This window comes from Oncorhynchus gorbuscha, linkage group LG26, assembly GCF_021184085.1.
Source record: "Oncorhynchus gorbuscha isolate QuinsamMale2020 ecotype Even-year linkage group LG26, OgorEven_v1.0, whole genome shotgun sequence".
Taxonomy (NCBI): Eukaryota; Metazoa; Chordata; class Actinopteri; order Salmoniformes; family Salmonidae; genus Oncorhynchus; species Oncorhynchus gorbuscha.
Genome location: NC_060198.1, coordinates 30340624 through 30410828, shown reverse-complemented (window position 1 = coordinate 30410828; position 70205 = coordinate 30340624). Strand labels below are relative to the sequence as shown.

Sequence of the window (70205 nt, the reverse complement as noted above, 5' to 3'; positions counted from 1 at the left end):
CTGCCTCTTTTTCCAGAGACGGTCTAAAATGTGCACAATATTTGTTGCATAATTAGCCATGTAGGCTAGTTCTTTCGTCTCCACTTGTTTAAATAATGGACTGGTTGTTTATATGGACTGGTGAAACATATGGTCTTTCAGATAGATCTAGGAGGGAACATACAATGTTTTGTCGTTTTTGGTAAAAGGTAGGGGGAAGGAAAGCAAAAGCAGGAAGTTCTTAGTCTGACTGATTCATTATTACTGTCCAAATGGCATTTCTTCATAACAGGAAATGATCATAATCGACAATATGGAAGACTCGATTTAAAACCATTTTCATAACACCTTCAGTTTCCAAGGAAACCACAGAGGCAGCTCTATTATTTAGAGTCCTGTGGGGACACCATTTGTGTTACAGAGGAAAATCCACACGTGATGTAAGAGCATTTGTCCATTTGTCCATTTTGGTCTTTACTTTAAAAACATGATTTGCTTTGTCATTTGTTTGTATCGTGTTAAGATGGAGTCGTCCAGAACGCAATATTCAGGGAACAAGTGAAAACAGGGGATAATCAAAGGATCCTTATGCAAACATCTGATTGTAATGTGAAGATCAAAGGCCTCACGTAGTCAGAGGGCCTGAGCAAAATATTTTATGTTCAATGCCATCTCATGGGCACTCACCGATCAAGGAAGAGAGATGGGGGAGAGAGATTAAAGAAATTTGAAATGAATGACTACTCTGTTTTGTCCAATGCACGTTAAAGCACCTCTCTCTGCCAAAGAAAAATAACGAAAGGGGCTTTTTATGAAAATTAGTTAAATAATGATCTAGTGGCATGACAGGTGTATGGAAATGATTTATTGTAATGGAAATAAAATGGATGCAAATTATGTTCTTAAAGTCAGGAAGCGTCACTGTCCAACAGGCTTAAGTGAGAAGAGTGGCAATGAGGGGGAGGCTCATTGCTAAGCGAGGATAGAGTAGAAATCATCAAGCTACTCCTTAGATCTCCTAAATCAATAGCAAGTGATGGCATACACTTGTCGGGGTTCTGCACAGCCTTGAACGATGGAAGTGCAGCACCTACAGTATCGCACACGGTTCCAACTGAAAGCTAGACACTCTTCTGCCACTATGTATCCTGCTCTTTCCCCCTCTGAAATGACCTGGCAGTTGGTGGTGGCAGAAACAGAGGCAGGTCACAGGTGCCAGAGAAATTATCAATCTCCTACTCCCATAGAAAACAAGTGTGAACGTTTACCCTCCCACGAGTGCAGAGAGAACTGTGCGTATGCATCCACCCAGGGCATTAGATTGTACTGGTACTGGAGCGAAGAATAGACTCCTCTACACAAGCAAAGGTGACTGCTGACCTAGTTTGAGACTAAGTCTCAAGGTCACACTTCCTCCCACACATCCTCAAGGTTTTGTTTGTTCACAAGCTGCCCAAAGCCATTCTTATACTCAGGTGAACACAAGGAAGTGTGTTTTTCTATACACTCTAGGATTATTCTATATAGATAACAGCAACACCTACAGACTACTTTCGGTTTCTGTTGTGGTAGTCATCTTGAGAAGAATGTACTGCAGTCAAAAGAAGCTCTCAGAATTGAAAAGGGAGCTTCTATTTGTCTGTGCGGATATCTTATCACCTCAAATAATCAGTTAAATTCTGAATGGACGCCAGGACAATTATCTTACCGACCTCGTATTCAAAATGGAATAAATCCGCTTATCAATGTGAACATTCATTTTGTGTTGCTTTCAAAATAGCTGTTTCCAGCTGCTCAGAGTCCTTAAAAGAACCAATATCATTATCCTTTTGATGCCAAATACGGTCACAACAATGTGCTGGGGAACTTATATAAAGAGCATGTTTTCTCCATATAGCATGTGACATAGTTAATCAACACAAAGAGCGATCTAAACATGATTTTAAAAACTTTCTTTGGTTTTTGCTTACTAGTGCTCTTAGCAGTAATAATACAGGAGACACACATGGGTTGACAAGCAGTTTGCTGCCACACTACTGCCCTCTACTGGAAAATAAGCTTTTTGCAGTGTGAAATACCATTTGGAAATGGTGGGAAATTACTTGAAAGTATTTGTTTTTTTTAAATGCTGGTACTGAGAATTTTGAGATAAAACCTTGAGGTTCCTTTGAAACAAAGTGACAGCATAACACTCCAGATTTAATGCAAAGTGTGCCTTATTCCATCTCGTGTATGCGGTATTCTACATCCACATGATCAACCATATAAATGCTTTATCATCCCGACACACCAACGCAACGGTAGGGAGGGAATCTGAACATGTGTCAACATAACCCTCACACAGGAGGTCTCTACCATTCTGAGGTCTATAAAACAAGTGTCTCCACCAACGGGAGTCCATTTTGTATTCCTGGTTGAGTGCACATTCCATAATCGAATCGTTGCCTCATTAATTAAGATATAATAAAGGATATCTAATTGCAACTGCTAACCCACAGTCCATTATTCTGATATATGATGAGAGAGAGACCATCTCATCAATGTCATCGACTTTATTCACATTTTTACTGTCGGCTGGATCTAGGTCTCGGTTTAATTGTCCTTTGGTTTCGGTTTATGGGTTTTGGTTGTCTCTCTGGTGATCCACTTTGCATTTACAAAAACAGAACTAAATACATCTGTGGATTCCACATTACAAAATGTTTTCGTTTGCACACTTATGTCACATTCTCTATTTTTCCTCTCTGTCTAAAAACCAAAGAAAATCAGAATGCTAGATGGTGCCCACTCTTCATATATACTATGCCTATTATATCAGTAACATCAAAGCCAGCTTAAACATTCCCTACCACTCACCACTAACTGTCCCTTGTGGATATGTCCTGCTGTTAGAATGAGTAGGTGAATCCTGCCACTACTTCAATTTCCGTCCCTTCAGGCCTCGCTTGCCAATTGCCAGGAGGGCCATGCCCACTTTTCCCCCACACAGACAGCTGTCTAAAAACATTCATCATATCCAGTAAGACAAGTGGCCACAAAAACATCATGTTCTATCTCTCTATACGACCTTGTTAGAAAGAGAAATACATTTCTCTTTGGCAGAAATATTGAATACACTAAATAATCCTATTGACAAGGACTAACCTGCAATACCGCCCCATTGGCTTTCGTGTCATTAGCTCATTGGCTTTTTGCATCTCTAACACCATCAGCGACATACAGATGCCACCTATACTTGATCATTCAAACCACTGATTCAGGCTGTAGAGAGACATGGGACGATTGCCCCCTCTGTCTACCCTGAAACAGCTGTTTTAGCTCTAATTAAAGGAAAGTAGCAGGTGTCACCTGAGCCCCTACTGTGGGGCCACACCTGGTTGCATTAATTTGATCCAAAGTGGTTTAGACGGACTGCCTGCACTGTGGCGTCTCACATTAGGCCACGGGAACTGAGCACCTGCCTGGATTGAGCTGAGCAACAGCTCTACAGCTCTGCTCTACAGTGTAGAGGCATGCCAAACTGGCGGAAGTGTGTCTCTTCAATGACCCCAGGGACGGTTCAGTCATTTCTGCCACCGCAGCTGAGAAGTGGCAGCATCTGTAAATTAACAAGCTTTTGATGCGGACCTGTGGTCACTTTGAGATAAGGGCTGGCTGTACCCAAGATAATTGCCTTGTGTTCAGAAAGCGCCTGAGGCTGAAATACCTGCTTGTTGTAGGCCTTCTTATGATTTCACAGGACATTTAACTTTATACCTCTCATTTGTTACATCTTCAAGGCATTTAAAAATGTCCATTAAGAGTATCCATGAAGCGTAGGAGGAACCCTTAACCTCAAACGGCTTGATGCATTGCATAAATTGTCTTTGTGATGCTCAGAGATACTGCAGTGGTCAGTAGTTATATTGACATGGCAGCTAGGGAGTAGATCACAGCCCCCTGGGGAGTTGCTTCACTGAGCCAATACATGTTTGTACTGCATGTGCATTACACGAGCCTTAAAGAAATATAAACGACAAACTAGCCCACAGTTTTCAATTTTGCCAGGATCAGACTTATCAATGCTATATTGTATTGTCTCTTTGACAACCCAATCTGAGACGTACAATTTGACATTTACATCATCCAGGTATGCTCCCATGTCAGTTTGATTGGCTGCAGCCTGAGGTAACACTGTGCTTTCTGTTGTACCCGTTTATTTTTAGCAAAACAATACATTAATTTCATGAGTCAACAGGCTAAGACTGGCAGCTTGTTTAGAGCTAAACAGTGTTTAATTGGATTCTGATCCACGGCAACACCACCGCAGGGTTATTTCATTCCATTATTTTTTTTCAGAGAACCAGGAGTGTAATGGGGGGGGGGGGGGGGGATTTCATCCCTGCGATGGGGCCTTGGTGGTTTAGTGTTGCAGGCCCCTGGGAATGTTCTGTTGACAGTCACGCTCCACGCTGCCCTGATGCCCTGGCTGGCTGGGGTCCTGGCATCCCTCATAATGTCACCAGCAGCGCTTATGCTGCTAATGCTGCTGCTGCAATGGAGAGACAAGCCTAGTGTTGCAGGGATTAACCCACAGTGAGTCCAGCAATTGTCCGTAATACTTTCCGGCTCTATGGTGACAGCTAACACGCTAACGGGACTGTTGATTACAAAGTCAATGTATGGGATTTGAAATGGAGTGCTATAGTGCTAGTAGCAAGATCACTTGGTTGACTGTAATCTTGAGGATTATGATGATAATAATCTATGACAAGATTATGTAAATGTAATTACAGTTTAGCTTTTCTGGGGGGTCTTTTTCTACCCCAAGTTGTTTTCCACAGCTGGTAGAGAGACACTAGAGGAAACTATAAATGATGGTTTTACTCTACTACTGAGTGTCCTAACTGCCACTAAAAGTTGGAGCAATATTCTGTACCAACCCATGTTAGTCCAAGAGAGCCAATTGTCAATCCCACCAATAGATTCAAAGGAAAATCACCACAACAAAAGGACACCATGAAACACATTGACACTTTCATTTACCATCAGAGTTAGTGCTATTGGTCCGGGTTCAAACTAATATTGCATTAGAGATCGGAGGTTGTTTATCAAAATGTGTTGATCCAGAATAGATAAGCAGTGTATGTTGTTGTGTGACACCAGCTAGTGAGTCCCTGGGCATAACAGGCACGTTGAGATCTCTCAGCCCTCTCTCTACTGCATGAACCAGGAAAAGGTCAGAGACCCCTGCCGATTAGGGCCTGGCAAAACGGCCAGCAGGTGATGTCAGAGTTGACAGCCCATGGAGAAATAGCATTGCTGGGCCTCTGGCATTCACTGCACCCCCCCTCCCCCCCACACACACACACACACACACACAGTACACACCCCTCACCCCCACAGAGTGATACACATCTGAATAATACATTGTTCTCTCCTGCAGCGACACCCACACCTCGGACAGACCCAGAGATAAACAAACATGGCATCTACATCACAGTGCGAGCAATGTCTCTCCCACAGCACCTCATGCAAGAATACACACACACACTCTCACTGCATGCCCAGCTGAGGCCAAGTGTATGTTTCCTCGTCATGTTCTAATGATGTAGGGACTCACACAGGGACTTTGACCGTGCTACCCCAGCACTTTATCAGCCTGAAAACGTCATGGCACTTTTTTGCAAAGAGTCAAATGTCACCGTAGCTGACGTTTTTCTCAATAAATTGCAGTCAATTGGGAAAATAACGAGTGTCAGAGGGTTGGCGTTTATCTCAATACATTGGGTTCAATGGGAAAAGATGAGTGTCACCAATTGAATCGTATGTCAATAAATTGCAGTCAATGGGAAAAGATGAGTGTCACAGTGTTGATGTTTATGTCAATACATTACAGTCAATAGGAAAAGATGATTGTCACAGTGTTGATGACTAATTTAATACATTGCATTCAATGGGGCAAGATTAGTATCACAATATGGAGAAATGTATCACAGAGATGACACCCTCCTCTCTTTTTCTCCCTCCCTCCCTCCCTCCCTCCCTCCCATCCCTTCTTCACAGAAACTAAGAGCCTTGTTATGAATTCTGAATTATTGGTCCCCAAAAAATGTATTGACTTGAAACTGTCTGTCTGCCTGTATGCCTGCCTAACTGTCTGCCTGTCTGTGTCTGCCTGTATCTCTGTCTGTTTACAGGAAGTTACTTAATTGGGCGTCATAAGGGTGGTTTCGGAGAGTAAAAAAGGTTTAATCTTCCAACATTTTACATATTTACATACATACAGTGCCTTGCGAAAGTATTCGGCCCCCTTGAACTTTGCGACCTTTTGCCACATTTCAGGCTTCAAACATAAAGATATAAAACTGTATTTTTTGTGAAGAATCAACAACAAGTGGGACACAATCATGAAGTGGAATGACATTTATTGGATATTTAAAAAAAAAAAAAAAAAAATCAAAAACTGAAAAATTGGGCGTGCAAAATTATTCAGCCCCTTTATTGTCAGTGCAGCAAACTCTCTCCAGAAGTTCAGTGAGGATCTCTGAATGATCCAATGTTGACCTAAATGACTAATGATGATAAATACAATCCACCTGTGTGTAATCAAGTCTCCGTATAAATACACCTGCACTGTCATAGTCTCAGAGGTCCGTTAAAAGCGCAGAGGGCATCATGAAGAACAAGGAACACACCAGGCAGGTCCGAGATACTGTTGTGAAGAAATTTAAAGCGGATTTGGATACAAAAGGATTTCCCAAGCTTTAAACATCCCAAGGAGCACTGTGCAAGCGATAATATTGAAATGGAAGGACTATCAGACCACTGCAAATCTACCAAGACCTGGCCGTCCCTCTAAACTTTCAGCTCATACAAGGAGAAGACTGATCAGAGATGGAGCCAAGAGGCCCATGATCACTCTGGATGAACTGCAGAGATCTACAGCTGAGGTGGGAGACTCTGTCCATAGGACAACAATCAGTCGTATATTGCACAAATCTGGCCTTTATTGAAGAGTGGCAAGAAGAAAGCCATTTCTTAAAGATATCCATAAAAAGTGTTGTTTAAAGTTTGCCACAAGCCACCTGGGAGACACAGCAAACATGTGGAAGAAGGTGCTCTGGTCAGATGAAACCAAAATTGAACTTTTTGGCAACAATGCAAAACGTTATGTTTGGCGTAAAAGCAACACAGCCCATCACCCTGAACACACCATCCCCACTGTCAAACATGGTGGTGGCAGCATCATGGTTTGGGCCTGCTTTTCTTCAGCAGGGACAGGGAAGATGGTTAAAATTGATGGGAAGATGGATGGAGCCAAATACAGGACCATTCTGGAAGAAAACCTGATGGAGTCTGCAAAAGACCTGAGACTGGGGCGGAGATTTGTCTTCCAACAAGACAATGATCCAAAACATAAAGCAAAATCTACAATGGAATGGTTAAAAAATAAACATATCCAGGTGTTAGAATGGCCAAGTCAAAGTCCAGACCTGAATCCAATCGAGAATCTGTGGAAAGAACTGAAAACTGCTGTTCACAAATGCTCTCCATCCAACCTCACTGAGCTCGAGCTGTTTTGTAAGGAGGAATGAGAAACAATTTCGGTCTCTCGATGTGCAAAACTGATAGAGACATACCCCAAGCGACTTACAGCTGTAATCGCAGCAAAAGGTGGAGCTACAAAGATTTAACTTAAGGGGGCTGAATAATTTTGCACGCCCAATTTTTCAGTTTTTGATTTGTTAAAAAAGTTTGAAATATCCAATAAATGTCGTTCCACTTCATGATTGTGTCCCACTTGTTGTTGATTCTTCACAAAAAAAATACAGTTTTATGTCTTTATGTTTGAAGCCTGAAATGTGGCAAAAGGTCGCAAAGTTCAAGGGGGCCGAATACTTTCGCAAGGCACTGTATATTTGTGACCGGGGGACTGTCATGCTCCGGCATATAACATTTTAAATCAATCGACCCCAAAGCATTAAAAAAAGAAGTTATAGAAACTAAGAGCCTGTCTGTCTGTGTCTGTTTGTCTGTCTGTGTCTGCCTGTCCATCTGTCTGTGGGAGAGATGAGGGAGAGGGAGGGAGGGAGAGAGAGAGATGAGAAGAGAAGGGGGGGCAGGGAAAGATGGAGGGACAGAAAATGGAGGGGTAGGAGAGAAATAAAAGGGGGAGAGTGAGAGAAGGGAGGGGAGGAGAGAGAGAGAGGTTGTAGGGGGAGGGAGGGAAAGAAAGAAAGAAAGAGGGAGAGAGAATGCGAGAGAAAGGGGATTGTAATGAAATAGAGAGGGGACAGACAGAGGGAGAGGGTGAAGGGGAGGGGAGGAGGGGGGGAAGAGAGTCAACAGATAGACAGAGGAGGAAGATGAGAAGAGCCGTAGGGAGGGAAATAAGGAGGGAGAGAGAATGAAGGGGGAGAGGATGAGAGATGAGGGGGAGAATGAGGGAGGGAGAGACAGAGAGGGTGAGAGAGGGTGGATGGGGATAAAGAGGCGGTAGAGAGAGAGAGAGAGAGATGAGATAAACAAGAAAAGCGTCAATCCTGTGACACTCATCTTTTCCCATTGACTGCAATGTACTGAGAAAAACGTCTACCCTGTGGCACTCATCTTTTCCATTGACTGCAATGTACTGAGAAAAACGTCCCCTACTGTGACAGACAAATTACCTTTTGAAAAATAACTTGCCACTAGGACATTTTGCTATGATATCATGTTGGCTACCCAGCAGCTGATAGCAACTGATAGCAGCTGATATCTGAGATCAGACTTTCACATCTTTGGAAATAAAAGGTGGGAAATGTGGAAGGGTATGGGAAATATGCTATCCTTGATTTGTTGAGAATAGAATGAATAGAACTCAGAAGAAGTCATTATTTTATGGAATCATTTTCAAACAAACCTGTGGTGCATTGAAATGCCCCCACAAAATCCTGGAGAGTGGGGATACGCAGAGAGCAAAAAGCATTTATGGGGTACTAAAATCTTGCTTCCACTCCAGTAGGTGAACAATGGAGTGAGCTCCCAGAATTCAGGCTGTTTACATAGCGAGCTAGTGAATAGAAATGCGTGAAACATTTTACAGTCCCTTGTGATTCTTAGAAGAACTCGCTGCCTTGTTTTCCATCTGCTTTACATACGGGAACAGCTCCACGGTTTGCTCTGAGATTATTTGAATTTCATGGGGTGTCTGACAGGTAACAATAGTGCTGTGTCTATAGATTATTTTGAGGTCTGTGACAGGAGATTTCCTCTTGTGTTTGTTCAGGTTTCCCCAAAACCATATTATAATGGGATCTGAGAACTCAAATATCCTCGGATCAGATCAAAGAGACATGCCTATAATTATTTTGTAGCTTTTTTTCATTAGCTGAACGAACACATACAAAGATGCCAATCAAATATCAATCTGACTCATCTACTGTACACTACATGACCAAATGTATGTGGACCTCTGCTTGTCGAACATCTCATTCCAAAATCAGGCATTAATAGGGAGTTGGTCACCCCTTTGCTGCTATAACAGCCTCCACTCATCATGGAAGGATTTCCACTAGAATTAGTGAGGTTGGACACTGATGTTGGGCGATTAGGCCTGGCTCGCATTTGGCATTCCAATTCATCCCAAAGGTGTTTGATGGGGTTGAGGTCAGGGCGCTGTACAGGCCAGTCAAGTTCTTCCACACCAATCTCTGTATGGATCTGACTTTGTGCACGGGGTCATTGTCATGCTGAAACAGGAAAGTGCCTTCCCCAAACTGCACAGAATTGCCTAGAATGTCATTGTATGCTATTGCGTTAAGATTTACCTTCACTTGAACTAAGGGGCCTAGCTGGAACCATGAAAAACAGCCCCAGACCATTATTCCTCCTCCACCAAACTTTATGGCTGGCACTATGCATTCGGGCAGGTAGTGTTCTCCTGGCATCTCCGCCAAACCCAGATTTGTCCGTCAGACTGCTAGATGGTGAGGCTTGATTCATCACTCCAGAGAATGCATTTCCACTGTCCAGAGTCGAGCTTTACACCACTGCAGCCGACGCTTGGCATTGCGCATGGTGATCTTAGGCTTGTGTGCGGCTGCTCGGCCATAGAAACCCATTTCATGAAGGTCATGACAAACAGTTCTTGTGTTGATGTTGCTTCCAGAGGCAGTTTGGAACTCGGTAGTGAGTGTTGCAACCAAAGACAGACGATTTCGACTCGTTAAGCGCCTCAGCACTCGGTGGTCCTGTTCTGTGAACTTGTGTGGTCTACCACCTCGCACCCGAGCCATTGTCGCTCTTAGACGTTTCCACTTCACAATAACAGCCCTTACAGTTGACACGGGGAAGCTCTAGCAGAGCAGAAATTTGACGGACTGACTTGTTGGAAAGGTGGCATCCTATGACGGCACCACATTGAAGGTCACTGAGCTCTTCAGTAAGGCCATTCTACTGCCAATGTTTGTCTATGGAGATTGCATGGCTGTGTGCTCGATTTTATAAACCTGTCAGCAACGGGTGTGGTTGAAATAGCCAAATTCACTCATTTGAAGGGGCGTCCACATACTATTGTATATATAGTGAATATTTACGTTTATGTTGGCGCACCTGCTGGGAGGATTCCCCCCATTTGGTATAATACCTTGTGTTGTTCTCTGCCATGAATTATTTTATACATATTATAATAATCAGAGCATGAAAGAAATCATGTCTGAAGAAAATTGATGCAAAAATATGCATTGCCATTGCATCCAAATAGATATTGTTGTATTTATCTTCAGCCTATGTTTAGGAAGCAATTGTAATGAAAGAGTGATAGAGGGAAGCGAAAACAAATTGTTCAGCGTTTCACGTATTAATGACTTCACCGTCAATTCCCATGGGTGAGACTTTCCTCCAGCATGTCAAACCAACGAGATGATTCTGTGGATGAAATCACGCTGTGCAACACACACCCTGAAGCACAAGCTTTCCCTTTCAAAGACACACAGCGCCATGGAGAAGGACTTTTAACACACAGGTTGAAGGTGTTCTGTATCTCTATTATTCTGCCTACAGCTACAGGCCCCATTGAGTTGCCAGGATAGAGCCTACAGCTACAGGCCCCATAGAGTTGCCAGGATAGAGCTTACAGCTACAGGCCCCATAGAGTTGCCAGGATAGAGCTTACAGCTACTGGCCCCATAGAGTTGCCAGGATAGAGCTTACAGCTACAGGCCCCATAGAGTTGCCAGGATAGAGCTTACAGCTACAGGCCCCATAGAGTTGCCAGGATAGAGCTGTATGTTCTGTTTGTCAGTGTGTCCAAAATCCTTGATGGAATGTCTTGTCCTTTCAATATTGATAAACACGTTTATCATTATGATTGACTCAATCGATGTGCTTTTGAAACGACAGGACTTTGGCACATATATAGATCAAGGTCATCTCAGCAGGTGTGTTGAAGTTCAGCTTGAGGATACAGGGGGGGGGGGGGTCTCTCTGACACACATCTTTTCTGAAATGTGCGTCACAACATTAGAGCTTTTACTCTATTAATATTCAATTGTTGATTTTCTTGTCATCTGGTGCCCTTTCCACCATAATGAGACCCCACTCTCATTTAGCATGTTTATTCAATAGAGCTACGAACTATCCTCCTGGCCTCCTCACACACACACAATCCTTCACAGATCATCTAACTGCATTCCCATCGCCAGTCTCAGGCAGCTGGCCCATTTCCATCTAATAGTCAGACTAATCGCCAAGGGAGGAATTACCACTAAATTAAGGACTAAACAAATGTTCTAATTTATAGAAGGCTGTAAATGGATGAGCCAAGCTGAGGCTATCCTCCCTATTGTGTTGTCAATATTTGTTAGAATTTTGCGCTGCTTCATACCACTTAAATGAGACTTTATGGGCATTGATCGAGGGAGTCCGATGAAATAGCATATTCTGAGGAAATACACTGTGCTTATAGTCATCCTCCATTTTAATTTTCACCTCATTTTCTCTATTGCTCCTTTATTGTTCCTTAAGGAAGGGGTGAGGCCGATGACATCACATCAGACTTTTAAACCAATTCTTTGAATGCCCTACTCCCAGGCATTTGCAGTTCTGTCTGAAAAGCATTGTTTTTCTCATTGTTTTTACCCTCTATGTGTGTACTTTACTGTATACTTGGGATATCTAGCTTTTCAACAGAAGATCGCTGGAGGACATCTTTAAGCATGGGTCTGTTGACTCAGTCTCTGATGTTAATTGGAAAATAATAGCAGTGGGTTAGAGGGGAATTGATCTAATCTGCATCATATTTTTCTGTGTTGTCTTATCATGTACTTTGTACTTGAAGCATTTATGCACATCATTAGATCAAAACAATATTGTGTATTTGTCTCAAACTTGACGTCAACATTTATCTAATCTGCAGATCATTAGCCATCACAAACAATGAAGACATGAACCACACAAAGTTCTATTCATTTTACTTTTGGAAATTGTATGGCAATTTCCGGGTGCAGTAAAGTAAAGCATGTATTAAATAAACACTGACAGTGGTTCTATTTTGGTAGCAGGTCATATAACCTGGGCACAGGAGGTTGGTGGCACCTTAATTGGGGAGGACAGGGTCGTGGTAATGGCTGGAGCGGAAGAGATGGAATGGTATCAAATACATGGTTTCCATGTGTTTGATGCCATTTCATTCGCTCCATTCCAGCCATTATTATAAGCCATCCTCCCTTCAGCAGCCTCCTGTGGACTTGGGCAATGCCATGACTGGCGTTTCCCCTAAACCAGTCACCCATGCAATCTTGGGCTCTTCATTTCCTAAACAGTCTGGTAAAGCCAGACAATGTATAATCAATTATCTAACAAAAGTGTTTACGGTGTTAAACTATTTTCAATTTGCTTCAGTCCACTGAGCGTGCTACAGTTTGTGCAGGCTATCCAGCCAAATCAAGCCTGGCTGCAACAGTCCAAATAAAATTGATGCGACATTGATAGATTGATCTTGTGAGGCTACAGCTCTGGGAGGTCGTGAGCAGATGTGACTGGGTAAGAGAGCCATGGGTTGGCTGGGTTTACACAGTGTGGGTGTACTGTGACAAGATGTCACCAACAGGACATTTATTTCATGAAGTTCAGTTTTTGTAAAGGGCAAACCTTCAATTTGTCACGGTCATCCTCACTTTTATTTGCAAACTATGACACTTGAAATTAAGGATTATTAATATACAATTATATTACTATTGCATGGAATTAAATGGCATGTAAAATAATGCAAAATGGATTCAATTTCAAATCCCAAATGAAATCCCATTCGCGGATGCTCCTTGTCTTTAGGAAACACTTGGTCAAAAAAGCAACCAAATAACTAGGGCTTTACAATGATGGCAAAATGTAGAGAAAGTTTGGGATTAAGTGTGTTAAAATCTTCCTAGAAGTAATGGGTTGAAGGAGGGACGTGTCAGAATGCTTCATTTCGGCACTTTAGCAAGCCTTTGTTCGTAGAAAAAAAATGTAATATAACACATGCATTGAAAATTAGATATTGGTGCACAATTTCTACCAAAGGGACACAAAAGGCACTCTTTCTGTGAAATGACCCTGCTTACTTTAAAAAAACGTCATAATTTGTAGAAATATGTAGAATATAAGGCTTCCCACAAGAGCCTTGTCTGCCTTTTTTGGGGATGGTTTTCCATGACATGCCACAGTCCTTCATCTCCTTCTCCACAGTTCATTGTCAGGTATCCTTTGCTTCAGAATAAAAATATGATTTCAACCTGTGTCAAATCAAATCAAATGTATTTATAAAGCCCTTCTTACATAAGCTGATATATCAAAGTGCTGTACATAAACCCAGCCTAATACCCCAAACAGCAAGCAATGCAGGTGTAGAAGCACGGTGGCAAGGAAAAACTCCCTAGAAAGGACAAAACCTAGGAAGAAACCTAGAGAGGAACCAGGCTATGAGGGGTGGGCAGTCCTCTTCTGGCTGTGCCGGGTGGAGATTATAACAGAACATGGCCAAGATGTTCAAATGTTCATAAATGACCAGCATGGTCAAATAATAGTAATCACAGTGAACAGGTCAGGGTTCCATAGCCGCAGGCAGAACAGTTGAAACTGGAGCAGCAGCACGGCCAGTTGGACTGGGGACAACAAGGAGTCATCATGCCAGGTAGTCCTGAGGCATGGTCCTAGGGCTCAGGTCCTCCGAGAGAGAAAGAAAGAAAGAAAGAAAGAGAGAAAGAAAGAATTAGAGAGAGCATACTTAAATTCACACAGGACACCGGATAAGGCAGGAGAAATACTCCAGATATAACAGACTGACCCTAGTCCCCCGACACATAAACTACTGCAGCATAAAGACTGGAGGCTGAGACAGGAGGGGTCAGGAGACATGTGTCATATATTGCATATAGTCATCAATGAAATTGCCTAAATATTCAGAGTTTTAATACTCATTAAATACTCAGAGATGCTGATGTTGTTGGATGGGGTGACAAGATAAAAATCAAGATGCCTTCTGACCTGTCACTAGTCCTGCTGCTGCCAGACAGTGCTATAATCCTTACATCTTTTGGCATTTGCCTATGGCCACTCTCCACTGGGCGTAGAAAATGAATGTTTCTGGGTTTAAGCGATTAGTCATGCACAGGTCAGCTGTTTGTTCACCCACAATTGCTAATAACCCCCCTGCAACTGCCTGACTATGTGTGATAAAGTGAAAATCGGAAGCCCGCACCAGACCCAAACCCACAAATATAAAAAAAAATGCTCTGTAGCTTACAGACAGAGATTTTAGAAAGTTTTTTTTGACAAAAGGGTGTGTGGGGTAAACAGGGGTGTAAAGTACTTTAAAGTACTACTTACTTCGTTTTTTGCAGTATCTGTACTTTACTTCGCTATTTACTACTTTTACTTTACTACATTCCTAAAGAAAATAATGTACAAAATAATGTACTTTTTACTCCATACATTTTTCCTGACACCCAAAAGTTCTTGTTACATTTTGAAAGGAAAATGGTCCAATTCACGCACTTATCAAGAGAACATCCCTGGTCATCCCTACTGTCTCTGATCTGGCGGACTACCGAAACATAAATGCTCCATTTGTAAATTAATGTATGAGTGTTGGAGTGTGCCCCTGGCTATTCGTAAATAAAATAAAAAAATATATACAAATTGTGCTGTCTGGTTTGCATGATATAAGGAATTTTAAATTATTAATACTTTTACTTTTGATACTTAAGTATATTATTGCAATTCCATTTACTTTTGATACGTAAGTATATTTAAAACCAAACACTTTTAGACTTTTACTCTAGCATTTTACTGGGTGACTAACTTTTACTTGAGTAATTTTCTGTTAAGGTATCTTTACTTTTAATCAAGTATGACATTTGACTATTTTTTCCACAAAATTTTGGACACACCTACTTATTCAAGGGTTTTTCTTTATTTTTACTATTTTCTACATTGTAGAATAATAGTGAAGACATCAAACTTATGAAATAACACATATGTAATCATGTAGTAACCAAAAAACCTTGTCAAAACACAACTGATTGGCTCAAATGAATTAAAAAGGAAAGACATTACACAAATTAATGTTTAACAAGGTACACCTGTTCATTGAAATGCATTCCAGGTGACTACCTCATGAGGCTGGTTGAGAGAATGCCAAGAGTGTGCAAAGCTGTCATTAAGGCAAAGGGTGGCTACTTTGAAGAATCTCAAATAAAATATATATTTTGATTTAACACTTTTTCGGTTACTACATATGTGTTATTTCATAGTTTTGATGTCTTCACTATTATTCTTCAATGTAGAAAATAGTACAAAATTAAGAAAAACGCTTGAAGGAGAATCCCTTGAATGTGTCCAAACTTTTGGCTGCTACTGTATTTTTATTAAATAATTTATACTGAATATAAATGTAACACATGTTGGTGGCATGTTTCATGAGCTGAAATAAAATATCCTAGAAATTGTCCATATGTACAAAAAGCTTTTGTGCACAAATGTGTTTACTTCCGTGTAGTGAGCAATTCTCCTTTGCCAATATAATCCATCCACCTGACAGGTGTGACATATCAAGAAGCTGATGAAACATTACACAGGTGCACTTTGTGCTGGGGACAGTAAAATGCTACTCTAAATGTGTAGTTTTGTCACACAACACAGTGCCACAGATGTCTCAAGTTTTGAGGGAGCATGCAATTGGCATGCTGACCACAGGAATGTCCACCAGAGCTGTTGCCAGAGAATGTAATGTTAATTTCTCTACCATAAAACACTTCCAATGTTGTATTAGATACATTGTTTTAGAAAATTTGGCAGTACGTCCAATTGGCCTCACAACCGCAGACCACAACATTTTGGTAGGCTATTTGTTAATGAACTTGTCTATAATTAGATGTAGCTTCTCTTCTGTCATTACTTGTTGCCCGCCCTAGAAGACTAAATAAACCCTTGCTCATCAGGTACTACGTTAGATATCATGCCTAGTCCACATCAATAGAATGAATCGGTGGGCATATAATACGAACATCTAGCAACCCAAAGGTTTCGAGTTCAAATCTCATCAACGCAAACGTCTAGCAACCCAATGGTTTCAAATTCCAATCTCATCACAAACAACTTTAGCTAATTAGCAACTTTCCAAGTACTTACTACTTTTTAGCTATTTTGCAAATGTGTAACATATAATACGATTTGTAATTCTTAAGAGGATAACATATCATACGAAATGGATGATGGACATCCACAAATTAATACATACAATTCGAAACATAACATGTCATACTAATTGGAGTGTGTCAGACAGAATGATACAAAATAATCTGAGACAAGGTTGCTTCTGACTGTTGAATTTGTATGGTGCCTCACAATCATCACACATATCATTGTTCTGGCACGCCCGTCTCTTTATTTTAAATTCTCCATTTTGTAGTTTTCCTCTTATTGCATTAAACTCCGTAAGGGGAGATAAAAATGAAAGCCCTAGATATGAATTGCACAAGAATGGTACATTTATGGATTTTTTTTTGCATTGCTTTCTCTTTGTTCAACCCGCACGTGCATCACCACCAGGGATACAGTCAAATATATTTAAGCAATAAGGTTGTATATGGCAAATATACCACGACTAAGGGTTGTTTTTAGGTATATATTGGCCGTATACCACAAAACCCAGAGGTGCCTTATTGCTATTATAAACTGGTTACCAACGTAATTAGAGCAGTAAAAATAAATGTTCTGTCATACCCATGGTATACTGTCTGATATACCACAGTTGTCAGCCAATCAGCATTCAGGGCTCGAACCACCCAGTTTATAATTATAACTAACCATTGTTTTATCGTGATGGGAGTATCTGGGGTAAGTTACAGTACAGTATTTTCAACCTAAATTTCGTTTCTCCGTAAAAACGAATGTGGGGACAGGCGTCTTTTTAGGTATTTTTTAAACCTGCTAAATTAGGTTAGCCAATGGCAAATTACAAATACATAAAGAATAATAGCTCCATTTCCCGACTGAAGAGCTAATATGTCTCTAGTCAGCACAGCTGGAGAATACAAATTGTCCACTCTTCAGACCGGAGCTGGCAGGATAGATGTATTTTGCTTAATAACGTTGTTGTTTTTTACGAAAAATTTGCTACGTGTGCAAAATAATGTGATATTACTGTTTGCATGATCGAACCCTATCATCACGTCGACAAGGAACATAAATAATGTATTCGTTTTCTACACGGAGCTCTTTTATTGTAACACCAACGTCTACACATGTCAACAACGGTAACTAAAAGTGTTTTGTGCAATATCCAAATTACAAGACCGTTTACTATTTCTTTGTCCACATTTTACAATCTCATTCTCGGGGTATTAAAGAGGACATGTGCCCAGGGATGATACGTTTGCTTGGGGATGAGCCAAACAGTATTTCATTAGATATCTGATCCATTGTAACAATATTTGGGGATTGGGCATTTTTTATTGCTCTTACTTGACTGGTGCAGGGGTCTCGCTCCCTGAAAATCTCTGTCTCTTCAAATTTAATTCAGTGACATGTCATACTTGAGGAAGGATATGGAAAATTGTGGTTTTAATAGAAGCCTTGTGTATTCTTGATTATAGTTAACAGGTAGCAAAGGTTTTGCAGGTAGGCAGCCCCCAGCTAGCTAAGTTATAACATTAGTGGTTTTCAGACCAGATTGATTGTGCACTGTACCATTTGATTGGGTCTAACAGTTCTCTCTATTCCACAGCACGAGTCTATGGCAGAACTGTGGTCAGCTATCTCTGCTGCTTTGCCTGTGACGGAGGCAGAATTTCCACTTGACTTCAGTGAAAAAGTTGAGCCTTCTGTGGTGGATGTGCTGAAACGTTGCAGGCAGCAGCTGTACACCAGTAGCGGTCGATGGAGGCAAAACGCTCAGATAATCTTGGACTTTTCCTGGGAGAAGCTCAATACAGGAACGTGGCGTGATGTGGACAAGGAGTGGAGGTGTTTGTATTCATATGGCTGCCTGTTCAAAGTAGCTGCCCTATGCCGTGATGATGCCTCACCAGCTACAGTGCAGGAGGCCATACGGACATGTGACTTGGGCCTGCTCATGGGGGCAGCCATCATGGACAATATTTTACAAACCATTGTAAAGATCCTGCAAAATGAAATCGGGAAGAGGCATTCCAATGAGGAGGATCCTAGTGAAGGAGTTAGTGCCAAGGTTGATTTCATATCTTATATTGTGTATGTTGTGGCCTCTTGCTTTCTAACCAGTCTATGAGCCTGTGTCATATCCCTTTTGTTTTTTCTCATAATTTTCTTAAAGGCTAGTAGGCTATTTTAGTTTAGTTGCTTTGCATATTGCTTATTCTCCAAGTCAAACTGTGTGTTAGATTATGCTATGTTTAAATTCTTGTCAACAGAAAATGAAGGTTGACTGTGTGTCAGTGCCTGTGGTCAAGCAGGCTCTGGCAGTACCAAGGATACACTGCCCATCATTGGAGAGCTTCAAGAAAGACTACTTGGATCCCCAAAAGTCAGTCATATTAGAGGGTATCATAGATCACTGGCCAGCCTTCAAAAACCACCCTTGGAGGTACCTTTTTCTATATTTTGTGTCCCTTTCCCTTACCTTCTCATAGTCCCCTAGACACCTCTGTTGATTTTTGTTGATTTTGTTTTCTCCCTTTGCAAAGCATAGAATACCTGCAAACTGTTGCTGGTTGTCGGACTGTACCTGTTGAAGTATGCTCAAGATATACCGATGAGGAATGGTCACAGACACTCCTTACGGTCAATGAATTCATCGATCGCTATATTGTTGTGAAAGTAAGTACTTCCTCGTGAAAAATATTGCCCCAAGAATAAGCCAAGGATAGACTTTTTTCACTCAAAGCCTAATCCTACTCTCTCTCACTCACATTAGGACACATCAAGTTTGGGATATCTTGCTCAGCACCAGCTATTTGATCAGGTTGGTTATTGCCCTGTCCTGTTTTTACATAACACATTTGAGTGAGGATGTCAGTGTTGATTATATACTTAACTAAAATAAACACATGTAAATTGATGCTTTCATGACCTGAAATAAAATATCCCAGAAATGTTTCTCTCAAATGTTGTGCAGCAATTTGTTTACATCCCTCTTTGTGAGCATTCTTTTGCCAAGATAATCTATCGACCTGACAGGTATGGCATATCAATAATATAATAATATATGCCATTTAGCAGACGCTTTTATCCAAAGCGACTTACAGTCATGTGTGCATACATTCTACGTATGGGTGGTCCCGGGGATCGAACCCACTACCCTGGCGTTACAAGCGCCATGCTCTACCAACTGAGCTACAGATCAATACAGGTGTACCTTGTGCTGGGGATAAAGGATCACTGTAAAATGTGCCGTTTTGTCACACAACACAATGCCACAGATGTCTCAAGTTCTGGGGGAACGTGCAATTGGCATTGCTCTCCAGTGGGTGGGCCTATGCCCACCCATGGCTGCACCCCTGCCCAGTCATGTGAAATCCATAGATTAGGGCCTAATGAATTTATTTCAATTGACTTATTTCCTATATGATCTGTTACTTAGTGAAATTGTTGCATGTTGCAGTTATATTTTTGTTCACTACAAAACTAAAATACAGCAAATGTACATTTTACTGGAAATGTAGGATACAGGCTTCTGTAATCCTTGCCTCTATTTTTTATTGTACAAAATATACATTTAAAGCATACACGTTTGTTACAAAAACAGTTGTGTTCAATGTACTCTTCTCCAAGGTCCCCGAGCTGAAAGACGACATCCGTATCCCTGACTACTGTTGTCTTGGTGAGGGAGATGAAGATGACATCACAATCAATGCTTGGTTTGGGCCAGGAGGTACAGTGTCCCCCCTTCATCAGGATCCTCAACAGAACTTCCTGGCTCAGGTGAGTCCAACACATCCAGCGAGTAGGATCAGACTCACAGCAATTTGGACCCTGCCAGAGATGTGATCCTGTATTTTTGCCAATCATAATTTGGTGACATGGTTTCCCTATTGTGTACTAGGTGGTTGGGAGAAAGTACATTCGTCTGTATTCCCCTGAGGAAACTGAGAAACTCTACCCTCACCAATTGCAGCTCCTACACAACACTAGTCAGGTTAAAATTACATTTAATCTCTTCATGCACCAGATCTATGATCTTAAAAACAATCTAGCATATAAGTGTTCCACCTAAACTGTTAGTGCTGCATACTTTGAATGGGAGAAATTAGTAAAGTGTTTTCCATTTAAACACAAAGCTTTCTTTAATGCAGGTAGAGGTGGAGAGCCCAGATGTGGTGCGATTCCCAGAGTTTGTGAAGGCTCCCTACCTAGAGTGTGTGTTGCAACCTGGGGAGGTCTTGTTCATCCCAGTCAAGCACTGGCATTACGTGCGTTCTTTGGAGCTCAGCTTTTCTGTGAGCTTCTGGTGGTCATGACCCATGAGGGATCCAGATTCAGGTTGTTTTTAGTCAGAATTTTAGTTATTGCAGTGGCCTTGTAAAATGCAAGTCCTGTGCTCACGCATGTTGTGACTCAAGTCTGAATGTTATTTTCATAAACAATCATTAACATGTCTGTCCTTTCATTGCTTCGGCACTGAGCCTCGCCCACCAAATGGCTTTCAAAACACCTGATTCTATAAACAAATTCATGGTCACGTGTCAAATGGTAATTCAAAAAGGAATAAGGTTGGAAACAAGTCCCAATCTACATAGTTCGCAACTTAAAGGCAATTAATATTGAAGACTTACGGGAAATCTGCTCAACTCAACTTAAGTAGAGGAAAATAGCCTATCGCATAATTAAAAGTATCCAACCTCATATCCATGACAAAGGAAAGCCAGTTGTATTCAATCTGTCAACACTTGAATGTGATTATGGCACACATTGAATGCCAAGCTACCTGCATGATTGGCGCTTGCTTCCACTCATTACTACATTACATGAAGGAGCAGTTGATGTATGCTCATGGAGTTGTTAACCATTTCATATGATAGGGTATGCTTTTTCAAATTAGCATATTTAATTGTTCCTGCAGATACTCAGATTAGGTCATTTCCATAATTTATTCAAATAAGGCAGTACTATTCTAATTTAACAACCTAATGAACCACAGGCACAAATGATGTAGACACAGCTTTCCATTTAAACTGCCTGAAAGAATGATTGTAGTTGCCACACTTCCCAGAATTGCTCCCCTAGAAAGTAACTTAATAAAATTAAGATAATCAAGTTAAGAGGAGCTCACGGGAGACCATTGACAATTCAATGAAAGATGTTCTCCTGAAAGTATCTAACATTTGATATACAATTATAAAAACGTTTTCAACTTTCAAACTTAAGTAAATTGATTTGTACATTTGAATGAAGGAAAAACATTGTACTGAAAGTTCTGACAGCTATACATGCATCCGTGAGGTTATGACCTCCTGGTCCTCCGGGTCTGAGCTGTAGACCGAGGAGTGGGGGCCGTATTCTCTTTGGCTGCTGACTGAGTCTCGCTCTGAGAGGACGGAGATCTATACACATCTATAGGGAAGAGAAGGGGAAATTAAATCATATGAATGACTAGATAAGGTAGGTAAATATGTTTATTCTTTGTCTGAGTCGAAACAGATGAAAGTGATATGTATACACAGACCTTTATACAAACTATTATAGACTATCATGGTACAACTTGTGTTGCAATTCTTTGATCAGTGTAACATTATTACCTGGGATCTCATGTGGCCAGAAGTCCTCACAGGCAGGGCATCGTGGATCAGTCCTTCCTTTGAAGTATCTGGCGACACAAGGGGTGTGGATTTTGATGCCACATGTAGGATTTTCACACATCTGGCACTGAGAGGTAAAAAAGACCAGATTATTACAAAAATGATGCATGAAACCAAATGCTTTGCCAAGAAAGCCAGGCTATATCAGTGGTGTCAATCCCATTTTAAATTCAGTCAACATATTTTGAGTAGCAACTACACCAATCATGAGAAGCATATCCAACATAACATTAAACATTCATATCTACCTTTGAACAGAGAGCAGAGGATTGAGAAAAGTGAGTTTGGGAATCTGACAAAAATCAGATGTTCCACCAATTTGGATTTGACACGGGGTCCAATTTAGCTAGCAGGAGGAATACATTAGATGCAACTTATTTACTGTAATTTAAATTGAAGTTTACCTGCAAGGCCACATTGTGACAGATGTGGCAGACCTTGACCTGGTCTTGATACAACATCCGAATATATTGCTCCATCTCCATTATACATCGAGTGGAGAGAGAGTAGTCACCATTTTTCTGAAGAAAAGATAAAACACAGATTGCAAGTCAATCAGTGGCACAAGAACGTGAGTGCCCACAAGAAGCAATAACTGCATGCATAGAATGGGTCTTCAGAGACGGCACCTCATTCAGCCACTTATCCTGAACAAGCCTGTTCAGTACATGTTCCGTTTCTCTTTTCTTTAGCTTCTTTGTCTGGAGGCTGTCGGCACAGTTAAGAATGTCTGTGGAAGAGGCGGTTCCATTGTCAGAGTCCACAATCAGGTCCATCTAAAAAAAAGTATAAGAACATGCCAGTTATTAGAGATATTCAAATGTTATTTAAGTCTTGTCAGTCATTAGCATTTACTAAAAACAGCCTACTCACTGTTTTTCGGAATAATTCCAACTCGTTGTCTGCATAATCAGTTGACATCCTGGTCACATCAGTTTCAGCCATGTTCACCTGGACGGGAGAAGATGTCAACAGGACAAATAAGAGCAGTTCATGATGGTTGTAGTAGTAAAATAACTTTGAATTAATTGTATTAGTGTCACTAACCAAAGCATGGTATTGAAGACCATCCTCCTCAGATATCCCTTTTCTGATCTGCATGAACATGGGCTGTAGTTGGGCATTGATAACCTCAATGAATTCATCAAGTTTATCATGAGCATAGTGTGCTGTATAAAAAGGGGTACATGTGAGTGAGTGGCCCTCAACAAAAACAGACCTAGATTAAGCCTATTCCTGGACTTAAAGGCACTTTCAATAGAGAATATCTATTGTGTCTAGAAAACTGGACCTTTGAGTTTAAGGGTTTACCATGCTGACACAAAATTAACAGTAGAGGACCCGGGGCAAAATAGTATGCAGCTATGCTGTTCTTACCACCGTGTGTCTCACAGCAATGCCGGTGGAGAGCCCTTGCCTTGGCACCATCAATGATCCCATTGACCATCATGGTTTGCAGGAACCTTTTATGGCTTTCTCCCAGTGGTCGAGCCATGGTGCAAGGAAAGCCCTAGAAAACATTCAACAACTATTTTGAATAAGCAGCATTTGAGGGTGTGAGATTCCATTGGACCCTCACACGATGTGGTTGACCAAGAATTGCTAGTGCCTGGGCACACACATCGACAAGGTTAGGAGAATTAGCGTAGCAGGTTAGGAGACGGAGGTTGATGTTAGGAAAAGATCTGCTATGAAAATCACTGTAACAACGTGGGCTGAAAAGATATGTATATAAAGACAAAATACTGGTCCGTTTCTTTACCGTTTTTAATGTATTCTTCACATTGCTCATTCTACTATTTTTATTTAACTAGGCAAGTCGGTTAAGAACAAATTCCAAAACACTAACGACACTTGGCCAATTGCGTGCCACCCTATAGGACTCCCAATCACGGCCGGTTGTGATACAGCCTGAAATCGAACCAGGGTCTGTAGTGACGCCACTAGCACTGAGATGCAGTGCCTTAGACTGCTGTGCCACTCGGGAGCCCCATAATATACTGTATCTACCACTGTACATTGCATTTTGTTAGCGACACTGGATTCTCGACATAGGTCACTGTAATATGTCTAATGCTGTATATTACACATTATTTGGAAATATATTTTTGGTGTCCTCAAGGTATTCAGACCCCTCGACTTACAAATGTTATTTGTCACATGTGCCGAATACAACAGTTACAGTTAAATGCGTACTTACAAGCCATTAACCAACAATGCAGTTTAAAAAAAATAAGTGTTAAGAGTCTTCTTAGGTATGACGCTACAAGCTTGGCACACCTGTATTACTGGAGTTATTCCCATTCTTCTCTGCTGATCCTTTCAAGCTCCGTCAGGTTTTATGGGGAGTGTTGCTGCACAGCTATTTTCAGGTTTCTCCAGAGATGTTTGATCGGGTTCAAGTCCGGGCTCTGGCTGGGCCACTTAAGGACATTCAGAAACTTGTCCCGAAGCCACTTCTGCAATGTCTTGGCTGTGTGCTTAGGGTTGTTGTCCTGTTGGAAGGTGAACCTTTGCCCCAGGCTGAGGTCCTGAGTGCTCTGGAGCAGGTTTTCATTAAGGATCTCTCTGTACTTTGCTCCGTTCATCTTTGCCTCGATCCTGACTAGTCTCCCAGTCCCTGCCACTGAAAAACATCCCAACAGCATGATGCTGCCACCACACTTCCTCCAGGTTTCCTCCAGACTTGAAGCCTGGAATTCAGGCCAAAGAGTTCTCTTGGTTTCATCAGCCCAGAGAATCTTGTTTCTCATGGTCTGAGTATCTTTTGGTGCCTTTTTGCAAACTCCAAGCAGACTGTCATGTGCCTTTTACTGAGGAGTGGCTTCTGTCTGGCCAATCTACCATAACGGCCGGATCGGTGGAGTGCTGCAGAGATGGTTGTCCTTCTGGAAGGTTCTCCCATCTCCACAGAGAAACTCTAGAGCTCGGGTTCTTAGTCCCCTCCCTGAAGTTGTGGAAACATGTCAAGGGTGCTTCACCCACCACCTGCCAACCCCTCTTTTACACTACTGCTACTCTGTTCATCATATATGCATAGTCACTTTAACCATATCTACATGTACATACTACCTCAATCAGCCTGACTAACCGGTGTCTGTATGTAGCTTCGCTACTGTATATAGTCTGTATTTTTACTGTTGTTTTATTTATTTACTTACCTATTGTTCACCTAACACCTTTTTTGCACTATTGGTTAGAGCCTGTAAGTAAGCATTTCTGTAAGGTCTACGGCGCACTTGACAAATAAACGTTGATTTGATGATCAATGGAAACAGGATGCACAAACTCTAATTTCGAGTCTCACAGCAAAGGGTCTAAATACTCGTGTAAATAAGGTATGTTTTTAATTTTAATACATTTGCAAAATTTCTAAAAAACTGTTTTTACTTTGTCATTGTGAAGTATTGTGTGTAGATTACTGAGGATTTGTATTTATTTAACCCATTGTATAATAAGCCTGCAACGTAACAAAATGTGGAAAAAGTCAAGGGGTGTGAATACTTTCCCTTGGCACTGTATGCAGATTGCATATTGATTACGATGACCATGTTACATGCACACCTAATCTCCCATTATTACACAGGATACTCAAGTACTCTGTTTTTGAGTTGACGCATATACACATCATATCCTGTTTACAATAAACCCAAAAAACGTATATTGCTGTTATGGCAAACCGATAACATGCCTGTGATATGCTTATGTTAGACGGGATACTGTGGCATGTAAACATCTTATCCCGTTTACTGTAGATTTATGAGCAGGCTCAGTTTTACATATCATGGGTGCTGTTATGTGTTGTGTTTTTATCCCATTGTTAAATAAATCACTTCAAAAAGTACACCACCTGTGCAGTTCTGCCATAATACTTAATTTTAAGCTGATACATTGAAATACTGTCTACCTGCATAAGTGTCGAAGATATCCCATTACACATGCATTGCTATTTTCTCAAGAGATTAAATAAATAATTTGTCCACTCCTGTTCGAGACTAAATGAACATTTGTTGTACCATTAAGAAGTGCATAATTCTGCCGGAGTTATAATATATGAATATATAGTACATGTTAGAGGTTAAAGGCCTACAGTCAGTGTCCATATCAGTTACTATTCCATTTCATCTTTAAGAATTTAAAGGAGCAATATATTGAGCGGGATATCAGGTGTAACGTTATGTAAACAACTCATCCTGAATAATACTAGGATATGAGCTACTATCCGGAATAATGATAAACGTGGTTATATAGGGGTTGTTAGCAAACTGTCTGGAGATGTTCTGACATTATTTCCTGTTTTTTATATGTGTAGTTGTTTGACATGTTTGCTTCACTGTTAGGAGCTAGTAACACAGGCATATCGCTGCATCCACCATAACTGCTACTGTGTACGGCAACGCGACCAATAAACTTTGATTTGGCAAGTCAGTTAACATTATTAACCAACGAAAGCTAACCAGCAGTAACAACAGGTCAGCAAATGTTCCGGGCAAAATAGACCAGCATATATCAAAAAACAAATAGATTAAAACTTTAAAACAACAGCATCTCCACTCACCAGGCAAGTGAGTCCTTGCTTTATTTTGGTTATTCTACTTCTGTCAAAAGTTAGCTAGCTAGCTTTGTTTACGCGGGTTGAACGTGAGACTTGAAAGGGCCTACCTCTTCCCTTGCAGTTACGTAAACAATGTTTCTGGAAAACCACCTTGAAGACAAGGTGCTACCGCCCCCAAGCGGACTGGTAGACCAAACTTAGTACATTCGCTCTGGTTTAGATTGGAAACTCAGTGGCTCAGTGTTCCATGTATTTATCTGCAACCGGAAAAATATTTCTAAATTATTAAGATGTCATTGATGAAATTTGAAGTTGGTAATCAACCATAAAACTAAAACAAAGCATGCGTGTGCGTGCGATATGATCATAAGAGGAGGGGGGACGACCAAAAGACCTTCCCATGAAAGGTGTGTCCTGTTGGAACTGTAATTTCCAGTAAGCAATTCGTAGTTGTCAAAATCGCAGCTATTTCTATAAAGTAATAGTAGCCTATTTTAATGTGCAGAAATTTAAACACTAACAGGAAACATTTTCTCTTTCTGATTTCAGATTGAATTATACTGTGTGGTTTACTCTCAAGTATTCAGCAACAATGTTTCTATTGCTTATTATAGTCACAAACCTTGGGACTTTGATAGCTGATGATGGTAAGCAGTCTTTTTTATATAGCCTATAAACATGTAAGTATATTTGACCACAGTATTTTTGCCTGATCATGATTAACATTTGACACGCTTTTTGTTTGTTAATTACTTGTAGCAATGAGTGACGGAAATCTTCAATGCTTCAACGACTATGACAAAAGTATGGTTTGTCATTTACAACTGACAAGTCTAAGTGTGCTGAATACAGCATGACATTGAAATTATTGGCCGCACAAAATAGGTAAGTTTATTTATTGTTTAAGTTTTTCTATTGTCGATGTTAATCTTACCAAGAAGTCATATTTCATTTCAAAACTGCAATCTTATTCAACTTATTTCCCAGAGGCAAGAATGATTGTACTTTCAAGGAAAAGGAGAGGCCCAATGATGTTTCCAAATGTGGATGCTCTATTGATCCAATGCACCTTATTATTGGGGAGGAGTTTAATGCAACACTTTGGAATTCTGGGAAGCGCTTAAACTCCAAAGTCCTCTGTATCAAATGCAGCACTGAGTTGCATCTACATACGCAGATTGCTATTTGAAAATGAATTACTGTTATAATGAATATTGCATGAAACTAAACCATGCTTTAATTGATTGATATGTCAAACCATCCCTATCGTTGCCCTGTACAGAAAAAAAACACAGTCCAAGAGGTGAAACCAACAGAAAATGGGAATTTCCTGGTCAAATGGAAGACAAACTTCCCTGATAATTAAGAGTTTTCTAAGAACTTGATTGCCGAATTGAGCTACAGAAAGAAAGGAGAAACAGATGAGGTAAAGAATGAGGATATAATAAATCCCTCATATTACATCATTCCAGTTTGCTATCACATCACCAAGACAACTTTCCCTCTGGCCCTTTCCTTTGTTCCTACAGGTGTCCAAAAATGAATCAACAACTTCCTATGAATTACTTGGCAGAGACTTGGAGCCAAACCCCATTTATGCTCTGAAGGTCAGAAACTATGCTGACTGGAGCAGCCGTTTCAGTGACTGGAGTGAAGAGTTGGAATTCACTAACCGTAAGTGATTAAATGAGATTTATCATCCATGGGTTTTCAAACCTTAATTCCACTTTCACCTTGTAGCTCATTGTATATTCTTCTCTGCTCTACAGCTGCATCATCTCGGAAAGTGCTCCAGATTGTCATTGTTTTCAGCTGCATTGCTGTTATCATCATCACAAGTGCTTTGTTTTGGTGCAGTGTTAGGTAAGTTATCCTGACATGTCTGTAGGTGACAGTATGTCTGTTTCCACAAACATATTTTATCATACAGCTTCATATTGGCCCTATAGACTTTCAAATCCTCATATTTTCCCCCTCTACAGACTCAAAACCAAGTTGTGGGATAATATTCCTAAATGTTCAAACCCAGACCTTTTGTACAGTGGGGCAAAAAAGTATTTAGTCAGCCACCAATTGTGCAAGTTCTCCCACTTAAAAAGATGAGAGAGGCCTGTAATGTTCATCATAGGTACACTTCAACTATGACAGACAAAATGAGGGAAAGAAAATCCAGAAAAATCACATTGTAGGATTTTTATGAATTTATTTGTAAATTATGGTGGAAAATAAGTATTTGGTCACCTACAAACAAGCAAGATTTCTGGCTCTCACAGACATGTAACTTCTTATTTAAGAGGCTCCTCTGTCTTCCACTCGTTACCTGTATTAACGGCACCTGTTTAAACTTGTTATCAGTATAAAAGACACCTGTCCACAACCTCAAACAGTCACTCCAAACTCCGCTATGGCCAAGACCAAAGAGCTGTCAAAGGACACCAGAAACAAAATTGTCGACCTGCACCAGGCTGGGAAGACTGAATCTGCAATAGGTAAGCAGCTTGGTTTGAAGAAATCAACGGTGGGAGCAATTATTAGGAAATGGAAGACATACAAGACCACTGATAATCTCCCTCGATCTGGGGCTCCACGCAAGATCTATAATAATAATATATATAATAATAATAATAATAAGATCTCACCCCGTGGGGTCAAAATGATCACAAGAACGGTGAGCAAAAATCCCAGAACCACACAGGGGGACCTAGTGAATGACCTGCAGAGAGCTGGGACCAAAGTAACAAAGCCTACCATCAGCAAGGGCATTGAAGATGAAATGTGGCTAGATCTTTCAGCATGGCAATGATCCCAAACACACCGCCCGGGCAACGAAGGAGTGGCTTTGTAAGAAGCAATTCAAGGTCCTGGAGTGGCCTAGCCAGTCTCCAGATCTCAACCCCATAGAAAATCTTTGGAGGGAGTTGAAAGTCCATGTTGCCCAGCAACTGCTCTAGAGGAGATCTGCATGGAGGAGTGGGCCAAAATACCAGCAACAGTGTCTGAAAACCTTGTGAAGACTTACAGAAAACATTTGACCTCTGTCATTGCCAACAAAGGGTATATAACAAAGTATTGAGATAAACTTTTGTTATTGACCAAATACTTATTTTCCACAATCATTTGCAAATAAATTCATTAAAAAATCCTACAATGTGATTTTCTGGATTTTTTTTCTCATTGTCTGTCATAGTTGAAGTGTACCTATGATGACAATTACAGGTCTCTCATCTTTTTAAGTGGGAGAACTTGCACAATTGGTGGCTGACTAAATACTTTTTTGCCCCACTGTATATGGTTCCAGGGGTACCTAAGGTGAGGCTCTATCTCCAATTATAAACTGGGTGGTTTGAGCCCTGAATGCTGATTGTCTGAAGGCCGTGATATATCAGACCGTATACCACAGGTATGACAACAAAAATAATTTTACTGTTCTAATTACGTTGGTAACCAGTTTATAATAGCAATAAGGCACCTCAGCGGTTTGTGCTGTATGGCCAATATACCACAACTAAGGGCTGTGTACAGGAACTCCACGTTGCGTTGTGCATAAGAACAGCCCTTAGCCGTGGCATATTGGCCATATACCACACCTCCTCAGGCCTTCCTGCTGAAATATTCTGTTTAAATCAACTGTAAACCTTCATTACTTTCCTACTGTAATTCCTTCCATTTGTGTATTTGCATTTAGTGATGTTTGTTCTCCATCACAGGTATTGTCTCCTCCCAAAATACTTTTATCCTCCATCTATGTTGATTCTTTGAAAATGGACACTGAAGGAAAAACATGGTGAGCATATTGATGCAATATAAACATAGCAAAATTAAAAAGGCGTTTTCGTGTTGTCCTATTCGCGTCAGCATTCAAGTCCTTGCAATTAAAATAAGCTTTAGATCAATGTAACTTTCCCGCTGGTATTTTCCCTACAGGACAAACCCTGCGACAGTAGATGGGAGCAGTGGAAGAGGCCGTGGCTCAGAGCTTGACTCATCGTCTTCCCTGGTCATGCCCACACATGTTCCATAAGCCCGGAGCCTAGTAATGTGCAGATCATTAGCCATCTTCAAGAGGCCCTGAGCAAAGTCTTTCCCAGCCTTGTTCCTTTGGATGGGAATCCTCAGTCATTGCTCTTAGCCCCTCCTATGACAGATGATGGTACAGAAATGAACTGCCCTGAGTCAAATCGAGACATTGGTGTGTGTTCATCTGACGACAATCCTCTTCATTTCATGAGTGAGTCTGGAGGCTCTTGTTACAACAATATTACCTACTCCCCCTCAGTGCCCATCAACTCCCTTCAAGAGTTAACAAGCAAGACGTCCTCATTTCCTACACGGCCTCTGCTCTTTTGTAACTCCTCCTATTATTCTGGTGACGCTGATGTGTTGAAAAATGGCCATCCACAGCTGTTTCTTGGTACCGGTCAACAAGACCTTAACTTGTCCACTAATTGTGCAACCTTCTTGCAAACCGACAATTCATATCACCCGTGTGATGGCGCCAGTAATGATTCAGAGACTACCACGTCATCAGAGGACACCAGTCTGATCTACGGTTCTAACGTGTCCGATGTTATCAGTGTCGTTGCTGGATATCAGAGCTTCAGTGAGGCGGTTGGTAAGGACAGTGAGAGAGGAACTGATGCCTTCATAGATGTGCCACTGCCACTTAAGGGTTTCCAGGATGTGGACAGAGACCCGCTGATTTCCGATGTGGATCCATGTTACCATAGCCTGCCTGACCCTGGATGCAGCCTCCCCCCGAGTGATGGCAATTATCAGGCTTTACAGAGCCTGGCACAAAATTGCTCAGATCAGTGGGTTTCAGACAAACTGCTGAACAAATGTCTGGAGACTGAGATCCCTCAAAGCTCCATGGGGAACATGCCTCTAAATGTCATACCCAACTCACAGGGAGGACAATGTCGGATACCTGGAAGTCCCTTTCTTACTGTTTCTGTTCAGACCAAGCCATGCAAATAGACAATGACAGCTCTTATCATTGTGTGCGATTATACGGTAGACACTTTTGCACTTCACAATTTATTTTATTTTGGGGACTTGAGCTCATATATATATGTTTTTCTATATTATAAAAACAGTTTGAATACCATTCTGCCATGAAAATGCTGTAGTCTCAAGTTAAGAAATGTTCCACTTTTTGGATGTACTGCTTCTGTAAATAAACATTTGTGTGTGGGAAACTGCAACAGTTAATTGTTGAAGAGACACATCAAGGTCGGCAAACTAGTCTCCAGCCTCTAAAAGTTACTTCTCTTCTAATGGCTTCCAAAAATAGTCAAATAGTCAGACAGTTTCATTGCATCTGATGCTTGATAGACAAAATAGTGTTAACAGTACAACCCTCAAGCACGAGGTTGAATTTCTGAAGAAAAAAGTGGTAGGCCTAGTTCCTTATTGCGTTGTTTCTTGAAACAAGTACATTGCAGCTTCCATGGAAATACACGCCCACAAAGTAGAGCCAGCCTCTGATGTCATAGATGTGTTGCGAATCAGGTTAAACAAAAAAATGGCTTTGTTTAGGGTTATTTTCTGAGGATGAAGTTCATGTTTTGTAGTGTTTATTGTAGAAAACAAACACTTTTTGCCCTTCAAAGCTCTTCGCTTAACTGGTGAAGCTTGAATAAAGACTACCTGACTAGTGACACACATAGCGATGGTTTATCATGCAGAAAATTGTGAGGCGTTTGCCAGTTTAACCATCAATAATATTATACGGTTGCAATGACTGAAGAATGCAGCATAATTTCTTTCACAGTATTGTGGTGGTTTTGTGACAGGATGTTTTTGATCGAAGGCCAACATAGAAGTGTGGAGACACAGGGGGGGATTGTGTAAGGCCATTTTCACAGAGCCACAGGTCTGCTATGCCAACTTGTCATGCTTTTATTGAGCAAGTATGCAGGAATGCATGGTGCCATTCACAGCTATGTCATACTTCAAATGCTTTGGACAGGCAAAGGAAGTGATGGAATTTACTTTTCACAGGCCTCCTTGCTAAATTGAATTTTTTTGAGGACAAAAAGGCAGCTCAAAGGTCGTCTTGAAAATGTGAATTTATTGAGTTATTCTGTCATGGGCACTACTTTCTGTCATGGCCATTTAATAGCTCAAATACCTTGAGTTGAAGTCAGAAGTTTACATACACCTTAGCCAAATACACTTAAACACAGTTTTTCACAATTCCTGACATTTAATCAGAGTAAATATTCCCTGTCGTAGGTCAGTTGGGATCACCGCTTTATTTTAAGAATGTGAAATGTCAGAATAATAGCAGAGAATGATTTATTTGAGCTTTTATTTATTTCATCACATTCCCAGTGGGTCAGAAGTTTACATACAATCAATTAGTATTTGGTAGCATTGCCTTTAGATTGTTTAACTTGGGTCAAACGTTCCGGGTAGCTTTCCACAAGCTTCCCACAATAAGTTGGGTGAATTCTGGCCCATTTCTCCTGACAGAGCTGGTGTAACTGAGTCAGGTTTGTTGGCCTCCTTGCTCACACACGCTTTTTCAGTTCTGCCCAAAATAATTAATAGGCTTGAGGTCAGGGCCTTGTGATTTCCACTCCACTACCTTGACTTTGTTGTCCTTAAGTAGAGGTCGACCGATTAAACGGAATGGCCGATTAATTAGGGCCGATTTCAAGTTTTCATAACAATCGGAAATCTGTATTTTTGGGCGCGGATTTCCGATTATTATTATTTATTTTATTTTTTTGACCTTTTATTTAACTAGGCAAGTCAGTTAAGAACACATTCTTATTTTCAATGACTGCCATTTTCAATGACTGCCAGGGTAAATTGCTAGCTAGCATGAAACTTATCTTATAAAAAACAATCAATCATAATCACTAGTTATAACTACTAATCCAGTTTAGCAGGCAATATTAACCAGGTGAAATTGTGTCATTTCTCTTGCGTTCATTGCACGCAGAATCAGGGTATATACAACAGTTTGGGCTGCCTGGCTCATTGCGAACTAATTTGCCTAAATTGTACGTAATTATGACATACATTGAAGGTTGTGCAATGTAATAAGAATATTTAGACTTAGGGGTGCCACCCGTTAGATAAAATACCGAACGGTTCCGTATTTCACTTAAATAATAAACATTTTGTTTTCGAAAAGATAGTTTCCGGATTTGATCATATTAAAGACCAAAGGCTCGTATATCTGTGTGTTATTATGTTATAATTAAGTCTGATCTGATAGAGCAGTCTGACTGAGCAGCAGCAGGCCCGTAATCATTCATTCAAACAGCACTTTTATGCGTTTTTACCAACAGCTCTTCGCAAGCACAGCTCTGTTTATGACTTCAAGCCTATCAGCCTAATGGCTGGTGTAACCAATGTGAAATAGCAAGCTAGTTAGCTGGGTGTGCGCTAATACTGTTTCAAACGCCACTCGCTTTTAGATTTGGAGTAATTATTCCCCTTGCGCTGCAAGGGCCGTGGCTTTTGTGGAGCGATGGGTAACGATGCTTCAAGTGTGGCTGTTGTCGATGTGTTCCTGGTTCGAGCCCAGGTAGGGGCGAGGAGGGGGACGGAAGCTATACTGTTACACTGGCAATACTATAGTGCCTATAAGAACGTCCAATAGTCAAAGGTATATGAAATACAAATGGTATAGAGAGAAATAGTCCTATAAATACTATATTAACTACAATCTAATACTTCTTACCTTGGAATATTGAAGTCTCATGTTAAAAGGAACCACCAACTTTCATATGTTGGGATCAAATATCAAATCATAGACTTAATTATAACATAATAACACACAGAAATACGAGCCTTTGGTCATTAATATGGTCGAATCCGGAAACTATAATTTCAAAAACAAAACGTTTATTCTTTCAGTGAAATATGGAACCGTTCCGTATTTTATCTAACGGGTGGCATCCCTACTTCTAAATATTGCTGTTACATTGTACAAACTTCAATGTTATGTCATAATTACTTAAAATTCTGGCAAATTAGTTCGTAACGAGCCAGGCGGCCCAAACTGTTGCATATACCCCGACTCTGCGTGCAATGAATGCAAGAGAAGTGACACAATTTCACCTGGTTAATATTGCCTGCTAACCTGGATTTCTTTTAGCTAAATATTCAGTTTTAAAAATATGTACTTCTGTGTATTGATTTTAAGAAAGGCATTGATGTTTATGCTTAGGTACAGTCGTCCAACGATTGTGCTTTTTTCACAAATGCGCTTTTGTTAAATCATCCCCCGTTTGGAGAAGTTGGCTGTCTTTGTTAGGAAGAAATGGTCTTCACACAGTTCGCAACGAGCCAGGCGGCCCAAACCGCTGCATATACCGACTCTGTTGTAAGTGACATAATTTACCTAGTTAAAATAAATTCATGTTTGCAGGCAATATTAACTAAATATGCAGGTTTAAAAATATATACTTGTGTATTGATTTTAAAGAAAGGCATTGATGTTTATGGTTAGGTACACATTGGAGCAACGACAGTACTTTTTCGCGAATGCGCACCGCATCGATTATATGCAACGCAGGACACGCTAGATAAACTAGTAATATCATCAACCATGTGTAGTTCACTAGTGATTATGATTGATTGTTTTATAAGATAAGTTTAATGCTAGCTAGCAACTTACCGTGGCTGCTTACTGCATTCGCGTAACAGGCAGGCTCCTCATGGAGTGCAATGTAGTTAGAGCATTAGACTAGTTAACCGTAAGGTTGCAAGATTGAATCCCCGAGCTGACAAGGTAAAAATCTGTCTTCTGCCCCTGAACAAGCCAGTTAACCCCACCATTCCTAGGCCGTCATTGAAAATAAGAATGTGTTCTTGACTGACTTGCCTAGTTAATTACAGGTGTAAAAAACATGTTTAAAAAAAGAAATGAAATTAAAAATTGGCCAAATCGATGTCCAAAAATACTGATTTCCGATAGTTAGGAAAACTTGAAATCGGCCCTAATTAAATCGGCCATTCCGATTAATCGGTCGACCTCTACTCCAAAAAGTACGATCTTTGTCCCCGCGTGCAGTTGCAAACCGTAATCTGGCTTTTTGATGGCGGGTTTTGGAGCAGTGGCTTCTTCCTTGCTGAGCCGCCTTTCAGGTTATGTCGATATAGGATATATATACTTTTGTACCCGTTTCCTCCAGCATCTACACGAGTTCCTTTGCTGTTGTTCTGGGTTTGATTTGCACTTTACGCACCAAAGTACGTTCATCTCGAGGAAACAGAACGCATCTCATTACGGAGAGGTATGATGGCTGTGTGGTCCCATATTGTTTATATTTGCGTGCTATTGTTTGTACAGATGAATATGGTACCTTCAGGCACTTGGAAATTGCTCCCAAGGATGAACCAGACTTGTGGTCTTGGCTGATTTCCCCATGATGTCAAGCAAAGAGGCACTGAGTTTGAAGGTAGACCCTTGAAATACATCCACAGGTACACCTCCAATTGACTCAAATTATGTCAATTAGCCTATCAGAAGATTCTAAAGCCATGACATAATTTTCTGGAATTTTCCAAGCTGTTTAAAGGCACAGTCAACTTAGTGTATGTAAACTTATTTGACCCACTGGAATTGGGATACAGTGAATTGGAAGTGAAATAATCTGTCTGTAAACAATTGTTGGAAAGAATACTTGTGTCATGCACAAAGTAGATGTCCTAACAGACTTGTCAAGACTATAGTTTGTTAATTAACAAGACATTTTTGGAGTGGTTGAAAAATGAGTTTTAATGACTCCAACCTAAGTGTATGGAAACTTCCGACTTCAACTGTATATATTTCTCTGTGTTGCAGGTATGTTAAGCTTCGGTCCAGTTAGTTTTAGAAATACCAGGTGAGCACTTGTAGTTTCCAACAGGTAATGTACATTTCAGGACTTATACCACACATTCTTCTTTATGTTTGTATGCAAAGGATCAAGTTGCACAATTGACTAGAAAATAGCACAAAGGAAGAACACTTTAGGATTCTGATTATAATGCAATCAATACTCAATTACCTGTGAAGTACTGTGGGACCTCTGGTGCCCTCACTGGTCCCGCGCTTCTCTAAGGCTCCTCATCCACCTCTTTTATTTATGGGCCCTGCTCTTGAACCTTGCTTGGAAAACAAATGAACTGTAGTGATGTCACATCTTCCTGCCAGTGAGCAACATTAACATGTCCTTTTTAGAGGGAGAAAATATACATCACTTTTATGGAGTACTAACAATTAAATCACTTTTATCCGGTTCTTTTTAGCCTTCTATCTAAATTGTTGCAAGTGTAATAAAAAGTTTGACAAAGAAGCATTTTAAGGTGAGCATTTGTAATGGAAAATATTTTAGGCTGAAAGTCTGCATCACCTTTAGCAATATGTGCCCAGTGGTGTAAAGTAATTAAGTAAAAAAATACTTCAAAGTACTACTTAAGTAGTTTGAGGTATCTGTAGTTTACTTTACTATAACTCCACTACATTCTTAAAGAAAATCATGTACCCTGTATACCCCATACATTTTCCCTGACATGGTCTAATTCACGCATTTAAAGAGAACATCCCTGGTCATCCCCCCTGGTCATCCCTACTGCATCTGATCTGGCGGACTCAATAAACACAAATGCTTTGTTTGTAAATTATGTCTGAGTGTTGGAGTGTGCCCCTGGCTATCCGTAAATTTAAAAAGCAAGAAAATTGTGCCGTCTGGTTTGATTAATATAAGGAATTTGAAATGGTTTATACTTTTACTTTTATTTTTGATACCTAAATATATTTTAGAAATTACATTTACTTTTGATACTTAAGTATATTTAAAACCAAAAACCTTTTTTACTTTTACTCGAGTAGGATTTGACTTTCACTTGAATAAAAGTAAAGATTCCTTCATATAAAATGACTCAAGTATGACAATTAGGTACCTTTTCCACCACGGTATGTACCACACCTTTACTATGACGTACAGGACCAGAAAGGACTTGCAATAGAAAACAGCACGCGCAACCTATTGCCATGGTAGGAAAAAACGAGAAGTGCATTATCATGAAGATGCAAATGTCTCTGCTTGGACTAAGTTAACATATCCGTTTCCTGCATCTAAGAAAAGGAGAACCACAACAGTATAGGTGCTACCTGACAGTCTTTAGAAAGGAATAGTTGAAATAGTAGTTGAATTAGAGTACTTTGTATTGTATGATCAACATTACTGTTTCCTTCATTCTCATCTAAACTGGGGCCTACAGTGGTATTTTAGCACCATCTCCTGATCATAATGCATCTCACACAATTTATTTTACAAGTCAGTTAAGAACAAATTCTTATTTTCAATGACGGCCTAGGAACAGTGGGTTAACTGCCTGTTCAGGGGCAGAATGACAGATTTGTACCTTGTCAGCTTGAACTTGCAACCTTCCGGTTACTAGTCCAACGCTCTAACCACTAGGCTACCCTGCCGCCCCTCTGATATTGAATGTGCAATCTAGAACTTCAATTCCCAGTAAAAAAAATCTAGTGTTGCACTTGCCCAGTGACATCTACTAAACACTTTGGAAGACAAACTGAAGAAGAGGTACAAGTAAGCGCACTAGTTGGTTTAAATTAAAATAAATAAATAAATATTAGGTATAAGTAACCTATTTCCTGTCCTCTGTGGCAACGAGAAGGTACAAACACAATCAGATTATTTTTAAATTTACAATAGACAGTCGCTTTATTTATAACAGATACAAACCACCAAATCATTAACAGGCACTTAAGTATGCATGACTGACAACATATAGAATTGTAGAGCCAGTGACACATCAAATCATTGATTGGGTTAAGACGAACCGTCACTCCAAAACTAGCGGACTCATTGTCTACGCCTCCCTCTAAACCCCGCCCTTTACGGAAAAAATTATGCCAAAACTCAAATTGAAAAGACTGGCAGTGAAAGCAAAGAAACAGACATCAAAAGCAAAGATACGAGTAGCGTAACCAAAAGGTAGTAAATGCAGGCAAGAGCGTAGGCAAAATGTATTCAATAGGATTGGTTTCTGGGAAGGTTTAACCGGAAATGATTTTTGCATTCGTATTCAAATATGTTTTTTAATCATTTATCATAGAGTTGTGCTCTCGCTTTAAAGCATTCTCTACTTTATTTTTCATGTTCATGATTTATTTCCTTTTGAATTCAATACATATGGCGTAAAATTGACCCCATAGTTGTGGTGATGTTTTCATCTGATTGTCAAACAAATCACTTCAAAAAGTACACTACCCGCACAGTTCGATCCACCATAATTCCATAATAATTAATTTAGCTGACACATTGAAATACTGTCTGCTTGCATAACAGTGTCAAAGATATCACATTACACATGCATTGCTATTTTCTCAAGAGATGCTTCAAGAAAGAAATCATTTGTCCACTCCTGTTCCCGAGACAAAATGAATATTTGTTGTACCATTAAGTGGTGCATAATTCTGCCCGAGTTATATTATATTAAGCTATAGTACATGTTAGAGGTTAAAGGCCTACAATCAGTGTTTATATCAGTTACTATTCCATTTAATCCTTAAGAATTTAAAGTAGGAATTTTCATGGTTACATGGATACTCTTAAGCAGGATATCAAAGGTGCATGTAAAGAGCTTATCCAGAATAATACTGGAATATGAGCTACTATCCGGAATACTGATAAACGTGGTTATATAGGGGTTGTTAGTAGGCATGCATGATATATCGGTGAACATATAGGAATCGGCCGATATTAGCTAAAAATGCCAACTTCGGTATCGGCCCGATGTCTAGCTCAACGCTGATGTAAAAACAACTATGTCAAAGCTGACGTGCATACCTATATAAACGTAGGTACATGACGTAATGACGCCATGTAAAATTTTGCGCTACACGTGCAACACAGCATTCCTAACCTAGCCCACAATGCCTCCTGTGTGGATCGAGCAGTCAACAAGTCGAGCAGTCATTTGAAAGAGTAAGAACATTTCCGCAAGACAACTCAAAGGCGAAATCCATTCTCTGACGTGGGTGATGTTGGCTTTCGCCAACTGGTCGAGCACCAGTACACACTACCAAGTGCACTATTTTTCAGATTTTGCCCTACCGGATTTACACAGTAATGGCGTCACTGCTATTAGCTTCACAACATACATACTATGGAACGCCGTTTGGGTCTTTGCGTGTCAAAAAAGGCACAGTAGCACTGTCAAAGCTGTGCAAAAACACCAGCCTCATCTCGGGAGTTGATAGGCTTGAAGTCATAAACAGCGCAGTGCTTGGCGCACAACGAAGCGCTGCTGGCAAAACGCACGAAAGTGCTGTTTGAATTAATGTTTACGCGCCCGCTTCTGCCTACCACCGCACAGTCAGATACTTGTATGCTCAGTCAGATTATATGCAATGCAGGACACGCTAGATAATATCTAGTAATATCATCAACCATGTGTAGTTAACTAGTGATTATGATTGATTGTTTTTTATAAGATAAGTTTAATGCTAGCTAGCAACTTACCTTGGCTTACTGCATTCGGGTAACAGGCAGTCTCCTTGTGGAGTGCAACAAGAGAGAGGCAGGTGGTTATTGCGTTGGACTAGTTAACTGTAAGGTTGCAAGAGTGGATCCCCCGAGCTGACAAGATGAAAATCTGCCGTTCTTCCCCTGAACATGCAGTTAACCCACCGTTCCTAGGCCGTCATTGAAAATAAGAATGTGTTCTTAACTGACTTGCCTGGTTAAATAAAAGGTATAAAAATAATAATAATAATAAATATAAAGAATTGGCAAATCGGCGCCCAAAAATACTGATTTCCGATTGTTATGAAAACTTGAAATCGGCCCTAATTAATCGGCCATTCAGATTAATCGGTCGACCTCTAATCTATACCTTATGTAATGCCTTATTGGAACAAATGTATTGATAATATCTGTTGGAAAAAAGTTTGGATGTTGCCACACACATACCTACTTGTTAAAAAGAATTAAGGAAGTTTCCTTTATAATATTTATGAATATTACCCCGCCAACCACTATATGAAGAAGTTTAAAGAAAACATCAACTCAAATTGTTCCTTTTGTAATGACCACCCAGAAACAGTGTTGCATCTTTTTTGGCATTGTATTCATGTAAGAAAACTGTGGCAAGACATCAGTATATTTATAATTGAACACATTTATGAAGATCTTACACTATTGTGGCGAGATGTACTGCTTGGATTCTTAACCTACGATAGAAATAAGCGCAACAATTTTATGTCATTAATTTAATTATTATTTTGGCCAAATTTCATATTCACAAATGTAAATTTACAAATGAAACAGAACATTGTCTTACCTTACAAAAATAAATTGTATTTTAGTGGAGTATTTTAAGACAATTAAATACTCCACTAAAAAAAATCTGCTCGAATAATAAGTGTATGTATGTCTCTTACACAGAACCCAAACCCGCTGCGCGCGTCGACATTGTACATACATTTATTTTGTCCCCCTACACCAAATGCGATCACGACACTCAGGTTAAAATATCAAAACAAGCTCTGAACCAATGACATTAATTTGAGGACAGGTCAAAAAGCATTTATAGCAATTTAGCTAGTTAGCTTGCTAGTTAATTTGTCCTATTTAGCTAGCTTGCTGTTGCTAGCTATTTTGTCCTGGGACATAAACATTAGGTTATTTTTTTTACCTGAAATGCATAAGGTCCTCTACTCCGACAATTAATCCACACATAAAATGGTCAACCGAATTGTTTCTAGTCATCTCTCCTCCTTCCAGGCTTTTTCATCTTTGAACTTATATGGTGAAGGGCATTTAAAAACTTTCACAGTATTACCACTACAACCTGCAACACAGTTCGTCTTTCAATCACCCACGTGGGTATAACCAATGCAGAGATGGCACGTGGGTATCTGCTTCTATAAACCAATGAGGAGATGGGAGAGGCAAGACTTGCAGCTTGATCTGCATCTGAAATAGAAAGGAGTTCTATTTTTAGCATTGCAGACCCGCACGAGCAGTGTGGGTGCAATAATTGAATAACATAGATTCCTAATTTTATTTTACAACGCGAGCGGTGTAGTCAGGGTATTATGGTCCTTGTGTAGTGTGATATTGTACTTTGTATATTAGTTATATATACTTGTGTTCCCACATGTACTTCCTATATTGATTTGTTGTTAAAAAAATAAAATAAAAAATGTTTGCAAACAGAAAAAATATATAAAATATGCTTGTGTAAGGCAACGCGACCAATAAACCATTTAAACCATTAAACTAACCTTAGCCAACGAAACAGTGACAACAGCAAATGTTCCGGATAAAATAGACCAGCTCCTTAGCATATATACATATTTAAACTTCAAACAACAGCAACCTCACTAACCTGGCAAATCATTCGTTGCTATGTTTTGTTCATGCTGGTTCCTTCTCCTTCTGTCAAAAGCTAGCTAGCTAGCTGGCTTTGTTTACGCGGGTTGAACGTGAGACTTGAAAGGGCCAACCTCTTCCCTTGCAGTTACGTTAACGGTGTTTCTGGAAAACCACCTCGAAGCCAAGGTGCTACCGCCCCCAAGCGGACTGGTAGACCAAACTTAAGTACATTAGCTCTGGTTTAGATTGGAAACTCAGTAGCTCAGTGTTCCATGTCTTTATCTGCAACCGGACTTCCCGGCAATAGATCAAGTTGCAAAAACATTGCAATATTATTAAGATGTCATTGTTGTACTTCAAAGGTTGTAATCAACCATAAAACAAAAACAAAGCGTGCGTGCGTGCGTGCGATATGGTCATAGGAGGAGGGGGGACGACCAAAAGACCTTCCCATGAAAGGTGTGTCCTGTTGGAACTGTAATTTCCAGTAAGCAATTCGTAGTTGTCAAAACCGCAGCTATTTCTACTTGTGTAAAGTGACAAATGATTGTTATCACTATATATCGTATGAAGACTATATAATGTATTATAGATTAATTGTTTTTTGTTTGTTCTTTTAAAGGAATGAGTACGTCCTCAAAACTATAATATATCATTGTGTGGGTGAGTGACTTTTCTATTTGCTATATCTCTGTGTAATCAAGGGAATCTAAGTGGGAAAGTTAGGTCTATTAACAAAAGCAACAACTTTTGACCCACAAAAACCGTATTACTATAATAAATAACGTATTACGGTAAAAAAAAAAGTATTACTGTATTAATAATCACTTCTTCACATTTAGGCTAACATGTAGCCTATTTTAATGTGCAGGAATTTAAACACTAACAGGAAACCTTTTTTCCTTTCTGATTTCAGATTGAATTATACTGTGTGGTTTACTCTCAAGTATTCCGCAACAATGTTTCTATTGCTTATTATAGTCACAACCCTTGGGACTTTGATAGCTGATGATGGTAAGCAGTCTTTTTAACACAGCCTATAAACATGTAAGTAGATTTAACCACAGTATTTTTGCCTGATCATGATTAATATTTGACAAGCTTTTTGTAGCAACGAGTGACGGAAATCTTCAATGCTTCAACGACTATGACGAAACTATGGTTTGTCATTTTACAACTGACAACTCTAAGTGTGCTGAATACAGCATGACATTGAACATATTGGACGCACAAAATATGTACGTTTATTATTGTTTAAGTTTTTCTATTGTCGAAGTTAATCTCACCAAGAAGTCATATTTCATTTCAAAACTGCATAATTATTCAACTTATTTCCCAGAGGCAAGAATGATTGTACTTTCAAGGAAAAGGAGAGGTCCAATGATGTTTCCAAATGTGGATGCTCTATTGATCGAATGCACCTTATTATTGGGGAGGAGTTTAATGCAACACTTTGGAATTCTGGGAAGCGCCTAAATTCCGAAGTCCTCAGTATCAATTACACCAGTGAGTTGCATCTACATATGCAGATTGCTATTTGAAAATGAATTACTGTTATAATGAATATCGCATGAAACTAAACCATGCTTTAATTAATTGATATGTCAAACCATCCCTATCATTGCCCTGTACAGTAAAACCCAAAACCCCCACCATCCAAGATGTGAAACCAACAGAAAATGGGAATTTCCTGGTCAAATGGAAGACAAACTACCTTGATAATGAAGAGTTTTCTAAGAACTTGATTGCCGAATTGAGCTACAGAAAGAAAGGAGAAACAGATGAGGTAAAGGATGGGGATATAATAAATCCCTCATATTACATCATTCCCCTGTTTGCTATCACATCACCAAGACAACTTCCCCTCTGGCCCTTTCCTTTGTTCCTACAGGTGTCCAAAAATGAATCAACAACTTCCTATGAATTACTTGGCAGAGACTTGGAGCCAAACACCATTTATGCTCTGAAGGTCAGAACCTATACTGCCCGGAGCGGCCGTTTCAGTGACTGGAGTGAAGAGTTGGAATTCACTAACCGTAAGTGATTAAATGAGATTTATCATCCATGGGTTTTCAAACCTTAATTCCACTTTCACCTTGTAGCTCATTGTATATTCTTCTCTGCTCTACAGCTGCATCATCTCGGAAAGTGCTCCAGATTGTCATTGTTTTCAGCTGCATTGCTGTTATCATCATCACAAGTGCTTTGTTTTGGTGCAGTGTTAGGTAAGTTGTCCTGACATGTCTGTAGGTGACAGTATGTCTGTTTCCACAAACATATTTTATTTATTTATTTTTATCTCACCTTTATTTAACCAGGTAGGAAAGTTGAGAACAAGTTCTCATTTACAATTGCGACCTGGCCAAGATAAAGCAAAGCAGTTCGACACATACAACAACACAGAGTTACACATTAAGTAAAACAAACATACAGTCAATAATACAGTAGAAAAATAAGTCTATATACAATGTGAGCAAATGAGGTGAGATAAGGGAGGTAAAGACAAAAAAAGGCCATGGTGGCAAAGTAAATACAATATAGCAAGTAAAACACTGGAATGGTAGATTTGCGGTGGAAGAATGTACAAAGTAGAAATAGAAATAATGGGGTGCAAAGGAGCAAAATAAATAAATACAGTAGGGGAAGAGGTAGTTGTTTGGGCTAAATTATAGATGGGCTATGTACAGGTGCAGAAATCAGTGAGCTGCTCTGACAGCTGGTGCTTAAAGCTAGTGAGGGAGATAAGTGGGTCCAGTTTCAGAGATTTCTGTAGTTCGTTCCAGTAATTGGCAGCAGAGAACTGGAAGGAGAGGCGGCCAAAGGAGGAATTGGTTTTGGGGGTGACCAGAGTGATATACCTCCTGGAGCATGTGCTACAGGTGGGTGCTGCTATGGTGACCAGCGAGCTGAGATAAGGGGGGACTTTACCTAGCAGGGTCTTGTAGATGACCTGGAGCCAGTGGGTTTGGCGACGAGTATGAAGCGAGGGCCAGCCAACGAGAGCGTACAGGTCGCAGTGGTGGGTAGTATATGGGGCTTTGGTGACAGAACGGATGGCACTGTGATAGACTGCATCCAACTTATTGAGTAGGGTATTGGAGGCTATTTTGTAAATGACATTGCCAAAAGTCGAGGATCGGTAGGACGGTCAGATTTACGAGGGTATGTTTGGCAGCATGAGTGAAGGATGCTTTGTTGCGAAATAGGAAGCCAATTCTAGGTTTAACTTTGGATTGGAGATGTTTGATGTGAGTCTGGAAGGAGAGTTTACAGTCTAACCAGACACCTAGGTATTTGTAGTTGTCCACATATTCAGAACCGTCCAGAGTAGTGAACCGTCCAAGTCAGAACCGTCCAGAGTAGTGATGCTGGACTGGCGGGCAGGTGCAGGTAGGGATCGGTTGAAAAGCATGCATTTAGTTTTACTTGTATTTAAGAGCAGTTGGAGGACACGGAAGGAGAGTTGTATGGTATTGAAGCTCGTCTAGAGGGTAGTTAACACAATGTCCAAAGAAGGGCCAGAAGTATACAGAATGGTGTCGTCTGTGTAGAGGTGGGTCAGAGACTCACCAGCAGCAAGAGCTGAGCTCATTGATGTATACAGAGAAGAGAGTCGGCCCAAGAATTGAACCCTGTGGCACCCCCATAGAGACTACCAGAGGCCCGGACAACAGGCCCTCCGATTTGACACACCGAACTCTATCAGAGAAGTAGTTGGTGAACCAGGCGAGGCAATCATTTGAGAAACCAAGGCTATCGAGTCTGCCGATGAGGATGTGGTGATTGACAGAGTCGAAAGCCTTGGCCAGGTCAATGAATACGGCTGCACAGTATTGGTGATTACCGACAGAAATGGTTGGTAATCTGTTTGTTGGCGTGGCATTTGAAGACCTTAGAAAGGCAGGGTAGGATAAATATAGGTCTGTAGCAGTTTGGGTCAAGAGTGTCCCCCCCTTTGAAGAAGGGGATGATCGCAGCTGCTTTCCAATCTTTGGGAATCTCAGACGACACGAAAGAGAGATTGAACAGGCTAGTAATAGGGGTTGCAACAATTTCGGCAGATAGTTTTAGTAAGAAAGGGTCCAGATTGTCTAGCCCGGCTAATTTGTAGGGGTCCAGATTTTGCAGCTCTTTCAGAACAACAGCTGACTGGATTTGGGAGAAGGAGAAATGGGGAAGGCTTGGGCGAGTTGCTGTGGGGGGTGCAGTGCTGTTGACCGGGGTAGGGGTAGCCAGGTGGAAAGCATGGCCAGCCGTAGAAAAATGCTTATTGAAATTCTCAATTATAGTGGATTTATCGGTGGTGACAGAGTTTCCTATCCTCAGTGCAGTGGGCAGCTGGGAGGAGGTGTTCTTATTCTCCATGGACTTTACAGTGTCCCATAACTTTTTTGAGTTTGTGTTGCAGGAAGCAAATTTCTGCTTGAAAAAGCTAACCTTGGCTTTTCTAACTTCCCTGAAAAGTTGCATATCACGGGGGCTTTTCGATGCAAATGCAGAACGCCATAGGATGTTTTTGTGTTGGTTAAGTGCAGTCAGGTTTGGAGAGAACCAAGGGCTATATCTGTTCCTGGTTCTAAATTTCTTAAATGGGGCATGCTTATTTAAGATGGTGAGGAAGGCCAATTTGTAAGTCGCTCTGGATAAGAGCGTCTGCTAAATGACTTAAATGTAAATGTAAGGCATTTAAAAAAAATAACCAGGCATCCTCTACTGACGGGATGAGGTCAATATCCTTCCAGGATACCCAGGACAGGTCGATTAGAAAGGCCTGCTCACTGAAGTGTTTCAGGGAGCGTTTGACAGCGATGCGTGGAGGTCGTTTGACCGCTGACCCATTATTATTATTATGATATGTTATCATACAGCTTCATATGGGCCCTATAGGCTTTCAAATCCTCCTATTTTCCCCCTCTGCAGACTCAAAACCAAGTTGTGGGATAATGTTCCTAAATGTTCAAACCCAGACCTTTTGTATATGGTTCCAGGAGTACCTAAGGTGAGGCTCTATCTCTAATTATAAACTGGGTGGTTTGAGCCCAGACATTTTTTTTTTACTATTCTAATTACATTTGTAACCAGTTTATAATTGCAATAAGGCACCTCAGCGGTTTGTGCTGTATGGCCAATATACCACGGCTAAGGGCTGTGTCCAGGCACTCCGCATTGCGTCGTGCGTAAGGACAGCCCTTAGCCTTGGTATATTGGCCATTTACCACACCTCCTCAGGCCTTATTGCTGCAATATTCCATGTTTAAATCAACTGTAAACCTTCATTACTTCCCTACTGTAATTCCTTCCATTTGTGTATTTGCATTTAGTGATGTTTGTTCTCCATCACAGGTATTGTCTCCTCCCAAAATACTTTTATCCTCCATCTATGTTGATTCTTCGAAAATGGACACCGAAGGAAAAACATGGTGAGCATATTGATGCAATATAAACATAGCAAAATTAAAAGGTGTCTTCGGTTTCAGTCTTATTCGCGTGGACAGTAAAGTCCTTGCAATGAAAATACTCTTTAATTCACTGTAACTTTCCCGCTGGTCTTTTCCCTACAGGACAAACCCTGCGACAGTAGATGGGAGCAGTGGAAGAGGCCGTGGCTCAGAGCTTGACTCATCGTCTTCCCTGGGTCATGCCCACACATGTTCCATGAGCCCGGAGCCTAGTAATGTGCAGATCATTAGCCATCTTCAAGAGGCCCTGAGCAAAGTCTTTCCCAGCCTTGTTCCTTTGGATGGGAATCCTCAGTCATTGCTCTTAGCCCCTCCTATGACAGATGATGGTACAGAAATGAACTGCCCTGAGTCAAATCGAGACATTGGTGTGTGTTCATCTGACGACAATCCTCTTCATTTCATGAGTGAGTCTGGAGGCTCTTGTTACAACAATATTACCTACTCCCCCTCAGTACCCCTCAACTCCCTTCAAGAGTTAACAAGCAAGACGTCCTCATTTCCTACGCAGCCTCTGCTCTTTTGTAACTCCTCCTACTATTCTGGTGACGCTGATGTGTTGAAAAATGGCCATCCACAGCTGTTTCTTGGTACTGGTCAACAAGACCTTAACTTGTCCACTAATTGTGCAACCTTCTTGCAAACCGACAATTCATTTCACCCGTGTGATGGTGCCAGTAATGATTCAGAGACTACCACGTCATCAGAGGACACCAGTCTGATCTACGGTTCTAACGTGTCCGATGTTATCAGTGTCGTTGCTGGATATCAGAGCTTCAGTGAGGCGGTTGGTAAGGACAGTGAGAGAGGAACTGATGCCTTAATAGATGTGCCACTGCCACTTAAGGTTTTCCAGGATGTGGACAGAGACCCGCTGATTTACGATATGGATCCATGTTACCACAGCCTGCCTGACCCTGGATGCAGCCTCCCCCCGAGTGATGACAATTATCAGGCTTTACAGAGCCTGGCACAAAATTGCTCAGATCAGTGGGTTTCAGACAAACTGCTGAACAAGTGTCTGGAGACTGAGAACCCTCAAAGCTCCATGGGGAACATGCCTCTAAATGTCATACCCAACTCACAGGGAGGACAATGTCGGATACCTGGAAGTCCCTTTCTTACTGTTTCTGTTCAGACCAAGCCATGCAAATAGACAATGACAGCTCTTATCATTGTGTGTGATTATACGGTAGACACTTTTGCACTTCACAATTTATTTTATTTTGGGGACTTGAGCTCATATATATATGTTTTTCTATATTATACAAACAGTTTGAATACCATTCTGCAATGAAAATGCTGTAGTCTCAAGTTCAGAAATGTTCCACATTTTGGATGTACTGCTTCTGTAAATAAACATTTGTCTGTGGGAAACTGCAACAGTTAATTGTTGAAGAGATATAACATGTCTTGTCTTTGCCTCATCTGTCTGAAACATCTGAAACATGTTGTTCATCATCTGGGATGGAAAAAAAAGTTGAAATACTGAGCAATAACATCTAGATTACACACCAAGGTCGTCAAACTAGTCACCAGGCTCTAAGAGTTACTTCTCTTCTAATGGCTTCCAGAAATAGTCAAATAGTCAGACAGTTTCATTGCATCTGATGCTTGATAGACAAAATAGTTTTAACAGTACAACCCTCATGCAAACATTGAGGTTGAATTTCTGAAGAAAAGAGTGGTAGACCTAGTTCCTTATTGCGTTGTTTCTTGAAACAAGTACATTGCAGCTTCCATGGAAATACACGCCCACAAAGTAGAGCCAGCCTCTGATGTCATAGATGTGTTGCGAATCAGGTTAAACAAAAAAAATTGGCTTTGTTTAGGGTTATTTTCTGAGGATGAAGTTCATGTTTTGTTTAGGGTTATTTTCTGAGGATGAAGTTCATGTTTTGTAGTGTTTATTGTAGAAAACATAAACACTTTTTTCCCTTCAAAGCTCTTTGCTTAACTGGTGAAGCTTGAATAAAGACTACCTGACTAGTGACACACGGTTTATCATGCAGAAAATTGTGAGGCGTTTGCCAGTTTAACCATCAATAATATTATACAGTTGGAATGACTGAGGCATTCAGCATCATTTCTTTCACAGTATTGTGGCGGTTTTGTGACAGGATGTTTTTGAACAAAGGCCAAGATAGAAGTGTGGAGACACCGGAGAGGATTGTGTAAGGCCATTTTCACAGTGCCACAGGTCTGCTATGCCAACTTGTCATATATTGAGCAAGCATACAGGAATGCATGGTGGCATTCACAGCTATGTCATTCTTCGAATGCTGTGGACAGGCAATGCAAGTGATGGAAATTACTTTTCACAGGCTTCATTGCAAAATTGAATTTTGTTGAGGATAAAAAGGCAGCTCAAAGGTTTTCTTGAAAATGTGTCATGGGCACCACTTTCTGTCAATAGCTCAAATACCTATGTACTTCTCTGTGTTGCAGGTATGTTAAGCTTCGGTCCAGTTAGTTTTAGAAATACCAGGTGAGCACTTGTAGTTTCCAACAGGTTATGTACATTTCAGGACTTATACCACACATTCTTCTTTATGTTTGTATGCAAAGGATCAAGTTGCACAATTGACTAGAAAATAGCACAAAGGAAGAACACTTTAGGATTCTGATTATAATGCAATCAATACTCAATTACCTGTGAAGTACTGTGGGACCTCTGGTGCCCTCACTGGTCCCGCGCTTCTCTAAGGCTCCTCATCCACCTCTATGATTTATGGGCCCTGCTCTTGAACCTTGCTTGGAAAACAAATGAACTGTAGTGATGTCACATCTTCCTGCCAGTGATCAACATTAAAATGTCCTTTTTAGAGGGAGTAAATATACATTACTTTTATGGAGTACTAACAATTAAATCACTTTTATCTGGTTCTTTTTAGCTTTCAAGCTAAATTGTTGCAAGTGTAATACAATGTTTGACATAGATGCATTTTAAGGTGAGCATTTTTAATGAAAATATTTTAGGCTGAAAGTCTGCATCACCTTTAGCAATATGTACCCAGTGGTGTAAAGTACTTAAGTAAAAATACTTTAAAGTACTACTTAAGTTGTTTTTTGAGGTATCTGTAGTTTAATTTACTATTTATATTTTTGTCAACCTTTACTTTTACTCCACTACAATCCTAAAGAAAATCATGTACTTTCTACTCCATACATTTTCCCTGACACCCAAAAGTACTCAATACATTTTGAATGCTTAGCAGGACAGGAAAATGGTCTAATTCACAAACATAAAAAGAAAATCCCTGGTCACCCCCCCTGGTCATCGCTGCTGCATCTGATCTGGCGGACACAATAAACACAAATGCTTTGTTTGTAAATTATGTCTGAGTGTTGGAGTGTGCCCCTGGTTAACTGTAAATTATGTCTGAATGTTGGAGTGTGCCCCTGGTTAACTGTAAATTATGTCTGAGTGTTGGAGTGTGCCCCTGGTTAACTGTAAATTATGTCTGAGTGCTGGAGTGTGCCCCTGGTTAACTGTAAATTTTAAAAAGCAAGAAAATTGTGCTGTCTGATTTGCTTCATATAAGGAATTTGAAATGGTTTATACTTTTACTTTTGATACCTAAATATATTTGAGCAATTACATTTACTTTGATACATTTACTTCTGGTGACTTTCACTTGAGTTATTTTATATGAAGGAATCTTTACTTTTACTCAAGTATAACAATTAGGTACTTTTTCCACCACTGTATGTACCACACCTTTACTATGACGCACAGGACCAGAAAGGAATTGCAATAGAAAACAGCACGCGCAACCTATTGCCATGGTAGGAAAAAAACGAGAAGTGCATTATCATGAAGATGCAAATGTCTCTGCTTGGACTGAGTTAACATATCCGTTTCCTGCATCTAAGAAAAGAAGAACCACAACAGTATAGGTGCTACCTGACAGTCTTTAGAAAGGAATAGTTGAAATAGGAGTTGAATTAGAGTACTTTGTATTGTATGATCAACATTACGGTTTCCTTCATTCTAATCTAAATAGGGGCCTACAGTAGTATTTTAGCACCATCTCCTGAGCATAATGTGTATTGCATGTCGTTGTCCCACACAATAACCTCTGATATTGAATGTGCAATCTAGAACTTCAATTCCCAGTAAAAGAATCAAGTGTTGCACTTGCCCAGTGACATATACCAACACTTTGGAAGACACAAACTGAAGAAGAGGTACAAGTAAGCGCACTAGCTGGTTTAAACTGAAAAAATATGATTGTGTTTGTACCTTCTCGTTACCACAGAGGACAGGAACTCATTGCAAATAGGTTACTTATACCTAATATACACTGCTCAAAAAAACAAAAAAACAACACAATGTAACTCCAAGTCAATCACACTTCTGTGAAATCAAACTGTCCACTTAGGAAGCAACACTGATTGACAATAAATTTCACATGCTGTTGTGCAAATGGAATAGACAACAGGTGGAAATTAGCAAGACACCCCCAATAAAGGAGTGGTTCTGCAGGTGGTGACCACAGACCACTTCTCAGTTCCTATGCTTCCTGGCTGATGTTTTGATCACTTTTGAATGCTGGCGGTGCTTTCACTTTAGTGGTAGCATGAGACGGAGTCTACAACCCCCACAAGTGGCTCAGGTAGTGCAGCTCATCCAGGATGGCACATCAATGCGAGCTGTGGCAAGAAGATTTGCTGTGTCTGTCAGCGTAGTGTCCAGAGCATGGAGGTGCTACCATGCCAGTACATCAGGAGACGTAGAGGAGGCCTTAGGAGGGCAACAACCCAGCAGCAGGACCGCTACCTCCGCCTTTGTGCAAGGAGGAGCAGGAGGAGCACTGCCAGAGCCCTGCAAAATGACCTCCAGCAGGCCACAAATGTGCATGTGTCTGCTCAAACGGTCAGAAACAGACTCCATGAGGGTGGTATGAGGGCCCGACGTCCACAGGTGGGGGTTGTGCTTACAGCAGGACTTTTGGGATTTGCCAGAGAACACCAAGATTGGCAAATTCGCCACTGGCGCCCTGTACTCTTCACAGATGAAAGCAGGTTCACACTGAGCACATGTGACAGACGTGGCAGTCTGGAGACGCCGTGGAGAACGTTCTGCTGCCTGCAACATCCTCCAGCATGACCGGTTTGGCGGTGGGTCAGTCATGGTGTGGGGTGGCATGTCTTTGAGGGGCAGCACAGCCCTCCATGTGCTCGCCAGAGGTAACCTTACTGCCATTAGGTACCGAGATGAGATCCTCAGACCCCTTGTGAGACCATATGCTGGTGCGGTTGGCCCTGGGTTCCTCCTAATGGAAGACAATGCTAGACCTCATGTGGCTGGAGTGTGTCAGCAGTTCCTGCAAGAGGAAGGCATTGATGCTATGGACTGGCCCGCCCGTTCCCCAGACCTGAATCCAATTGAGCACATCTGGGACATCATGTCTCGCTCCATCCACCAACGCCACGTTGCACCACAGACTATCCAGGAGTTGGCGGATGCTTTAGTCCAGGTTTGGGAGGAGATCCCTCAGGAGACCATCCGCCACCTCATCAGGAGCATGCCCAGGTGTTGTAGGGAGGTCATACAGGCACGTGGAGGCCACACACACTACTGAGCCTCATTTTGACTTGTTTTAAGGACATTACATCAAAGTTGGATCAGCCTGTAGTGTGGTTTTCCACTTTAATTTTGAGTGTGACTCCAAATCCAGACCTCCATGGGTTGATACATTTGATTTCCATTGATCATTTTTTGTGTGATTTTGTTGTCAGCACATTCAACTATGTAAAGAAAAAAGTATTTAATAAGAATATTTCATTCATTCAGATCTAGGATGTGTTATTTTAGTGTTCCCTTTATTTTTTTGAGCAGTGTATTTTAAAAAAAAAGTTTACAATAGACATTTGCTTTATTTATAACAAATACAAATCACCAAAACATTAACAGGCACTTAGTATGCATGACTGACAACATATTGATATGTAAAATATAAAAAATGGAAGTAAAAGGATACCATAAATGTTAATGCATATGGATGTATTTTTTAACTACTCTACTACATGCTATGGGCACTGAAAATAAGTTGTACAGTAATTGTATTATTATAAGGCAATATTAGTTTTTTTTAATCACTGGATAGCTCTTGTAAGCTTTGGCATGGTGGATGTGGAGAATTGTCATAGATTAGGTGTGAACAATTTTGTCTGTCTATACACATTTCAACACAGCATTAAATTTGCAGGTATACATCAATATCTTTTCCCATACATAGCTAGCATTGTCACTAATAACATATTTTCTCAAACTGTAAGATCGTTTGATAAGCCTCAACATAGACATTTCTTCTGTTTCGTATGCATCTTAAATTCTAACAAACATCTAAAAACAATTCCATCAAGTTACGAAATGTATGACGTATTATAACACTACCACAGAATTGAATTTTAAACAATGACACTATCTTAAATAACAACCCTGAGAGCAATGCATAAAGACAGCTAATACATCAGGTGAGTGGTTACGACTTATATTACACATACACAATCCGATTGGAAAAGTTTAAAAAAATGACATTTAATCATGATATAATTAGTGTGTTGTGCAAGATGAGTTACAGCTAAGACATTGAAGGTGCAAAGTCTTTTTCCTGTTAAAAAACCTAGAAATGTAAGTCTGACATACATGACTGTGCCAGTGTTGAAATGACGGATCCTAATACTCTTGTTGAAGGTCTACAGAGAAGTTCTGTATTCTTTCCACCATGAAGAAGCAGAGTGTTCCAGTGAAGCCCAGGATGATCATAATGAGCAGTTGCCATGTCAACAGCAAGTAGCCACTGTAGAAGAAGGCAACTGCTGCAAAAATGGACTGGCAAAGGAAAGAAGAAAACAAAAACTTGTTGAACGTCATACAAAGAGTTGACTTTGTGTTACTCCTCTGTCACAGTAATGTATGAATTGTATCTTAGATTGTGAGTTCTTACAGAATTCTAATGTAATAAACTAATGCATGTTTGTGTGGCTAAATAGACCGACACAAGAAGGCCTTCAATCGTCCTTCCCTCTAGTTATTCTTACAGTATACCCACACAAGGGATACACTACGGATCAAAAGTTTTAGAAAACCTACTCATTCAAGGGTTTATCTTTATTTTCACTGTTTTATATATTGTAGAATAATAGTGAAGACATCAAAACTATGAAAGAACACATATGGAATCTTGCAGTTACCAAAGTTACCAAAAATTTTTTAAACAAATCTAAATATATTTTATATATGAGATTCTTCAAATAGCCACCCTTTTCCTTGATGACAGCTTTGCACACTCTTGGCATTCTCTCAACCAGCTCACATGGAATAGTTTTCCAACAGTCTTGAAGGAGTTCCCACATATGCTGCGAGCTTGTTGGCTGCTTTTCCTTCACTCTGCGGGTTGACTCATCCCAAACCATCTCAATTGGATTGAGGTCAGGGGACTGTGGAGGTCAGGTCATCTGATGTAGCACTCCATCACTCTCCTTTTTCGTAGACTAGCACTTACACAGCCTGGAGATGTGTTGGGTCATTGTCCTGTTGAAAAACCAATGACAGTCCCACTAAGCCCAAACCAGATGGGATGGCGTACCGCTTCAGAATGCTGTGGTAGACATGCTGGTTAAGCGTACCTTGAATTCTAAATAAATCACAGACAGTGTCACCAGCAAAGCACTCCCACACCATAACACTTCCTCATCCATACTTTACGATGGGAAATACACATGCGGAGCTCATCCGTTCACCCACTCCACGTCTCACAAAAACACGCCTGTTGGAACCAAAAGTCTCCAATTTGGACTCCAGACCAAAGGACACATTCCACTGGTCTAATGTCCATTGCTCATGTTTCTTGGCCCAATCAAGTCTCTTCTTCATATTGGTGTCCATTAGTAGTGGTTTCTTTGCAGCAATTCGACCATGAAGGCCTGATTCACACAGTCTCCTCTGAACTGTTGATGTTGAGGTGTCTGTTACTTGAACTCTGTGAAGAATTGATTTGGGCTGCCATTTCTGAGGCTGGTAACTCTAATGAAATTATCCTCTGCAAAAGAGGTAACTCTGGGTCTTCCGTTCCTGTGGCGGTCCTCATGAGAGCCAGTTTCATCATAGCACTTGATGGTTTTTGCAACTGCAGTTTAAGCAACTTTCAAAGTACTTGAGATGTTCCATATTGACTGAACTTCATGTCTTAAAATAATGATGGACAGTCGTTTCTCTTTTGAGCTGTTCTTGCCATAATATGGACTTGGTCTTTTTTACATTTTAATTTATTTATTTTTTATTTTTATTTCACCTTTATTTAACTGGGTTGAGAACAAGTTCTCAGAACAAGTTCTCTTTTACCAAATAGGGCTATCTTCTGTATACCCCCTTACCTTGTCACAACACAATTGATTGGCTCAAACACATTAAGGAAAGAAATTCCACAAATAACTTTTAAGAAGGCAAACCTGTTAATTGAAGCTGGTTGAGGGAATGCTAAGTGTGTGCAAAACTGTCATTGCAAAGGGTGGCTATTTGAAGAATCTCAAATATGAAATATATATATTTTCATTTGTTTCACACTTTTCTGGTTACTACATGATTCCATTTGTGTTATTTCATAGTTTTGATGTCTTCACTATTATTCTACAATGTGGAAAATAGTAAAAATAAAGAAAAACCCTTGAATGAGAAGTTGTTTTAAAACTTTTGACCGGTAGTGTACATCAGCCTACATATACCTAAACATCCATAAGTTATTAATTAACTAAACTGCAACGAACTACAGCCAGCTCACCACAGAATCAGTTGCTGGTACACATGTTTTAGTAAACGATCAGCTGTATCAAACTCTCTCGGGGGTTACCTGGATGAATTTGAAGATGGCAAAAGCAGGCGCGCTTTGCTCAGCATAAACACGCCCCAAGATGCTGTACAGTTGAGTATTGAAACAGCTGTCACCAAGTCCAAGCAGGAAACTACACAGCAATGCGATGGAGATACTAGGAAACAGATAGGAGACGCTCAACTGTGAGGGGGTGACAACAGGTCGTTTTCAACTGACATGATTTCTGATTAATATTAAAACAATATACAGCCCTGCTTTTATTTTTTATTTTTTTTAATATTAAAACAATACCTTGGTGTCAGATATGGCTTGTTCAGTGTGCTAGTTTTTAAAACCACAGGGGCATCATCTGGGATGTTGAGGTAGATCAAGTAGAAAGCGACAAAATGGACGACCATCCCCAGGAAGACCACAGATGTCCGTCTGAAGCGGTTATTCTTACATACTAGTCCAAAGACGCCTCCACCTGACAAATCACATCAGATTACTGTCAAACTAGTTCCTTGTTAGATTGTAACACCAACATAAGAGTGATGGGTAAACGTTACACTGGGCAACACAAACCTACCAACTATCTCTCCAATCCCCACCACGATTCCGGAGATCCCAATCAAGCCTTTAGCTGCCGCTCCAAACTCTGTTGTTGCCCCGATACATGTCCCATACACACCACTGTAGAAAGATAGCTCCAGACCTACGATGACAACACACTGGTAAAAACACTATTCCTCTGAGGGAAATGTCTGGACTTTTGGTTGTGCAGTACAATCTACTTACCACTGTATGCCATGCAACAGCTCAGGAGCAATATGGTTTTGGTTTTGATCAGTTGCAGGATTGTCTCTGAAGAGAAAGAGACACACAAGGAATTACGCTGGATGACTAACAGGATAGTAAACGGTGAAACAACATAAACCAGGTAACAGAGGTGTCCTTTAACCAAAATAAATTGTTTAGTGATTGATTGTATAATAACAAATGTGCCTGTGATGGTACATTAACTTACTGAATTCTGACTTTGCATCTTGTACTGCAGAGTTGGCTCTTTGCTTATACCTGCCAAACATTAAGATGGAAAATGATCAAATTAGCAAGACAAATACATTATTTATTTTCAATACTGTGATATTCAAATTCATAGCAGAATGAATAACCACCATTTAAAACAGAGACACCAACGCAGTGCCATGGATTCCCATTTGAATAAGGGTACAGTGAGAGAGTACTGTCAATTAATTAGGAAACTAACATCGTGCGAGATGAGAGCAAAGGCTGGCCTTCCTCCTCATTGAGCATCTCCTCCTCAGTTGGAAGAGTCTTTCTCAGAGCCAGGAAGCTGAGTGTTCCCAGCACTGAGGTAACCAGAAGACCTATAAAGATAGTCTTTCTGCTCCTATCTGAGAGGGACATCAAGAACAAAGGAAATAGTGTCAAACAGAGAACACACACCATTACTAAGTCGGGCAACAATATTGGACAGGACATACGAGTCATATCCTAAATGAAAACAAAGATGCAATTGCAAGTTTTCATTAATGTTAGCTCTATTTTCTCTATATTTTCCCATTGGATGAGCTTCACATGCACATACCTGATATTTCTATTCTTCCATTCCAATCAAAATAAATGTAAAGATTGCCAAATAACATGCTGAAAAAGAAAACAATGTGTTACAATTACACATTCGGCTCTAGGCCACCAAATAGTGGAAATAACTGTCATTAGTATATAGCCTACCATTAATATATGCCATTAATATACCTGCACTGTAAAAGGGCCCAAAACATCCCTGTGTTCCTATTGATGGTGGAAGCATCTGAGTTCTCCACAAGGAAGTGTCCTTGAGCTGTCCAAAGCACTGATGAAAGGGATACAAAGAGTGAGAGAGGCTGATGAGGAACTGCAGATGTAATAAATAGAGATGGTTGCTATTTAATGACATTTGAATAGATCAAAATGCATTAGAGGGGAACAATTCAGGGAAAATGTGTCCATTTTATTTAGAACAAACTAACATTATCAAACAATTCGTTTCATCTGCCCTAAGAATTCTCATTTAGCGCTCCCATTTTAAAATATTTGCTTTGCTTGCAATCAGAGATAATGAACATAACCCAAGCATTTCCCCTTTATGTAAATCATTAACAAGCTCCATTTCAGACTTCATTACCATGGTAACCTTTTTCCAATGCTCAACAACTGACAAGACAGACTCGATATTCTTTACCATGCATACAGGACATATGCTCCTTCTTGATTTGATCTTCCGTACCCATATTGATAACTGTTTATAATACTGTGTAATTACTATGGCATTTGATCTACTTACAAATCATTATTCCAACAGCAAAAAATGGGTTAACTCAGTTTACAAATTTGTTAGGAATGAATAGCATGCGTAAGAGAATAGCAGACTCCAGAGGCATGTAGTGAATTTTGGATTGGATTAGACATATGCACAGAGGTGAAACATACACTACGTGACCAAAAGTATGTGGACACCTTCTTGTTGAACATTTCATTCCAAAATCATGGGCATTAATACAGAGTTGCTCCTTCCTTTGCTACTATAACAGCCTCCACTCATCTGGGAAGGATTTCCACTAGATGTTGAGACATTGCTGCGGGGACTTACTTCCATTCAGCCACAAGAGCATTAGTGATGTTGGGCACGATTAGGCCTGGCTAACAGTCAGCATTCCAATTCCTTCCAAAGGTGTTCGTTGCGGTTGAGGTCAGGGCTCTGTGCAGGCCAGTCAAGTTCTTCCACACCGATCTCAACAAACCATTTCTGTATGGACCTCACTTTGAGCACAGGGGCATTGTCATGCTGAATAAGGAAAGTATCTTCCCCAAACTGTTGCCCCAAAGTTGGACGCAGAGAATTGTCTAGAATGTCATTGTATGATGTAGCGTTACGATTTCTCTTCAAGTAAATGGTCTAGCCAGAACCATGAAAAACAGCTCCAGACCATTATTACTCCTCCACCAAACTTTGCACTATGCATTCGGGCAGGTAGTTCTCCCGGCATCCGCCAAACCCAGATTCGTCCGTAAGAGTGTCATATGGTGATGCATGATTAATCACTCCAGAGAACTATTTTCCACTGCTCCAGAGTCCAATGGCAGTGAGCTTTACACCACTCCAGTCGACACTTGGCATTGCACATGGTGATCTTAGGCTTGTGTGCAGCTGCTTGGCCATGGAAACCCATTTCATGAAGCTCCTGAAAGAACAGTTCTTGTGCTGATGTTGCTACCAGAGTTTGGAACTCTGTAGTGAGTGTTGCAAGCAAGGATGATTTTTACGCACTACATGCTTCAGCAGTCCCATTCTGTGAGCTTGTGTGCCCTCCCACTTCGCGCCTGAGCCATTGTTTCTCCTAGACGTTTTCACTTCACAATAACAGCACTTACAGGGCAGAAATTTGAAGAACTAACTTGTTGGAAAGGTGGCATCCTTTGACGGTGCCAAGTTGAAAGTCACTGAGCTCTTTAGTAATGTGATTCTATTGACAATGTTTGTCTATGGAGACTGCATGGCTGTGTGCTCGATTTTATACACTTTTCAGCAACGGTTGTGGTTGAAATAGACAGATCTACTCATTTGAAGGGGTTCCCACATACAAGTCCTTTGTATATATATAGTGTCTATGACTTTATACCAAACTGTCATGTAAATCATGAGAGTTCAATGTAAAAACATATTTCTACCAATATGTAATAATGTGAATGATTCTGTAGTCGGGGAATGTTAACCAGATACCAGAGGGAACAAAGGAGAGATCCCATGTAACCGGACTTACTGGCTGCTCCTATGCCGATTAGTACTGAGGTGAAGTAAAAGGACCATGTTGATGGGGTGATGAATACAGCTACGTAACCACTATGGAAAAGAATGGAACCATAACAAACAACAGCACATGACCTTGTTATAACTACTTCAGACAGAAATATCAATCAACTACAGATCTGCAAATAGAAAATTAATGGATGGGGGGGGGGGTAATTCCTTTAGAATTCTTGATACTCACCTGTAAAGAATTCCACTGAAAAACATTGTAAACTGTGGTCCAATTATTGCAACAACAGTTGGAGCTAACAAATTTGAAAACGAAAAAATTCCATAGATGATTCCAAGGCTGTTGTACAAGGACAGAAAGAAAACAGTACAGTAGGAAAAAGTTTAGTGTCTGGTATAAGGGCCAATGATTCTGAAAGACGCACCTTATCTCCCCCACTCTTTTTGCTGGGGTAATGTGGTTTTCAAATATTTAGCCTATGGTAACACCATCCAACTCACCTGTGATAACCACTTCCAGTGAAGGTATCATTGTCCAGGCTTTTAACTATGGTTTGCTATAAAAGAGAGATATTAATGTGAGCATATGAACATAGAAAATATGTTCTCAAATATTGCTGCCACTACTACCAATGTGCCCTGTGGATATTGACCTTTACATGTATTCATTTGAGTAATTCCTTTGGCATGACAATCTATTGACTGATGAAGAAATTGGAAACACAAGATGCGCCTGACCCAGGACTCCTCCAACAATGCACCACTGACAAGGCTGTTAAGGACATCATGTGAGCTGGAAGATGCACAGAAAATAAACTGATACAATTTATCATGGGGTAAAAGTCCTTAAACTTGAGAGTCAAAGGCAATGGACTTGGAAAAAGCAAAGCATAACTGCAAAATGACAACAATTCCAATCTAATTGTATTGGTCGCATTCCCATATTTAACAGATGTTATTGCGGGTGTAGCGAAATGCTTGCGTTCCTAGCTCCAGCAGTGCAGTAATATCTAACAATTCACAACAATACACACAGATCCAAAAGTAAAATAATGGAATTAAGAAATATATCAATATTGATGTACCATGAATGATAAACAATTATGACATGTCTAATGTAACCCGTTTTAAGATATCAAACAGCTACCAACTGTAGATAGCAGTTATCAATGGGTAACTGCCCATTGTCTCAAGTTAAATGGATTATTTTGCAAACAAAACAACTGATCAGTCAATATATTACAAACATGTCAAATGACAACAGATATTATATTTCTGATAAATTAAGAGTATGTGGCCCACATGACATGTCATTTGAAGGGGAGAGATCAAACAGCTGTCAATTTCAGATACATTAGCTAGCTCGGAAGTTGCTAGTTTCTGAAATATTATTGGAGTAGGCGTGAATTTTCTCCAGTGATATTGACTCTAGCAAACAAAACAAATTACCAGTCAATATAGTTTGCCTGGGTAACGACTTCAGCTAAGGTCACACAAGTGAAAGTGTGTTCTTTGACTTACTTCAATGTTTCCACAGGTGGTGAAAGCAGTGAAAATGAACAGAAATCCTAGTCCCAGAATGACAACGTTGTAAATCCTGAGGTCTGCCATGATTATATTATTCTTGCTCCACCTCTTGGTAGATGTCCCAGGTCGCTACACAACACTCAGTGCAATGAGGTAAGATTATTCCAATAGTTACACTTCTTGCGTCGACCAGACATTTCTAAGATAGCTAAGCAAATACAAAAAGCATAGGATATAGCTAGAGACCCCCACGCCTTTGATGGACAAGCACTTTTCGGCTACTCTTCTTCAAAAGTCCATATGGTAACTTTTCTTCCGCACGCTCTCTCTGTTAATAAATTATCAGCACGAGCCAATTCAGCATAACCCTACCATTAGCACGTTTGTTGTAGTTAGTAGCTAGCTATTAGTATGTATCTAATAGCTAGCTAGCGAAGTTTCTCGTGATCGCATACAATACGACCAAGCTTCATGTCGTTGTTGTGAGGGGGGGGCAAATGACTTTCATTAGAAACCAAGCAAACAGTTGAGATTTATCAAACGCTTTACAGTCAATGGAAGCCCGTAGGACCAATACACGTCAGCGCGTCCGTTTCCCAGCAGTCTCACTTCATATTGTACACAATCATCATGGCGACCCAGGATGGTAGGTATTGAAAAATATATAATGTTATGCTTTCCCACATATCCATGCGGGGCAATTTAGCAATTTTCAATTCATTAATTTAGGCATTTAATTGTATTTCTGGCGTTGGTACAAATTCAACATGTCAATGGGATTTAAAAGCATATTTTCTTCATAATCCAATGTTCGCCCTGTTATTCTGGTCACTGGCTAGCTGCTAGCCAACCATATTTAGCTAGCTAACGTTAGCTCTTTCGATTTTGTTACAAAGCCAAATAACTAGAGCTACTGTTACATAAGTTGTAATTTGATTCTAGAAACCTAGGGCAAATGTAATAATTGTTGCCAACACTATGTTATTTTGTAGCTATCAACATTAGCTATATTAGGCATTTATAAGCTAGCAAGTTATATTAAATAGCTAGCAAACTCCTATCTGACTGCAAATGTAGCTTGGATGTGTCAGCTAACTTAGCTAGCATGACTAGGTAGCTAGCAAGTTAGCGCTATTTGCAAATAAGCTACAGTAGCTCGCTAACAGCCACGTGAGATGTCAGACTTAGCTAACGTGGCTAAACGACCCACAGAATACCAAATAGGTCAACCAGCCAGTTGCTTGCAGCTGCTTTGTCATAACAAACTAACTGCATGAAGCCATACTTGGTAGTTATTATTTGGCTGAGGTTACTTAATGTGACAAACTATTCCCAGACATTGAGTTTTGACATACTCTATGGCTTTGACAAAGCTGTGTCTGGCTGAGAATTCTTGTGGAGCTGAGAATTCTCAGCTAAGCTATGCCTTTCATAATCCTTTCATAGGAAGTGAAGAAGTCGTAATGGAAACTGAAGCCACGTTGAAAGAGCCACAACCACTGTGTGAAATTGTTGGCAAAGGGAATGCTGAAGTATTGGAAACTGTGTCTCGGACAGATAATGCCGGGGAAAGCTCTTCAACTCAGGACCCTACTGTCAGCAATGGAGATGACAGTGATGAAGGAAAGGAGATGGTGGATCTAAAGATTATTTGGAACAAGAATAAGTATGATCTCAAAATTCCTTTAGATGGCACTGGAGCCAAACTGAAAGAGCGAATCCATTCACTCACTGGTAAGTAGTTGTTTAGGCTTGCGTACTAACTACTTGGATATGTATAACAGTCACAGAGTTTTTTTGTGTTTTTTTTTAAGGGGTGGATCAGCTAAATATTGCGGAAATAATATTGGTTCCATCAATGTAATTGTCTGCATCATTTCCAATCCCCCATATATTTTTGGGGTAAATATATATATATCCATACACACATGCATACATATACACATATATACATACACATACCTATATAGACATGCATACTTTTTTAAAGAATATACCTTTATTATTATTCCCCGCAAACCCTACTACCGATCCCCCAGTTGGAGTAAACTAATAAACACTTTATACATCAATTTATACATCTTAATACACATTTTACATTCAGTCTATTTTACAATAGTTATTTTTTGTTTGTTTTTAGTCCTTCCTCTATTTCTGATGTCCATCCAGTTTGATTTCTATTTGTAACTGTGCTATTTCACAAACGTTCTGAAAATATATACATTTTACAGACCCCGTATGTTCTTCATGTATTATCTTGCTATTAGTCCCACCCTTCAGCTCCATTCAACCTCTCCCATCTATCTCTCAACATCATCCATTTTAGATTTCTATTTGCCATATATTTTTCAACTGTGCTGTAATGCTTCACAAACGACTTGAACCTTTCTATTCTCATAGCTTCTACAGATTGTAAATTAAAAATAAACATTTTTGCTAAAATAATTATTATATTATTGATTGATTGACTATGGCTTTTCAAATCACCCAGTATTGCTGTCTGCAGCGTTAGTTCTAGGCAAATGTTGCAATTCTTCAGCTGTTCCTGGACCTGTGACCAAAAACAAGCTACATATGGACAATACCAAAATAAATGATCTAATGACTCTGCCTCCTCACAGCAGAATCTGCAGAGCTGGGAAGATTGTATCCCCCCATATATATAACATTCTATTAGTTGCAATAATTTTGTATAGTAATTTAAATTGAAAAATGTGAAGTTTTGCATCCGGCATTGTTTTGCATATCAATTCATCAACCATGTGCCATGGAATGGGTACATCGAAAATCTCTTCCCAACTATTTTGCAATTTATATGGCACATAACTCCACCAGTCCTATTTATGATATCATATCTTTTTTTTTACATTTCTTCGAAAAATACATTTTTTTTATCAATAAGTATATTTGAATTTAACCACAATGTTTGTTGTATTATTTGTTCTGTCTTTTCAGGTGGATTAAACTGAAATTGCAACCAACTTTCTAAGGCTTGTTTAAAAAATAAAGATATTTTGGAGATTATTTCCTTTTCAAATAATCGAAAGTGGGCCGGTGTAATCTGAATAAAGGGAAAAAGGCCCTTCTTGAACATAGGATGAGACATTCTTACCAATTTACTAGAGAATCAGTTTGGATTTAAGTATAACTTTTGTATGACTGATGCCTTTAGTGAGAGGTCTAATGCTTTAATATTTAATAATTTCTGCCCTCCGAATTCATATTCGTTATATAAATAGGCCCTTTTAATTTTATCTGGCTTGCCATTCCAAGTAAAATGGAATATTTTATGTTCATATAATTTAAAAAGCAGGTCACTAGGTGTAGGCAAAACCATAAGCAAATAGGTAAACTGTGATATGACTAAAGAGTTAATCGGGGGGATTTTTCCACAAATAGACAGGTATTTTCCTTTCCATGGTGGCAAGATCTTATCTATTTTTGCTAACTTTCTACAAAAATGTATTGGAGTGAGATCATTTCTTTCTTTTGGGATTTGTATACAGAGTATGTCCACATCTCCATCAGACCATTTTATTGGTAAACTACATGGTAATGTAAAACTTGCAATTCTTTAGTGATCCAATACGTAATATTATAATTATCATTATTTGGTTTTAATCCAGAGAGAAAAGCAAAATTATCTAGATCCTCTATGAGGCCGTGGAGAGACTCTAATTGTGGTTTTAAAAGAAAACATTAATCATCAGCGTACAATGACACCTTAGTTTTTAAGCCACAGATTTCTAATCCCTTAATATTATTGTTTGATCTAATCGTAACAGCTAACATTTCGATGGCAATAATAAATAGATATGCCGATAGTGGACAACCTTGTTTTACTCCTCTAGACGGTCACAGTGTTGATTAATGTTTCTCAACCACCCTTTCTTTTTCTCTCTCTCTCTCTCTGTTAATAGGTCTTCCACCTGCTATGCAGAAAGTGATGTACAAAGGCCTACTACCAGAAGATAAGACGCTACGTGAAATTAAAGTTACAAATGGTGCAAAAATAATGGTGGTTGGATCTACAATAAATGATGTACTAGCTGTAAATACTCCAAAAGAGGTTATTCAGCAGGAAGTTAAAGCTGAAGAAAACAAAAAGGAACCTTTGTGTCGGCAAAAAGTAGGACTTTTCAACGTCTTTTTGAGTTCCATATTTGTAAATTAACAACTTTTTTGCCCAAGGTATAGTCACAGGTTATGATATTTTGTATTCAACTGTGAACTTAAAATAATAATGTATTGAATTTCAGCAACACAGAAAGGTGTTGGACAAAGGCAAACCAGAGGACATAATGCCATCTGTTAAAGGAACAAAGGTGAGTATTTTCAACAAAACCCGAATGGTGGTTGGGAAAGTATGCTTTTAATGGTTGTTTTACACTGAGTATACCAAGCATTAGGAACACCTTCCTAATATTTTTGTAGCCCCCATCCCTTTGCCCCCAGAACAGCCTCAATTCCTTGGGGAATGGACTCTCAAGGTGTCCACAGGGATGCTGGTCCATGTTGACTCCAATGATTCCCACAGTTGTGTCAAGTTGGATGGATGTCCTTTGGGTAGTGGAATATTCTTGATACACACGGGAAACTGAGTGTGAAAAAGCCAGCAGCGTTGCGTTTCTTTACACAAACCAGTGCTCCTGGCACCTACTACCATACCCCATTCAAAGGCACTTCAATCTTTTGTCTTGCCTGTTCACCCCCTGAATGGCACACATACACAATCCATTTCTCAATTGTCTCAAGGCATAACAATCCTTCTTTAACCTGTCCTCCCTTTCATCTACACTGAATTTAAGTGGATTTAACAAGTGACATCATTAAGGGATCTTAGCTTTCACCTGGATTCACCTGGTCATTCTGTCATGGAAAAAGCAGGCGTTCCTAATGTTTTGTATGCTCAGTGTATATTGCCCTGTTTATGTATTTTTCTCACAGATATTTCCACTGGAACACTGTATCACGTTCAGGAGCTTGGAGATGGTTCGTTGTGAATTACTTCCTTGTTCTTCCACTAATGACCAGCAAGTGATCTCTCATTTGTTACACAGGAACGCTTACCAACAGTGCCTTTAGCCGGAATGTACAACAAATCTGGTGGAAAAGTTCGTCTCACCTTCAAACTGGAACAAGATCAACTGTGGATTGGAACTAAAGGTGAGATGACCCCTTGGTTTGGTTGTATTGTGTATAAGGAAAAAATGTTAAGGCACTCACCCTTATCTGTGTATATTCTCTCCTACAGAGAGAACAGAGAAAATTCCAATGGGCTCCATCAAACATGTGGTGACTGAACCCATTGAAGGCCATGAGGATTATCACATGATGGTAACACGTTTCCTTACTACAAACTGCACAAGCCAGAATGACAGTTGATGTAATGTATGTTTTTTTTCCATAAACACATACATTAATTTGTCAAAAGTAGATATCTTACTGTAATTTATTGTGCAATTAATTTTCTGTCATTCACTTTCCTAGGCGTTTCAGTTGGGTCCAACAGAAGCCTCTCAGTATTGGGTCTACTGGGTGCCAATTCAGTTTGTTGATGCAATCAAAGACACAGTCCTTGGAAAGTGGCAGTATTTCTAATGTGCCTCTATTATTGACATTGAAGAACTGTGATCTAGAACAGGAACATATGAAAATGGGGATCTGGAGACAACAAGGAGTCCTAAGGAACTTAACATTGAAGCATATTAGAGAAGCAAACTGAAGGATGCATAAGGACTAACCATATTATTTGGGGTTTCAAGTGCACTATGAGGCAGCATCATATCCCTCAGCCCAGTTCACCATTCATTTTTTTGCGCAACCCCAAGGGAAAACAATAAAACTAAATGTACAGAGATTGCTGATGCATTTCTCAGTTATTCTTAAAGTAATAAAATATATTTAAGAAAAAACAAAAAAGCTGCACTAGTATGGTAGCCTATGTTTATTTATTCTATGAATCAACACAAGCAAACTTGCCAAAGTTGAATATGGTTTCTAATGGTCTCAATATATTGGTTTACCTGTAGTCATGATAAATGTTCATGTTAATAGAAATGATTGAAACATCTCATGGAATTTATGAAGATTCCCTCAGAATAAATATATCACTATATAACTTAAAGTAGTAAGCAACTTACTCATGTAAGTTTTGCTATTTACATCACCACATTAGCAGCCTCCCTCTTGATAGCGGATATGTGATTTTGCTTTAGAGTTTATTTAGTACAATTCTACACGTTTTGCAATAGGATATAGAGAACGTTTTGCTGTTTTAAAGCAAGTTTGCTGCAATTCTACACATTTTGTCATGTTTCAGAGAGGAGATCTTGCAATTATATAACACATTTGTATATAATTCTACACATTTTGCCCTGGGGCAAAGAGGACAACTTGCTGTTTTACAGCTAATTTCCTGTAATTCGACACATTTTGCCATAGGGTGGACAGAGGTAAATGTTTTTAAAATTATATCTGAGTAAGACTGACTAACAAAATCAAAACCGCTAGACTAATTTAACAATCTGAAAATGTTTAACTGAAATGGGCTATGGGAGTGACTATCAGTGACTGACATAACAAGAGAAAAACTGCTAATGCTCAACCAAGTTTTGAAATTGCACTTTGTGTATTCTACTATTCTAGCTTGCAACAGTAACTGAGACACCCACTGAATAAAAAATACATTTGATCTGAGGGCCCATCCCTGGTTTAGATGCACTATGCTGTTCCTACAGGAGAGGGCCACAATGTCACACTTTTACATTTCTTTTTCATAGCAATATCATCTGCCGTGGGTATAATTTCCCAGAAATGCAAAGGCCTTGATGTATTTATATACAGATATGAACTAGTAACTGCAACGTTCATATACATTGCTTTATTTAATTTAAAGTATTTAATAAGTATTCAAACACTGAAAAGCATACAAAGTCCAAGTTTGCTTTGCATTTGCCAATGTCCATACAAATTCCCAAAGCCTAAAAATGTTTTGGTTTTTTTATCTGCAAAAAATGTACAAACACTTTAAAAGCAAATAACTGAAATAAGTTGTTTGGGACTGGCATTGTAGTGATATTAACTGGTTATACCTTTTCCAGTAATAAGGTTATCTATCAACTGAGAAGATATTGAACTAACCAGCTTATAAGAACATATCAGTGTTGTCTGGCATTAAAAAATATATATATTGCAACCATCTCTTGGAGTTGTCAGAGAACTGTCAATTTAAACATTGACCTTGACATGCTTACAATTATGATGCTTATAATGATAATATTATAATGGTTACAGTTGTTATAATAATACTTCAATTTCCAGTCTATGAATATAAGGTCATTTTTATCGACGTGGCTAGAGAACGACCTGACCCTTTAACCCAGGTGGCTCCAAGTTTCCAGTAAAGATCATCACCCTTTGGTATACTCTGTAATTTTAGTGACATTTTGCTGGCCTCTCAATTGGTTATTATTCATCCTTGGTTGTATCTCCTCAGACCTTATTAATATACAAAATGCACCTAAGTGGTCAACAAATGCAGTCCAGTATTCTTACACATTTTCAAAATAATGGTTAAATCTGATTGCGCAAACAGCCCTCACTTGTCAGTATATTTGTGACATCGTACACCCTGGTTTAATGGCTCTTTCAAACTACCAAACTTTGTAATGTAGAATCTCTGAAACATGGTCAATGAAGTTTTGTTATATTAGCTATACAGTAGTGAATAAATAATACTGAAAAAATATATAAACGCAACATGCAACAATTTCAAAGATTTTACTGAGTTACAGGTCATATATTGAAATAAATTCATAGATTTCACATTACTGGGGAATACAGATATGCATCTGTTGGATACCTTAAAGGCATGACTATGGGCCTCAGGATCTCGTCACAGTATCTCTGTGCATTCAAATTGCCATCAATAGAATGCAATTTTGTTTGTTGTCTGTAGCTTATGCCTGCCCATACCATAACCTCACCATCACCATGGACATTTCTGCAGTCATTATGCCAATTGCACCCTCCCTCAAGACGTGTGGCATTGTGCTGTGTGACAAAACTGCACATTTTACGGTGGGTTTTTAATGGCCCCAGCACAAGGTGCACTTATGTAATGATCATGCTGTTTAAACAGCTTCTTGATATGCCACACCTGTCAGGTGGATTGATTATCTTGTCAACAGAGAAATACTTACTAACAGGGATGTAAACAAATAAGTGCACAACATTTGAGAGAAATAAGCTTTTTGTGTGTATGGAATATTTCGGAGATCTTTTATTTCAGCCCATGAAACATGGGACCAACACTTTACATGTTGCGCTTATATTTTTGTTCAGTGTAGTAAAAAAAAATGGCCCCAAACCACTACAGGCAGCAGTGTTAGCAGCACTTATATGACAG

General features: G+C 39.9%; 5 protein-coding genes and 1 long non-coding RNA gene across 17 annotated transcripts; 4 read left to right on the top strand and 2 right to left on the bottom strand.

The window, feature by feature from the left end:
* The first annotated feature begins 17662 nt into the window (after nt 1-17662).
* On the top strand, nt 17663-27933 carry LOC124015143 (lysine-specific demethylase 8). 3 transcript variants are annotated; one of them, XR_006835103.1, is made up of 9 exons: nt 17663-17738; nt 18209-18670; nt 18873-19045; nt 19146-19278; nt 19376-19423; nt 20233-20382; nt 27361-27458; nt 27571-27696; nt 27799-27933. XR_006835103.1 is itself a non-coding variant. In XM_046330115.1 (8 exons), the coding sequence occupies exons 1-8, from the start codon at nt 17727-17729 to the stop codon at nt 20916-20918; spliced, it is 1236 nt and encodes a 411-aa protein (XP_046186071.1). In that variant the 5' UTR covers nt 17663-17726; the 3' UTR covers nt 20919-21053. The 3 variants fall into 3 exon arrangements, 2 of the variants coding, with proteins under 2 accessions (XP_046186071.1, XP_046186072.1); XM_046330115.1 differs by lacking the exons at nt 27361-27458; nt 27571-27696; nt 27799-27933 and adding exons at nt 20504-20596; nt 20754-21053; XM_046330116.1 differs by lacking the exons at nt 17663-17738; nt 27361-27458; nt 27571-27696; nt 27799-27933 and adding exons at nt 17851-18102; nt 20504-20596; nt 20754-21053.
* LOC124015144 (non-structural maintenance of chromosomes element 1 homolog) lies at nt 21530-42314 on the bottom strand. 4 transcript variants are annotated; one of them, XM_046330119.1, is made up of 10 exons: nt 42181-42314; nt 41485-41765; nt 36825-36925; nt 23634-23766; nt 23304-23425; nt 23130-23207; nt 22886-23032; nt 22661-22777; nt 22197-22323; nt 21530-22011 (listed from the first exon to the last, which is right to left on the bottom strand). In XM_046330119.1, exons 4-10 carry the CDS (start codon nt 23749-23751, stop codon nt 21902-21904), a joined length of 819 nt encoding a protein of 272 aa, XP_046186075.1. In that variant the 5' UTR covers nt 23752-23766; nt 36825-36925; nt 41485-41765; nt 42181-42314; the 3' UTR covers nt 21530-21901. The 4 variants fall into 4 exon arrangements, with proteins under 4 accessions (XP_046186075.1, XP_046186076.1, XP_046186073.1 ...); XM_046330120.1 differs by lacking the exon at nt 41485-41765 and having other exon boundaries at nt 42181-42198; XM_046330117.1 differs by lacking the exons at nt 36825-36925; nt 41485-41765 and having other exon boundaries at nt 42181-42283.
* Nucleotides 30053-30961, top strand: LOC124015145. Its single transcript, XR_006835104.1, has 3 exons — nt 30053-30211; nt 30519-30595; nt 30736-30961. It is a non-coding gene; the product is annotated as an uncharacterized LOC124015145 (long non-coding RNA).
* Nucleotides 42315-42531: 217 nt separating the features above from the next.
* LOC124015141 lies at nt 42532-49030 on the top strand. 5 transcript variants are annotated; one of them, XM_046330111.1, is made up of 11 exons: nt 42532-42626; nt 42790-42830; nt 43084-43181; nt 43279-43405; nt 43507-43673; nt 43802-43953; nt 44059-44203; nt 44299-44392; nt 47088-47166; nt 47511-47587; nt 47729-49030. In XM_046330111.1, exons 3-11 carry the CDS (start codon nt 43127-43129, stop codon nt 48780-48782), a joined length of 1950 nt encoding a protein of 649 aa, XP_046186067.1. In that variant the 5' UTR covers nt 42532-42626; nt 42790-42830; nt 43084-43126; the 3' UTR covers nt 48783-49030. The 5 variants fall into 5 exon arrangements, with proteins under 5 accessions (XP_046186067.1, XP_046186066.1, XP_046186065.1 ...); XM_046330110.1 differs by having other exon boundaries at nt 42564-42654; XM_046330109.1 differs by lacking the exon at nt 42532-42626 and having other exon boundaries at nt 42662-42830.
* A 4405-nt stretch (nt 49031-53435) lies between these two features.
* Nucleotides 53436-62340, bottom strand: LOC124015528 (UNC93-like protein MFSD11). The gene is made up of 13 exons (XM_046330796.1): nt 61790-62340; nt 60770-60825; nt 60501-60608; nt 60273-60352; nt 58228-58324; nt 58058-58116; nt 57716-57863; nt 57473-57522; nt 57244-57309; nt 57035-57160; nt 56758-56932; nt 56485-56620; nt 53436-54467 (listed from the first exon to the last, which is right to left on the bottom strand). The coding sequence occupies exons 1-13, from the start codon at nt 61877-61879 to the stop codon at nt 54312-54314; spliced, it is 1347 nt and encodes a 448-aa protein (XP_046186752.1). The 5' UTR covers nt 61880-62340; the 3' UTR covers nt 53436-54311.
* Nucleotides 61796-67717, top strand: LOC124015529 (ubiquitin domain-containing protein UBFD1-like). 3 transcript variants are annotated; one of them, XM_046330799.1, is made up of 7 exons: nt 61796-61948; nt 63242-63529; nt 65716-65924; nt 66055-66120; nt 66856-66961; nt 67050-67132; nt 67286-67717. In XM_046330799.1, exons 2-7 carry the CDS (start codon nt 63259-63261, stop codon nt 67394-67396), a joined length of 846 nt encoding a protein of 281 aa, XP_046186755.1. In that variant the 5' UTR covers nt 61796-61948; nt 63242-63258; the 3' UTR covers nt 67397-67717. The 3 variants fall into 3 exon arrangements, with proteins under 3 accessions (XP_046186755.1, XP_046186753.1, XP_046186754.1); XM_046330797.1 differs by lacking the exon at nt 61796-61948 and adding an exon at nt 62308-62441; XM_046330798.1 differs by lacking the exon at nt 61796-61948 and adding an exon at nt 62424-62445.
* Nucleotides 67718-70205: the final 2488 nt, after the last annotated feature.

Excerpts from the sequence above, each read along its gene's own strand:
- LOC124015143 (XM_046330115.1), top strand. Across the intron at positions 18,671-18,872 it reads GTGAAGGAGTTAGTGCCAAG|AAAATGAAGGTTGACTGTGT; the intron begins GTTGATTTCATA and ends TCTTGTCAACAG. Across the intron at positions 20,597-20,753 it reads TCCTACACAACACTAGTCAG|GTAGAGGTGGAGAGCCCAGA; the intron begins GTTAAAATTACA and ends TCTTTAATGCAG.
- LOC124015144 (XM_046330117.1), bottom strand. Across the intron at positions 23,208-23,303 it reads GTCTTCAATACCATGCTTTG|GTGAACATGGCTGAAACTGA; the intron begins GTTAGTGACACT and ends TCTCCCGTCCAG. Across the intron at positions 22,012-22,196 it reads CTGGCCACATGAGATCCCAG|ATGTGTATAGATCTCCGTCC; the intron begins GTAATAATGTTA and ends TCTTCCCTATAG.
- LOC124015141 (XM_046330111.1), top strand. The coding sequence starts at position 43,127 with ATGTTTCTATTGCTTATTATAGTCACAACCCTTGGGACTTTGATAGCT. Across the intron at positions 43,182-43,278 it reads GACTTTGATAGCTGATGATG|CAACGAGTGACGGAAATCTT; the intron begins GTAAGCAGTCTT and ends AGCTTTTTGTAG. Across the intron at positions 43,406-43,506 it reads ATATTGGACGCACAAAATAT|AGGCAAGAATGATTGTACTT; the intron begins GTACGTTTATTA and ends CTTATTTCCCAG.
- LOC124015528 (XM_046330796.1), bottom strand. The coding sequence starts at position 61,879 with ATGGCAGACCTCAGGATTTACAACGTTGTCATTCTGGGACTAGGATTT. Across the intron at positions 60,826-61,789 it reads CCACCTGTGGAAACATTGAA|CAAACCATAGTTAAAAGCCT; the intron begins GTAAGTCAAAGA and ends TCTCTTTTATAG. Across the intron at positions 56,621-56,757 it reads AAGCCATATCTGACACCAAG|TATCTCCATCGCATTGCTGT; the intron begins GTATTGTTTTAA and ends TCTGTTTCCTAG.
- LOC124015529 (XM_046330797.1), top strand. Across the intron at positions 65,925-66,054 it reads AACCTTTGTGTCGGCAAAAA|CAACACAGAAAGGTGTTGGA; the intron begins GTAGGACTTTTC and ends ATTGAATTTCAG. Across the intron at positions 66,962-67,049 it reads ACTGTGGATTGGAACTAAAG|AGAGAACAGAGAAAATTCCA; the intron begins GTGAGATGACCC and ends TCTCTCCTACAG.